This window comes from Anopheles coustani, chromosome 2 (genome assembly GCF_943734705.1).
Source record: "Anopheles coustani chromosome 2, idAnoCousDA_361_x.2, whole genome shotgun sequence".
In the NCBI taxonomy this organism is placed as follows: domain Eukaryota; kingdom Metazoa; phylum Arthropoda; class Insecta; order Diptera; family Culicidae; genus Anopheles; species Anopheles coustani.
The window spans coordinates 3,227,114-3,296,462 of record NC_071289.1 but is presented as its reverse complement, the minus strand read 5'-3'; the positions used below and the strand labels follow the sequence as shown (position 1 = coordinate 3,296,462).

Genomic DNA, 69,349 nt, shown 5'->3' with positions numbered 1-69,349 from the left:
CGAAAATCATGAGCTGAGAAGAGCCCCGACAGACGGAGACGGCGGAAAGCGATCTTCTCAGCCCGTATAATAAATATGTATGATGATCGTTCGGACACGCCAGCTCTCGAAAGCCCTTTAAATTTATTACGCTCGGTGAGTTGATGGGGCTATTCAGTTGCTGCGTGGTCGGGCAAACAGTTGCAGCATTGTGTGGTGGCTTTCCGTAGATCATGCGATCCGTGCGCAGCCACCGCCAAGTGGCGACGATTATGTCGCCGGAGTAAGAAGGTAGCGTGTTTCTTGAGGGTATGTGGAGGGCATTAATAGCAATACTGCGATTACTGCTCGGGGTGTGTGTGTCCTAATCTGTGACGACAAAACCCTCGTCGACAGCTAACACGTCGAGTCAAAGCAAATTACCAAACGGTTACTACCGTGTAGGGAAAGGGATGAATTTATTATGATGTTGCTGCGTGTTGATAGTGGATGATTATCGTGTTTGGAGCCTGACACCGAGCGGTTTATCTTGCCGGGCTCCAAGATGAGCCTTAGTTAGCTCCCACCTAGCATTGTAAAATTCGACTCCGGGAAATGGTGCTTACCGGGGCATGCAAAAGGCGTACCGGAGGCCTACATTCCCAGGCCGCATTCTCGGAGCCATTCTCGGCATAGTTCACCGGGTGGCCCACTTTCGACGATAATTAGCTCGCGTGTTCACGCTGCCCGCGACTCCGGCGCTTTACGACGTTGCAACTGCTACCAAATCCTGCCACTCAGCATCGGTGTGTGTTTGTGTGTGGGGGGAAAATTACACCTCGAAAACTGATCATCGCTCGCTGATGCAATGCGGCAAGACCTCCTTCGACAGTTTTATACACGTTCGAGTGCAGCTTACAGCTGGCATGCAGTGTTGTCTTGTGTGTTTGTGGTTTTGCCACTTCGAAAGCTAGACGAGTCGACTTTGCCATTTGCAAATCATCACGCCCCGTGCGGAAGTTACCCCATGAAAGCACGGGAAAGGTCAAATTATCTTCATACGAATTTTACACTCCCCAACGACGACCAGTCATGCCGCTTTATTACGGCGAATGGGGCTGAGGTGCATCATGTTGGGTGGGTGTTAGCATATGAAAGTCACCATGGTCGAGCTCTTTCCGTCATATCCATGAGGTGGGTGATAGCGAAGATAACGACGACGGGCGGGGGAACGGGAACACGAACGCAAATATGCACGGGAAAACTGATCCATATTGCTGATGCCGTTGGATGGATGTGCCGCCTTTCAAAGCAAACTAATAAAATGTGCTCCGCCCGATGGCATGCACATTGCATTCCCGCGCATCAAAGGGATGCAAGTGCATTGCGAAAACATCCCTCAGCCCCCAGATGTGCATCGAAGTGCATGAGTTAAATCAAAACTGTCAGCAGAAAACCTCTTTCAACGCTTCTTGGAAAGTTATTTTATGTTTAACTCTGAACTAAAGAACTTTTAGCATTTACTACTTAAAACATTGTGATAATTTGCACAAACAAATAAAAAAAAAGAAAAATGGAACACCACCTGTCAACAATGATTAACATCCGTCGGATAATAAATCATACCAATGGAAAACGATAAACAGAAGACAACAAAAGACAGTAAACGGCATCGTAAAGGTGGAAACAATCTCTCGAAACGCCAGTTGAGTGCAGGGTAAAGATAAAGCTATTGCAAACTTGTTGTCGTTCGGAAGAAATTTAACCCACATATTTTGTTGCGGGCGGAAGCGGAACAACAAAACCCGGGGGTTGTTAAAAAATTAGCACAGTAGAAAAACGGTTATAGTCGGTGAAGCAAGTTGTCAAAGGCTCAATTTCTGTGAACTCTGCTGTGTCTCTTCCTAACATCAACCTTGTGACCGAGTGTGTAGACACTTTTGTCCTATTTTGTGTGCCAGTTATGGGTTATGAATTTTGTCGTACATCTGGCGGTTTTTTTGTTTCGGAGATCTTTGCTTTCTCGGTCTTCTCGGCTGGCATAACACTTTCTCCCCGCCGGGAAATTAAGGTATGCAACAAAACGAGCCTGACAGTAATTTACTGTCACCATGAGTCACTCACTGGTGGTACGGTGTGTGTGTCATCGGTCGCGAAAGTTTATTTGCGAAAGTAATTGCGATTCGTTTGGGGGCGGTGGAGCAATCATGTCTTGAAATGATGAAGTTGTCTATTTCGTTCCGCGTGCCTTATGCTTCGAGAGGTGTGTGTGTTTTGTGTGGGGTTTTTTGTTCGTTTTTACCCTTTCAAAGGAGAAGCTTGAATATTCGCCTTCGAGCACGTTCCAATCAGACCGACGAAGATGATTATGATTAGCACACTTCATCGTCCGAGCCCGGCTATCTAGTGTTGCGCTTGCACTGGAACCTCGATTGTGCTAACCGGATGAGAGATGTGACGATGCTTCCTATCATGACGCTATACAGCCGCAACCTCGTAATCTTGATGTTTCGATAGCGATCGATTGTTCTTTCTTATTGCTTCCTTCCTTCCTTACTTTGCTAATATTTATTTCTCGCGTGTGTTTTTTTTATCTCTCGTTTCAGGTAAGCCCTCAGCCCCCCGAGGAGCCCATACCTTGTGAAGGTCTCCACCGAATCAATCATCTCATAATTTTTAATTGAAACGTGAACGAACACCGAGCGATCGTTTGGAGCGGAGGTTCTCACCAACCTGAGCTGCGCTGCGAGGGTCGAACGAAGTCGAATTCCAACGGCGAACTCTCGCGCGGCCCCCCGGAAGGTATCATCTTCACGTTTGTAGCACCATTCGGGCCAACAAGATTCGAGACCTCTCATGTGGTTCTCGGGCCTTTTTTTCCCCCTATGCTTGCTTCTTGCGACTGTGTTCAGCTCAAGTGGCGTTTGTTCAAATGCTTATGGAGGGTATTTTTCTCCCCGGGTTCATGGGAAGGAGGTCGGTTGGCCCCGCACGTTGACCTTGAGCATTATTACATGGTGCCTTCTTCTGCTGGGGGGTGAAGAGCATGCACCCAATCCTATTTCGAACTCGTGCTTTGAAGTGTTCGTTTCTGCTCACATTAAAGTTTGATGGACGGATGACGAAATATATATATATTTTTTTTATTTGATGCGAAAAATTTGAATATTCGAACCAACTGAGGCAGCACACTCAACAGCTTGGAAACTGTGCATGACTGAGGGAGGGAAAAAAAACTCCTTCTCGTTGTGAGTCAGATTTTATGGTTTTTCGAGCAGAAAAAATTGGATTCGTTGATTGAATGTTTTCAAGAGCTGCTTCGGACTATTTCGATTTTCCTTTTTTCCTCTCCGTCTCTCTGCACACTTACACCACCGCACCAATAGCTCGATCATGAACAAATAGCTCCATGGGTAAGGAACAGGAAAAAATGGCTAAGGACATTCCTTGTCTCCTGGCAACCCGAGCTGTATCCGTTATTTCCTGATTGAGCCAATTACCGGAGTTCGTGGAAATGAATCTTGCCCGCTCGGGCGAGGAAGTGAATCGCCCGAAGTGCTGAATTAAGAGCTAAACGGAATTCAACTGATGTATTTATCTTGATGCTAACGTTTTTTTACAAAGTTTTCTCATTTTTTGTATTTTATTTTAAGCTGTCAAATAATCTTTGTGATTATTGTTTGTCACCTTCACTTAAAAGGTCCGTGAGTATCATGTCCTCCTAGTTTTTTTTGGAAAGCAATATTCGAATGTTAATTACCGATTGTTTTAGGCTCGAAAACGATGCAAACAAACCCAAACCTAGCAGCGGACGGTACGAGAGGACAAGGGGAAAGCAAACGGGACGGAAGGCAGGCACCAAGTAACCGTGTCAAGTTCGCGGGACTTGATGTGCATCGCGATGGCGCCTATTTTTCCATGAGGTTAATATTCATGCAACAATTCCCTCTCGAAATATGGCCACTTCCAAACCGAGAGCACATGAACACAATGTGCCCCGGTGGGCATTGTGTTTGTTGCGATCCATGTTTGCTGAAATTCGCGTTGTTGTGGGATCGAACGGCGCGCGTTTGTGGTGCAAACCCCCCCGAGTTTTAGCCAAGTTTTATTTTTCCACCCTCACCCTCTCGAGGTGGATGGTATCGTTTTCGGTGGTGCAAGGGGAGGAGGCGGCGGGTGCCTCGTCAGAAATTGCCAACGCAGAAGGTTGCATTTTTAATTGCAATCAGCCCTGGTTAAGCGAAGGTAAACTGAAACTGCACCGCCGACGCCGAGTGGGGCACCCTTTGCACCCATCGGTTTTTAAAAATAGGTTGCCGGTTGGTGGAAAATGATGACGGAAAAGCTGCATGACGCAATTTCGTCAGGTGAAGCTTTTTTTCGGGTTTAAAAAATAACCTTTCATGCATTGAAAAACAGCGAACGTAAGTGTTGCTCTCATTGTCAAAAGTACTGCTGTTTTATGTCCCCAAGGGACTACAAGGGCCTTTAGTGGAATTATCGCGTAATCGATCGGTTAGTCATGTGTCTGGTTAACATCGTTGTGATGTCCTCAAAGTAGGTCTTATAGTTCTTCAATGCATCTTTTGTTGTGCTCTTCGAAAGTCCAGCATTCGAATTGCAACAATAATGGCATCATTGTGTAATTCAACCAAACTTGAACGGTATGATTTATTCCGTCCGATAGAGTCAACTGCACTTCAAACGCACCACAACTAACACTTGTGGAGCTCATCCTCACATACCTTCTAATGCTCCTCGGGGCGCGCAACATCAATCGATGAAGGGCAACACGATTGAATTTGCATTCCAAAGAGGCACTCGCGGTGTTTTATGGGCAGCAAATTTATTAGCCCGATAGCAGACAGCATACCGATGCGGTTGCGCTGTACTTTACCTTTGATCATCAAGGTATTGCTGGAGGTTAATACGATGGGCATGCACACGCTGTATAATATTTAATCTATTTTCTGTACACAATTTTCATGTTCAATGTGTTTCTCAGTATGTTGACACCTTAACACAGTGATGTCAAACTCGTTAGACTTCGCGGGACAAAACGTAAAATTGATTGCAGTTCGTCATGTTTGTTTTCTATGAGCACTATTTATTCGCTTTTATTTAAAAATCTGTGTGATGTGGATCAAAGATTTGTATCACTTTCTTAAAGAAATTGTTTAAAAGTGTTTATAAGTGAATTGCTCTTTCAATTCGCAGTTCGTGAAACCATTCGCAAATGTTCTTATGGGCATGTTTGACATCCCTGCCTTAACATATTGTCTTCCTTTACTGTTTTTCAAACCCATCTGATGGTCATTGGTATATTTTCCTTACTTAATGGATTGTAAAAGTACCTTTAAAATTGTACTCAAACCGTAAGATGCAAAAATGATGCCATTGCTGTCTAAAGCAACAGAAGTAGGAAACCCCCGTCGGGGGAGCGAAAATCATAAATTTTGAGCTATGGTAATTTAGATGCAGATTGCTGACTGAAGCTAATTAATGCCTTCTTCGCTGCTTGCGCCGCATTGTCGTCACAGGAAGTTGGCTTGCGCTTTGACCGTGTGAGCGCGAAGGCAGGAAAATAACTTCAGCTGGAAGGCGAGAAAAGTGGAACTGAAAAACGGCCTTCCCGAAACCATCCCTGCCTGGCCTGCCAGGTTTGTGTGTCCAATAGCTTTACTCACATTTGCTCGCACATTTGAAGATATGGTGGATGCTCATTTGCATAACCATTACTTGCGAAGCGCGGAGCCCTCATCCTAGAACGGCCAGACCCCGCAGGGCAGCATTGGCAAGAGTACCCTCTCCATTTGAAAGTTGATGAACGGTGTCCGAACTTACATCCTGCATCATAACGAACCGCAAATACGAGTGATGTTCGAAGGCGATAGGGATTTTTGCAGACACTTCTCTCACTCCCTTCTGGCATTCATGACTTTTGCGCTATTATGTTGGTAGTTTAGCCTGGCGTTTGGGTTCATTTGGCGAACTGGAAGACTAACTTTCGGCCTGGCGTCGCCCGCAATGCGAGATTGAGTTTTATCGGCTTCTCGCAACACGTTCGCCAGACGATCGAAAGGGGCCGGGGCCTGATGAGACTCTGGGAGTTCCTCCTTCCTTGTTTAAACTAAATGGCGCTTGACGACGGGACGCATCCCGTCTCGAACCGCACCGAAGGGGAAATTAATTGTAAATGATTCGGGCAAAATTACGGGGATTAAGTTAACGATGGCGACAGCGTCGAGCTCGCTCTCGAGATCGTCGTTGTTTTCACAGGAGCAAGCGGTCCCGAGACGTTCTTCCCGGTTGCGCGGTCGTGAAAACCAGGAAGTTTCGAATATGTATGAATGGCCACCAAGACACAACGCTGGGGTTGGGAAATTTTTCATCTTTCCCTCCCCACTGCGTCTCATAAAGTGACCTTCTAATGTGGGGTGTTTGTTGGCCATTCCCTCCTTCGAGGGAAAGCTTTTGCAGTATGTTATAAAGCTGCTTTTAATGCTCACAATGAGCTGTCTCTTTTCTCGACCCCCCACCGTCGCATCTTCCTTCCTTTCGAGACGGTCGAGTGCGATAGAGGGAGACGCCATTATGGGCAACGGAACCGGAACGAATAGCGCCCCTTTTCCGGCTGCGTTTGTTCTTGCTCGTGCGGCGCATGAATGAGAAATGCGGTGTCGGTTGGTTGAATTATTTAACATTTATGCAGGACAACGGAGGACCGACCCCGATCGAGACTCACACCTTATGCTGGCCACAACACTGCACTGGCCCCGTTGGTGCGTGCCGGGAGTTACGGGCTTTACACCATTTCAAGGGTCACTTGCAATCATCGTTAGAGGCGAAAGAAGAAAAATGAAGCTTTTAAGCAGAGTAGAACGGGAGAGAGAGAGGTAGGGAGGGAGGGTGGTTTGCATACGATCGCCGCAAAACTTTCTCCGCCTAATGGTTGTCCGTCTCGGTGCATCCCCGGGCAGCGCTCGTCTCGAGGTTGTTGTTGTTTGCCTATGATGAGATACGCCGAACGGATGAGGCTCGGAAATCTCGGTAACACGAACTCTCCTCGCCTCGGTTTGGAAAACGGTGGCGAGGAATTTCCACCATTTCGGAAGATCGCAATCTGCCGCGTCGCTTAACACAACCATTAGTTACGGTTAGGCTGTAACCGGGCAGAGGGTCGGTTGTAGTGCAGAAACTCAAACAAATCTCCTACCCGAACCAACTGCTCTTAGTGATGAGTTCCCGGAACCGCACCCACCGCCCGGAACCGCTTCCGAGCATCTTTAAACCGGCTCCGATTACGGCTTAGTAAAACTCACGATTCCGGATCCGGACGGCTCCGAACGGTTCCGGACGGCTCCGGCTGCTGATTAGCGGCTCCGGACGGCTCCGGACGGCTCCGAACGGCTCCGGACGGCTACAGACGTCTCCGGACGGTTCCGGACGGTTCCGGCTGCTGATTAGCGGCTCCGGACGGCTCCGGACGGCTCCGGACAGCTCCGGACGACTCCGGACGGCTCCGACAGCTCCAACGGCTCCGACAGCTCCGGACAGTTCTGAGCTCGGAGTATTGCACCTACCTTACGGAGCCGCTTCCGATGTTGGTGGAGTCATTCGGAAGCGGTTCCGATTTTTTGTCGAATTTACCCATCACTATTCGCTTGTAGTGCAGAAACTCAAACAAATCTCCTACACGAACCAACTACTCTCCCTCTGTTCGACTGAATCCGCTTAAAACCGTGTCGTAACTGTTTCGATCTCCTGTTACACCATCAAAGATTGCAAAGCTCGACCTCTCGTGAGCGTCGGAAAAACGACATCGCGCACATCCCGCAAAGCTGTATTTTCCCGGAAGTGTTGCGCGGGATGGCCTTGATTTTTTCGGAGCACATTCCGGAGCACATATTTTCGTCATCAGCCCTGCTTCCTAATGAGCAGGTTTCCGAGAAGAACAAAGTCGGAACTGTGCTTGGTTTCGTTTGAAATCAATTGTATCGCGAGACAAACGCCACCGGGAGAAGGCTCCTGGTTTGATTTATTATTTACTCGCCATTCGAGTGGTTTTTGATGGGAAGCAGGAAAGGGTCGGAAAGCGACCACGATTTTAGTTTCTCGCTCGGTGCTAAATTTTTCATCAATCCGTCCTTGACCCTCCCGCGTTCTGTTTCTTCCAGTGCACACAACATATTTGTGAAACTCGTTCAGCCGACAAAGACGTCATTTTTGTCTGTAAAAAATGGAATACGTACGTACTTCCGCAGCTTCATTGGTTCGGTGGTTCATTTGAATTTAAAATATTGATCGCCCCCACCGTCTTTACTTCGACTTGAAAAAGTATTTTTGAAAAGCCCGAAAATATACCAGAGGGTGAGCTGATCAAATTTTGAAAAATATCAGAATCCTTCTCCAGAAGAGAAAGAGTGTTCGTTAACACAAGATAGTCAATAACGGGTTGGTGGCCCAAAAAAGCAAATTTCAACAATCCCCCCCCACTTGAAGGGGCGGATGAAACTGATTCATCGGCGTTGGTGAGTTTTTTTTCCTTTTGCTTTTTACCCAATGTCAGCGAAGGCCGGAGCAAAGATTGAATTGGTGGTTAAAGTTTAACCAACGAAAAGGTTCGCAAGGGTCTTATCACGTAGCGGACACTCAAAAACAAAAAAAAAACAAAAAAAGGGTGCCCAGTGCTGGGAAATATAATGACGCAGCAAGAACTTGTTAGTTCTTGGGAGATTCTGGTTCTTCTTTTTGCGGAAAAGCACAAACACACACACACACACATTTAGAGAAAAGGAAAGATGGAAACATGGAGATACTATCGACATGATTGGGAGCCCCCGGACAAGGGTTTGTGTAAAAGTAAATAACATTTGTGGCTGAGATTGTGTGTACTCCTGAGGAAGTTTGACACGTAACCACCGACCGCTGCTGTCCTGTTAGGAGTTTATGGACATTTCCGCTAGCGAGCAACAGTTCTACAAACAAAAATAAAATAAGAAAAGACCAAATATTACACAACATTTGTGTTTGTCGTGAAAAAGGCCACCACCAGAAGCGGTTTAATATTTCCAGCAGGTAAAGTGCAATTTGATAACGTTGTGCGTGATTGTTCGGTCAGATGTACGAACATCATGAGCTCGGGGATTAATGTCCACTTAAATACCTCGTTAAGATGGCTCTCGCACCACCTCTTTTCCGGAACGTTCTTACTGCCTTTTTCATCATTGCATGTCGTGACAAATTCGCTGGACCATGCAAAAATGTCAAGGACCTCCGGAGCCAGGGTAATTTGGGTAATGTTTTTTTGTTTTGAACATCTTTGAGCGCGTACTCGTTGGGATGACACACACAAAAAAAAGAAGCGGCCATCTAATGAGACATCGGAACCGCTTTGGGGCTTTGTTTGGGTAACTGTAAAATCGTGATGAATTCCTTTCAACGCATGATAGACGTCCTACAGATGAAGCACGCCGGTCGAGTAGCAATCGGGCAATGTCAAATTCGCGGATGGACAAGCTGAGAAAAAAAAATGGGGAGGGAAATTGGGTTCATGTGAGTAACCACCTCGACCCTCGAATCTCTGACGGTCTTCTCGATGTTGTTGTTTTTCGAACAGCTCTTTGGCAAGTCAGCCCTAGAACGCTTTTTTTAATGCGGTTTTCCTTTTGGTGAGAAAAATGAGACTGTTAAAAACGCTCGGGAGTAGATATCAGATCTCCAAATTGTAGCGCCGATGAGTTCCTCAACCTAGGGAAAAGGGCTTCGGTGGAAAATTAAAATACTCTCAACCTAAATTAATACGCCTGCTAAAATTGGTTCTCTGCCTTTCTCCAAACCAAAACGCTCGTTCTATCTTCCCGCGTGCGGTTAAGAGCGGCGACGAAGAAAGGATTGTCGGAGATGGCCGATTTCGCCGGCGGAAGGGCAGACGAGTCCGATTGGGGCCCCCAAATTAACCATTGTGTTCAGTTTGATTTTCTTGTGCTGATAATCGGCAAAACCGCCAGGCGGCAGTAATGATGATGATGACGTGCCGTTCGCCAATGGGGTTCGCCCCGTTAGATTGGCGTTGGCATGGCGTGAGTGAGAACATCGCCGGCCGAATGGGCTTCCGAAAAATCGAATTCTTCTTTCTCCTTCGGCGGTGACCTGTCGTCGGTGACCGAGTTTTGGTGGGTTTTCGAACAACAGAAGGGTTTTAGAAAATTACTCCACCCGAAAAAAAAACGCGATGTTTGCTCTCTTACATTAGTTGGGCAGAAGGGACCGGCTGTTCGTTGGGGGGAAGGAGGACGATGGCACCACTCGGGAGATTTGGGTGGTTGGTTGCGTGACGAACCGTCATTACTGAAACGCGATCACAAAACGGCACAACCGTTGCCGGAGAAGAAAGGTTCCAAGAAAGTCAACAACGAATACCAGCTGTAATGTAACCGTAAGAGCCTGAAAAAAAAACCTGTTCCAATAATGTCTAACTCATTGCGAAAAAAGGAAAACACAACAGAACACGTCAACGGTCAAAAGAAAGTTTGCTATTTGTTAAACCTCAACCCCAGGCCGGTGGAAGTAACACGGTGCCTCGTATCGATTGGTTGGTTGGTTTGAAATGTTATTTAAATATTTTCCTATCGCGCTTTCCACCGGTCCGTCCTTTGGTGACCTTCACATCGATGGCCTTTTTCTTTACACCGGCTTCGGGAACCACTTACCGAGGGTTCGGTATTCATGTTTTATGCTGAGTGCGCACCGGCATGCACTTTTAATGGGTTGACCCGTGACCTCTAAAGCCAAGATCACGCCAGAGGGGTGGACATCTGGGAAAGCCTTTACTTCGTGATAGTCCCAGCTTGGGAGTTCGTCATTTACGTCACGGCGTGTTATTGGAACTAATGTCAATTGATTGATGACATTTTCCACAATTGAACGCTTCGGAAGGGTTGGGAAAAATGAATCCACCTTTGTGAGATGTCACCGTGTATCTACAACGAGGAAAGCGTCTATTTTCGGAGACACTCCATGGGAAACCCTTTGGTATACGCCTAGCCTCAACTATCGATCCACTGTAGGGAGTGAAAACCTCCGCATCAAACACCTGCGAGGAAGATCACAAGAAGGGAGGAAGGACCAATAGGTAACTCTGTGCATGCACGATAATAATTTGGCCACTATATCCACGCACGGACGATTAGAATAATTGGAAACGGGTGCCATTAGCGTTAACAACAAATGGTGCATTGCGTGCCTCTATAGAGTTCCCGTCCGCATGGAAATTTCCCTTTTGGCCAGATGACATTACATCCATTTGAATAGTGCATGGGTAAGTTCATTACTTTTGTTCACGTTCCAATTTTATGTAACAGAAGAATTGTGATAGCAATTACCTGCAAATGGGTTTAAATTAGCTTTAAGAAAGTAAGTGCTCATAGAAATAGTATGAAAATGATTGGTCAAAGATCGAAATTACAATTAACAATATAACTTTCAAATAGTTTGGTAAATTTCGTACAATTTGGCCTTCTCCAACTAAGGAACAAAGAATTACCGGTTTACCTTGGCCTTTTGTCAATGTCAATCATGCGTGTTGTTCGCTCTAATGTGTGGGTTAGAACACCCAAGCGCAGTGACAACATCCTGCGATCCAAGACGGCCGGGCGAGTCTCTATAATGTTCTGTTTGATTTGGTGATTTTCATTTTCGACAGTCTCCAACATCCAGCGACGACCTTAACCTTCAAATGCTAACCAGTCCATCGCACGCACGCGACCGGAGTGTGTTTTTTGTTTTGGTCTGCGAGTGTGTGAAGGTTAATATATCCGCTAAACGCTCGTTAGCATTAATCTTCAAGATCGATGCCGAGCGAACGGACTCCAATGTCCTTCTCGCGTGCACTTTCGTCGTCGAAGGCGAACTCCGGAGGATTAGGTTTTCCGATCGTTTACGGGCGAATTTACGACTCTAGTTGCGGGGAAATGGGGTACCTTCGTTCGATTTTCCACCTCGTGGCGGGAGAAAGAAAGGGTATAAAAATGCATCCAAGTAATTAATATCGACTACCCTTGCCTGGCTTCGGAGGGCTGCGAGAGGTCGTTTGGTGTTCGGTGGCCGGTAATAAATTCTTCGACCGAAGACCACAGAATACACCCATAAACGCGGGCCCCAGTGGAGCAGGCCAGGGCGAAGGTGGTCATTCCCCGACTGATATCCAATATCCGGCGATATCGACCTCGGGGATGGCCGCGAGGAGTTGTCGATGGCTGGCAAATAGAATATCGAAACGCCTTCCTGTCCAACGACATATTTTCATTCTCCTTTTCCGTGCTGCCAAAGTCATCGTCCTTACGAAGCGGAGGAGCGATGGAGTAAGTGCATCCCCCTGGAATGGAAGGCGTAGACCCCCCCTACCCGCCGTGCGGTATGTAACTGTCATCCGATACGAAGATATTCCCCTGAGGAGATCCTAGGAGATTCCGATGGCAAGGCGCCATCCAAGGGAAATTCTGTTTTGCTACACATTCCCCGCACCCCATCCCCTCCGGCCAGCGTCTTTCCGGTTTCACCTGCCATCGTCGTCGTTGGCGTACGGCGGAGCCTTGATTACAAATCGTTCCCAACTCGTCGTTTGTTGTGGTTTGTGGTTGCGGGAAGCGGGAATGTTTTTAATTCTTTGTGCTATTAATAGCCGCACATCTTGGTGCCCGTAATTCCGCCTCTGTTAGTTCCTGGAATTCTCATCCTGGACAACGAATGTGTATGTGAGAGAGAGAGAGAGAGTGAAAGCATTCATGTTGTAGTAAAAGAATGTGGTGGAATTAATTATCAACGGACAGTTTTATGGTACGGTCGTCCTGCGATCGTCTTGCGTAAACTTTGTACATCCCTCCCCCCCGCGGGGCCCGCTTCCTGGGGGTATCTTTTCAATCCGTTTTTTCTCTTTACCTTATGGCATCGGTTTTCCGACGATTGGTTTGCGAAATGCTCGCGGTAAGGAGGATAAGGAAAGGGTTTGGTTGGTTGCACCCAGGGAGTGAAGAACGACATCATCCACATGGTGGTGGTGGATCCATGATAAATTGTAGCCCCTACACTCCGCTGACGTTGTGTCCGTCTTGCCAATCCCAAACGTGCGTTGTTTGCGCGGGAAAAAGATGCGCGCATAAACCAATCCGAAGGAATCCGAGACGAATGATAAACGAACGCACGAACCGCAACGAAAACGTGCAATGGAAATCGATCTTCGTTTGATCTGGACTTGCTTGCGGTGGGGAAGGAGTCTTGCTTGCTTGGCTCGTTTATTCTTTATCGTCATCGTCTGGTGGCGATCGGATCTTATCAGATCCTTCTTCTGCTGCTTCTCATCTCTGAACGTTGCAGGGTGCTTGAGAAACCATTTATAACACGGTTTAATTAGTGTCAGGTTCGCATTCGCCGCTGGCTTCACAAGGGGTAATGTGGATGGCCAATGCGACCGGCAAACATTTTGTTCGGTCGAAATCCATTAAGCTTCACAAGATATCTGCTATTGCGTCCCGAATACGCTTAAGCTGCACGTGCCAGAATGCCTCCGAAAGGCTCCGGCGAGTGAGGTGATGAAATCTTGCCTGTTGTGTTTTCTATCCCCCCAAGTGGAAACTCATACGAAAGGCACCCGTTCCCGATGAATGAACCCTACGAAATGGAGAAAGAGGTAGAACAAGAAAAACTTAAAGAGCCTCCACGGTGCAGCTAATTACTACCAGGCGTAAATTGATACTGCCCGACATTAATCAGCCGTTATTAGCCGCCCGTAAGTATGGTGAAGAAATGTGCTATTTACCCGTAAAAGGAAGAATGAAGAAATCTATTTTAAAAGAAGTCTTTTGTCTTTCAACTATTCATTAGTATTCTTGTGTCGCCTGTTGAGCAACAGCAGCTGTGTGTGGCGTTGCATGCATGATGAAGAGTAGTTATGCTTTGGTTCACGCTCATAAACGAGATACTTTGGCGGGACGAAGCGAAAGTAATTGTTACGACGTGCAATATCAATATAAAGGCTTGGGTAACCGTATCACAAGACAGAAACACAAGCGATTGATTTCAATAAAGTACGTTGTAAGACCATGATGATTCAGGGTGGGTTATTTAAACACAAACCTACTTAAACTGTCTCCATCAACAACTTCGAAGCTGTGATATTTGGTGTGTTTCCGCAAGGTTTCCAAATTTCACATACCCTTGCGAATATTCCTTTCAACGGTTCGGTCAGTTCTTACACCCATTCGTGTAAAGGCCAGACATGTTTGCTTTTCTTTTTCTCGTCTCAAAGGCGTACGTCCAGCAACCGATAATTAAGATGCAAAGTTATCGATGTGCTCCTCTAGTGATGGGTAAATTCGACAAAAAATCGGAACCGTTTCCGAATGACTCCACCAATATCGGAAGCGGCTCCGTAAGGTAGGTGCAATACTCCGAGCTCGGAGCCGTCCGGAGCCGTCCGGAGCCGTCTGGAGCCGTCCGGAACCGTCCAGAGCCGGAGCCGTCCGGAGCCGTCCGGAGCCGTCCGGAACCGTCCGGAGCCGCTAGTCGGCAGCCGGAACCGATCGGAGCCGGAGCCGTCCGGAGTCGTCCGGAGTCGTCCGGAGTCGTCCGGAGTCGTCCGGAGTCGTCCGGAGTCGTCCGGAGCCGTCCGGAGCCATTCGGAGCCGTCCGGAGCCGTTCGAAACCGCTCGGAGCCGGAGCCGTTCGGAGCCGTCCGGAGCCGTCCGGAGCCGTCCGAAACCGTTCGGAGCCGTTCGGAGCCGTTCGGAGCCGTCCGGAGCTGGCGCCGGCTGCTGACTAGCGGTTCCGGACGGAATCGTGAGTTTTATTAAGCCGGAATCGGAGCCGGATTAAAGATGCTCGGAAGCGATTCCGGGCGGTGGGTGCGATTCCAAGAACCCATCACTATGCTCCTCATGCTCCTTTTGCGTTTTACTTGTGTGTTGCTTATGTGAACAGGAATTTATTCCGCGTTTTGTTTGATTTTTGTTTGTGAGCAGAATCTGCGTACGACAACCAATTGGACGTGTTGACCTTCGTCGAACCGCCGATGGTCCTTTCCGGCCGCTCGCAACCCCAGGGGAGGTTAAGGTCGGTTGGAGAGAAGTTTGTGAGACTTCGTAAAACTGTTTGCACGTTCGGTTGTTTCACCCTTCAATTATGGCGTCTCGATCGGTCGCTCGGCGTTCGGAACCAATCTATAAACATGCCAAACCGGGTTGAGGACACCCTACACGACAGGCAAGTTACGATGTGAACTTTGGCGTGGTGCAGATTTGGAGATCTGAAAAATCAAACACGGTCCGTGGTCGCGGTGTTTCTACCTGAGGTGAGGATGGAGCTTCAGAAAACGAAACCACCATCATTAACCGTTTCCCGTACGCATGGGAAAATGGTGAGGGGAGGAGGGGGGCCCCATTCGAGGCTGTTCAATTGCGAGCACGATGTTTCCTGCCCGTTTATATTATACGTCGCCGTTCTTTGTCGTTTGCTCATCGCTCGCGGTGTTGTTTAATTTACCGGAAAAATGCATATATTTTATTTTCCATTATTGTCTTTCTACCTTTCAATGTGGTGGAACTGTTGTTTTGTCTTCTTCTGAAAATAAGGTGCCTTCAAAGACAGCGTTATAATATAAACGAGTAATTAATCTTCATTCCATCCGGAGGATGTATTCATCTTTGCCAACCCATCCGCACTGGATTAACCGTGATGATGAATTTCAATACACCACCATTTCAAAGCCCTGGTGACGTTGACCAACGTTATTTAAGTTTGACTTTTAAGGGATAAGGTTGCGAAAGGCGAAATGAAAAAAAAAAACACAACCGGAAAATCAATTCTCCGAAGGGTTTTGCTGAAAGCGACACCTCATTGACGAGGGGCTTTGGATAAGAAATTACCTGCCAGTAAGGTAAAACGTCCATCCGCCCGTCCGTCCATTAGTCTGGGCCGCGCGGCTCATAAATACCAACCCATTTCCACTTCCCGTCCCCAGACGCATCCGTCCGAACGAACTCTCCGTTGCGAACACTGATGGATTTGAGCAACAAACGGCCGCAAACTCGCACTCGGAAGTGGGACGATGATTGATGGAACGTGAACAAGTCACCGCCAACAGCACGCGGGACTTGGCGCGACTTGCTGAAGCCCGGCGCGTCCAGGGACTGCTCCGGTCCGAAATTAATGGCGTATGGGGAAAAAGGATTATTGAATCGAGATTTTCCCCGACGCTGGTCTCTCGGTACTCCGCGGCATTTACCAACAACGACTGATCAAAGCGAGAGATAGCGCCTGGAAGGGGTAGATGATACTAATGGTTGCGAGATGGTTTTGTGATAAAGGCTTCACAGGCCTATTTCGATTAGCTAACACCATCGCCATTATCAATAGTTTATGGGCGTTATTTTCAAATTAATGCATTGCTCTGGTTCACCACAAGGATCGTTTCGGAGGTCCTGCTTGAACGGTGTGGATATAAAGCAAAAATCCGTTAATTTATTTTAGAGTCTGAAATACGCTGGGGGCTGGAAAGGATTATATACACCTTTTCCCTGCGAGCGGTGGACGAATAAACATTTGTTTCCAACTGGCACACTGAATAATTTAAAACCACTCCAAAAGCAAAACCATTGATCGCCAACCGTTATCCTTACGGACACCCTTCTAATCTTTGCACAGACGGTAACCCACACTTCTACTCTCCGATCTCAACTCGGCAGAGGAAGTTTGAATTATTGTTCTCTTCCTGCAAACACATTGCCCTCTCGGGGCACACCACGGACAGGGAAAATGCACCGTAGACGGTCGGCAAAAGGAAGGGGGTTTTAAAGTGTGTGTGTGGCTGGGATTTTCACATCCAACACCACGCCATCGCTAATCCCCTTTTGTCAACGAACCATGAACCCGTCTGTGAGGATCAAACTGCTGGTGCTTTCCCTCCGATTTCCACTCGACCATGTGACCATTTTCACATCATACAACAGCCGTAATTAAGGTTCACAATAGGACGGTGGTGGGTGGAAGTACGCAGTCAACCACCATGCGTCTCCATTCATCCGGAGACTGACCCTTGTTTTTGCTCCCTATCAGAAGATCGGTTGTGCTGCTGGCAGTTTTTCGGTCCAGACATCTACAGCATCAGACCCTTCCCCGTGTTTCCCGAGGGATGGGGGGACTCGTGCCAATTGCCGCCGGATTGTTTGTCACTCCACCGCCGCCTATACGTTCCTAGACCGTCCCTTTTATGTGTAATTTACGAAGCAATTGCACACTTCCGTCCGGCGTGTTCGAAGGGGTTCCTGTTCTTGTTCGTCGTTCCGATGCGCACGGCTGGCCACATGGCAAACAAGCGGCCCCGTTCGGACCGGCAAAACGACGAGAGTAAACAGCAAAATTATCCTCCGACCGATCCTTCCGAATCACGTCCAGCACACACGACGCACCACGACGGACGACCACGAAGGGGATGCGATACATATTTGCTTTCCCCCTTTTTTCACAGGAGGAGAAGGGTGAGGAGGAAGGCAGGTAGCCACACACACACACACTGCAGTGTGTGCAAAATTACCCAGCCAGACTGGGAGGATGCTGGGTGGGTGCTTTTGGTATTCCGAGCCACGTGCCACGAAGCAGGAAACGGACAGGGGGGAAAACCTGCGACCCCTAAATGGATTTTCCATCCATTGCATATCGGAAGCCGCGATTGGGGGAGATTTTAATTTAAATATTTGCAACCCCCCGTTCCAGGTGACGCTGCTGCAGAACGGTTGCCGTCGCAATTTGCACGGTTCCTTTTTGGCATCCCATCAACTAAAAAGGGCCCTCGTTGGAAAGTCCTCCCAACAACCGGCCCGGTATGCCCGGACGATTCGGAATTAAAGGGATTCTGCTCTGCGTATGTTGTTTTTTTCCCCTTTCGATATTAAAGCGCCACTCGTTTGACAATTTGTCCCGTGTGAGAAGGGCGCTCCCGGGAAAAGGGCGATCGATGGGCGTTGCATGTTTTATGTTTCCATCGAGGGAAGGGGAGGGGGCGGTTTTGACCATGAATTCCCCCCGGGATGGGTTAATTGCGAATGGCAATAATTCATCCGGGCGTCGGCACGTTCGTCGTGTTCAGAAAAGTGCAGGTTTATTAAAGTAAATATAAATGCACTCAGTTTATGGTAAATCAAACGTAGGAGCACAGGTTCATTTATTATACCACATGGATTTTGACTGTGTTTTACATCAATACGAGTGATATTTTAGTTATCTTAATTGAAAATTTGACGTCATTCGGTCGATTTGAAATAATTGAAACGACCATCGTGCCGTCAGATAAAATGATTGATTACCTCGATCGTTTCCAATCGCGCCAGCCTCTTATCTAAAATTTAATTCAACATTCCTCGATACCAGAGATAAATGAAAACGATTCAAATGAATCGATAGCCTTTTTCGTCGTGGGGCGAATAATGAGTGAACGAATCATTCAACGGAATCACTTGGTTCCGCTTCACGGCAATATAATCGCGACCATAATTTTTCAAGGGCTCTGCTGCGTGAGTGCGTTTTAATCCACCACACGGTAGCATTACTCGTGCCCACCCTTCGAGAGATGCATCCTGCAATGCACATTTACGCAATCACGTCGACGACATCAACCCCGGGTTGCGTTCGCGAAGAACCTGTTTCCCGTGTCGAATCGAATCGAAGAAAAGGTATCCAATCGATCGGAAATTACCATACAAATGAACATAAGTTGCCAATCGAGCTGTTGTTAGGCTTCCATTTTTTCCTTCCCCCTACCCCACCCCAGTCTTGACGAGACATCCAACGACAAGGGTGCGTATGTCTCGAAGGTCGAAGTCTCTGGGCGCAACCCCGATTCCCAATGAGAGCGCGCGTGTGTGTGTGTCTCAGGTGGGGAGATTAAAAACCATCTCGGGAAATAAAAGCCTAACAAATTGCACCCAGTTTTCCACCGCACGCTGCACCCCCCTCGTGGTCTCCCCATGGGGGGAGGGAGTGAAGAGTTCCGCCTAATTCCATGTTCTTCGCGTGGTTCTGCAACAGGGCTCTTCCTCAGCACGCGATCGCATTTCATTGCAGTCGGGTGGATTTGCCGCAATTTCCATAATTCTGTCCCTAATGACCCGTTCGTACGGGCGTGTGCGGCTCGCGGAGTTGTTACGTGGACGGTAACTCGTTCGGGAACCGACCATAGTCCCGCTTCTCGCGGGTAGGACTTTAGTTTACGCGAAGATCACGATCGTATGTTAGCGGAGACCGCTCATGCTCATGTCGCTTGCCAAGATCTGCGATATGTGCACGAAAACAACACGCTTGTGACCTTCCGCAGCACCGACCAAGGCCATCGGATGATGGTCAGTGTCCACGCGAGAAATATAATTTCCTTTTTGCGACCCGCGCGTTCACTGAACTCGCGATGAAAAATGTTCCCTTTCGAAATTGGACGTTACACCTTTTTTAAAACCATCCTCCGTTTATGCTTTCGAGACTGGATCATCGTCACTGTCGGGTGCTCCGGAAAGGACACTGCACACCCAAATCCCCCGTTGGGGAAAGCGTGTGGAAAAACGGAGGAAAAAAGAAGAGAGGGGTTCCACAAAAGGTCAACCGTGAGTGTTACACCAGCGTCAACGGTTAGTGATAATCGAATTAGCGTTATGGAATTTTCTGACACCGACATGACGTCGGTACAATGGCTTGGCTCGGTTGGCTTTTCCTCGAACCCTCGACCAGGACAAACATTGTTTGCAACGCAAAACTTTCTCCAGGGTGAAGTCGTCGTGTCCGCACCAGGTAACACCTACACCCTCCCCCTTGGGTGTCAAGGGAGTTGGGAACGAAAAGGAACGGAACCTCTAGTCCCTTCCTTCCTGGTCGTGTTTGAATGCGTTACACCTTTCCAAGGAGAGGAGGGAGGGTTGGAGTTTGTGGAGCAAACAGGTGAGGTAAAAATTCCTGTGTTAAACATGTATGCATACACACACGGTTGGTTGGCAGGTTGAAGCGCTTTACATAATTAATTATCGATTAAATATTAAATTAAGCCCGGAAGCGTGACATGTGGAAGGACACAAGAAGAGAGCTAACGCAATTAAAAACTAATATCTGAGTCTACTTTTCATACGGGGAGCCTTCTTTTCTATCTCATACTTTTATCTGAGCTTCAGTGAAATGTTGCAATGTTGCAATGAAACACCAGAACGCATTTGCAATGAGCATCCTTCCAGTGCAACGCGTGAAGTGCGTGCACGCACTTTCACGCGAACTTCTTCGTCACGAATAATGGCATGGCGTGCGAATGCAAAATTGTGGACTACAATTACGCCGCATGCACAGTTGTCAGATTGTCATGTTTGTTGGTCCAACGTCCATGGTCTTTAGCTACTTACATTGTATCCACCCGCGAGATCCTGTAGGGAAGGCGAGAAGCGTGCGGATAAGGTTTTGTTTTAAGTTAATTTAGTTTTCCGGTTGCGAGCAGTAGAGGAGTCGTGTTCGGTTTAGGTTTCGAGTTTCGATAGTATCGTGCCGTTTTGTTTTCTTTCTGATTTTCTGATAACAAGGACAGCTTTTCCCCCACTTCCTTCCCACAATTCATTGCGGTGGAGGATATATGAGTCATGTCGTCGTGCACTTTTGCTCTCGTCGTGTGCATGCGGTGATTCCAGGCCCACAAGGCCCACAACACAACCGGTCCAACATGCGGTCGTCCGGCAATCTTCTTGGCATGCGAAGCATGCATCCACCGTTAAGGAGCAGCGGCATATTAATGAGCCGCGAACTTATTTATAGCCATACTACGCGCCGCAAGGTGATTGAAGCTCCTACGGATCCCACCTCCGGAGCGGGATTTGCTTGCGTAAAACAGGTTAGCCCCACCGGACCCCCGTGCGTTGTTGTATCGAGCGTGATCGAGTGTAACGATTCCACACCGATCGGTACTTATCTTTTTAATTAACTTTCCACGCTTTCCCTCGCCCTCGGGGGGTGGACGAATTGGTGGCTTGGTGAAGTTGTTTGATTATTTGTTCACACAGGAAAGAAGTTCTTGCCCCCGCGATGATAGGTTTTCACACCCTTCTTTGGCAATAAGGAATACTCTGTTATGATGTAAGCTGGTCTTGGGAAGGAAGCTATGTTGGAAAATAATTTATTTTTACCATAGGCATACGAATCCTTTTTCATAATCATTTGAATGGCATTAACATCACCACCGTTCCATTGCTTTGCTCATGCTAATTGGTTACGTGTTGTACCCGTCGCATTCGCACAACATTTGTTTTTTTACAGCAGAGCCCTACTCCAGGGAAAGACATGCTTCCACCTCGAACCGGCTCCCTTTTAGATTGCATCCATTTGCGATGCATGTAATCATCCTAGAATCGATTAATCTTCCAATGCCCGAGTCACCAAAGAGAAATGAATTGATGGTGGTGTGAAGCGGGAGACCCATAGGGGAAGGGCAAGGGTTCGGAACGGACCTAAGGGCACGCGCGCGCATCCAGCAAGTCATTAAGATTAATGCATTTCGTGATAATGATTTCCCAAGCTGCTACGCCAAAGACGGCGCAAAGTCGGTGAAACAACGGTGAAATCCATCCCGAGATGCATCATTATGACACCTTCCCCGGATAGTGCCTTTTTCTTGTCAATTTAAAACCGATTTTTCTAGACCCGTTTTCGACGGAAATAAATTAAAACGAACGTACCTCCCGCTCAACCGTTCGTGTGAGGTACATTATAGTAGTGGCTTCCGCCGTTACGTTTATCATTTAATTGACTTAATTTATCTCCGGAATTGCGTCGCTACACTCGCATTTGCCTATTCTTTCCACCTCGCAGGAAAATGGGAACCTCCTGTAGTCGTGAAATCAAATTATCGATGAAATTGTGTCAGCCCCACATAGAAAGGTTTGTGTCTATGTGTGTGTTTGAGGGTGGAGAGTGTGCGGGAAGTGGGAGGTTGTTTGTTAATTAAACGATCAATTATGCATAAATCTCATGTTCGCCATTTTTTCCCACCAATCACTGGGTTCAATTACGCAAATGTACGCTCCAGGATGCCATTATCGAATTTGAAACCATTTAGCGAGTTGTTGTTATGGACTTATTTTTCCAACAGTTTATAGACATATAAAACCATTTTTTGTTGTTGTACTAAAAGCTTTGATAGGAAAGGAATATTTATTTTTGGATTAATTGGCAACCCCCGGGAAAGTGGAACTGCAAAGAATCGTTAAACACGAGGCAATAAAACGTTTCCACTCACAATCCATTTCCGTATTATCATCGATCCATTTATCGATTTTCCACACCGCCAGGACTTACCACCTAATGTCATTCTCTTTTGCTTGTCTCCTCTTTTTTTTTTTGCAGCAGAGTTAGTTCCCACTGCAAGTCGTCCTCCCGGAAGTGAGTTCGATTGAAATCAAACAGTATCCGGCAGTCGGTCGTTGGAGACAAATGGATTGTAATTGCTGTCAGCGCCATTGTTGCCGGTCGTCCCGTTGTCATCCAGCTTATCAGCAGCACGCACACCACGACCATCACCACCACCATCGTTGTCAGCACCTGCTGAGCGTGGGCCGGAACTAGGAAGAACGTCGCGCGTTCCCTTTCTCGTCGACGCCGTCCTTGAGCCGAGAGCGTACCCTCGTACTTCCGCCGCCGCCGTGTCGAACTGATGTGCCCTCGAAGGGCCTCGGCTGGTACCGAATGCATCATCAGCAGCGGGTGCATTAGAAGGAAGAAGAAAAGGTTCGTAGAGGTTCGTGACGCCACTATCGAAAGAATTGATGCTTTGCTTTGTTCGATTTGCAGATTTGCTCAAGGTAGCTTCACATTGATGATCTCACGCGATGTTCTCACGGATTGTGAATAATCACAAACTGTAGCCACACACACTCAACTTCACATTGATCGGTTCAATCCATTGAACTGGGCTTCGGGCTGAGGATAATAATATCCGGCGGTTTTTATTGGAACTTCAGCCGGCGCGAGACAAACATTCAATCAGCCTAAGTGCAGCACAAACAGGAAGCGACAAATGCAACGGCGACGACGCTCCGTTGATAATACCGTGCCGTCGTGCCGATGATTGGTGTCCCCGCCGAAGGGATCAACAGAACAAAACGACCAAACAGGATGGACACACCACGCGGACCTTCTCGCTCATTGCCACTTGACATTGATCTGTCCCGTTCTTCGTTCGTGTTCTGGCGGGCAGACTGAGCGTCAAACATTTGCACAACTGACCATGTACACCATGTGCTCCGGTCCGGTCCCTGGCCATATTATGCAGTCACTTTCCGGTCGCTAAATATTGGCAGAGGTGAATGGAAAAAAGGTTACCTTAATAGCGGGGGTCAATTTGGAAAAGAATGACGATCTGTTGACAGAATCGTTGTCGAGCCGGCTGTGACGTACGGTGACCACCACAGCTAGCCTTTCAATATTTTATGATACACCCGTGGACCCGTTTAGATACGTGATATCGCATCGCAAACAATTACCTTCATGCTCGCGAAGCAGAAACGACGCTATACGACTGAATGGTGGTATGAAGTTGATTGGTTACATTGTCGGAATTGTACTTTTTAATCCACTAGTGGACATGAGTCACTCAACCGCAAGGGTCAGAGAACCGTATACAACTGTTTTTAGAAGTTGGTTTTACCTTTTAAACTAAAGTTTTTGGTGTAAAGCATACAATTCCGCTTATCATACGGTACTAAAAGGCACCGGGATAAACCAGCATGTTTTTCTCCTCGGGACGGAGCTGGAAAAGTTCCACAAGAAAGTCCGCCTCACTTTTGCCGTCCGTAGCCGAAAGTCAAAGGCAGGTCCCCGACTTTTCCCACCGCCAACATCATCGTCCACGCCACTGATGCTGACACATGTCAAACCAGATGAAAAGAGAGCAAAAAGAAAAAGGTAGCGGCATGGCGCTGGTTAAAATTTACGCCTACACGACCGACCCACATCATCGATCGGGTCCTCGGCTGGTTCCGTTATTCCGGCAGGTTGGGGGGTTCAATCCTAAGATTAATTGGAAACATTGTGCAAACATGTTTCGCTCGTCATCGTTTTTCGGGGCTAATCAATGGAAATGGTGAGTGATAAATCGAAATGACGCCACAAGAACACACCGGCACCAAGGGAGGAGTGCGGGATTAATACTTTTAAAAAGGGGACACACTTCATTCACTTTGGAAAAGGTTGTTTCTTTTTATCCTGACAACAAAGAAAATGATAACACAGCATCATGAGGCACGCTGCTTGAGAATCATTTATCTAACGTAGGCCCTTGCCTCTTTTTTTTTTCTTCGTAAACGAATGAACCACCTGTTGGGTTGGTTACGTGTCCTTTTTGAGCACCGCATATCCACTAACTCGAATGACCGACTCACCAGATGGAACAGATTTGTCGAAAGACCGGGAGGAGGGGGGTTTGGCCTTTTGCGAGACGACTTGTGGCTTTAGCGAGACGGCCGTTAAATCTCAAACGTGCCCATCGTACCAACTAAACGGCTCCGAGCGGGTCGGTCGGGTCGAACGTGTCCTAATGCCCCCAAGCAGTCGAGACCTAGAGGCTTAACGCTAAGACATGTGTGTCGTTTCTTGTGGTGATTCAAGTTCAGGGCACTTCGTTGACCCTACCCCGTCACAAGGTAGGGGAGGCTTTCGGTGTGAGATTTGTAGAGTTCGCGCCACGAATCGGTGCACATGTGAGGTAGACCTCAAAGTGCAATTGCAGTTACACCGGAGTGTACCGTTGCCGATCGACAGCAATTTATCATTCTCGTCTGGAGTTCGTCTTGCGCCTTGGCGTGGCGCGGTTCTCACATTGCGTGTAAAAATGTCTCGCGGAAAATGACGCGGTGGGAGTAGGTTGTTCTCAGGCCAGCCTGGCGCCATGAAATCGCGTTCATCGGCTAGACGGGCAGCAGCATAGACAAGAAGCTTTTACGTTTCGCCTCTTCGCTTGCTGTTGCCACCCACAGCGTCATGTTGGGAGTTTAGGAATACTTTTCCTTAATCAGATTGCAGCAGTATCTTGTCTCATAATTACACAACCCGTATGCAAGAAGGTGCATTGAAAGGTGCAGGCTTCTTGTTGGCTGGGAGTTTGAATACTTTCATTGTTTTCTCGGCCTTTTAACGCTCATTCTTTCACCCATTCTTTCGTTCGTTTTTTTTTTTTTTTTTTAAGGAAAAGCTTCCGTACTTCCCTTGTTGCTCCGTGTTGGAAATCTTTTAACTGCCGTTGTCCATTCCGTTCCTCGTTCTCCTTTCTCTGTCTCTCTCGTGGCCGTGGAAAATGGTCACCGAAGCGTGGAAGTGAAGTGGCCGTCCTGGGCGCCGAGCATTCCCTTAAATTGGCATTTATGAGACGCGCATTTTCGCACATTAGCTGTGTTATGGACGGTTTTATCGGTTGTTTGTGTTGTTGCGCATCGAAGCGCGCTGGGAAAATTGGTGGACTTTTCCTCCGTCCCGTTTGCCAAGGATAGTCGCTTTTTTGTAAGTTCATCTCGACGCGCTAATTAGTTGGGTTTGCCTTTTAGATGTTTTTCCATTCCTTTTTGGGATGTTAAAAAAACTGTCATTATGCTTTGACGGAAAGCAGAAACTCATCCTGTTGACCTTTACTCATATCTCTAACATAAAACTTTGAAGATAATTAGCAGCCATTTTATGTGACTGATGGCACCACCAATTGTGGTTTTGTAGTTGTTTTTTTTTAAGGCTCGTCGGGATGTGTTAACGTGCAACCACTTGCCCCCTTCAACCTTAACCTCAACCGAGAAGTGTTTAGTTGTCGTCGTTTCGACGATGACATCACCGTTAGCGATGATTATGTTGCGTGTATCATCCTATTCCCGAGGAAGAACGAAGGCTTCTCAAGGCTACTGAAGCCACCGAGGAATGTAAAACGCGATGGCTCATCCGGTGTATATTAAAAAAAAAAAAAACATGGTAAAAGGGTTAACGAATGGACGGTTAGTCAAACGTCGAAATTGTAGATCGTCTGATCGCAAAGTTATTATGATGCTGTGTTGTGTTAGCTCTTCCGCGCGCAGGCATTCGCTAACTTCGTGCTCGCTGACATCACTTGCCGTGAATTTAGTTTCGTAGCCATTGGCCGGTATTTAATTCCCTTCGTTGGCGCAGGAAATCGCCATTGCTTCCCCCAGTGCCTCAACACACGATTGTACCATTGAGTCAGAATCTCGGCAACCCAGTCTCCCCTGCCTCGATGGTTCAATAGAGATGATGAATCAATTGCTTGCGGAACTGACATTTGAAAGAGTGGAGATCGAAAAAGGGAAGAGAAAAAAAACATGGTTCTACACAGTCAAACTGCTACGACAATGATAATCCATTCCCCCAGCCTCTCGTTTCGCACGTGGAAGTACGTGTCTTACTGATTTCGCGTTTCTGGTGTTCTCTCTATCGTCCCTTTGCAGATTCATCGGTGGGAATTGGAATTCCGTGCCACGTACCGCGACAGAAATTGGAACACGATATTAAAAACGATGACATAGATTTGTGCATGCAAGTTTCGTGCGAGACCGTGAAGCCCCGGACCGCCATAGACGGAGACTGAGCCGTGGAGGTGTCGAATGTTACGGAATCGGATCTGCCACCGAACGGACTAGAAGTTCTGTCTTTGGCGCACATCGCCGTTTGCCAGTCTGTGGTGCACGCAGCAAGTCAACGAGGCCCTTCGCTCTCCCTTCCCTCTTCAACGCTGCCAGATTGTTGGACCAAACGGAAAAACTATCCTTCGGAATCTCAATCAACTGCTAAACTCCACGCTACATTTCGCCGATCGGTAGCTTCTACTAGAGAGACGCCTGCAGCAGTGTCTGAAAGCTATTTTTTTCCGGTGCACCCCAAGTAAACACTAAACGGCCCCAAACTGAAGCTCCCAAACGTCATCAGAATGCGTCGCAACTGGCTCCTGCGCTGCAGCATCCTGATCAATGTGGCGGTGGTGCTGTACATCGGCAGCCACCTGCTGATCGGGAGCGGCAATTTTGCCATCGGACCGGCCTACATCATCTCCGATGAGGTGCTCAAGCAGCCCGCATCCTCCGCGGCCCAGTACAAGCCATACAATCCGACGGCGCAGCAACATCAGCAGCAGCGAATATTGGAGGAACAGCAGCAGATATTCGTGCAACAGCAGCTTCTTCAGCAGCAGCAACAGCAGCAACAGCAGCAGCATCAGCAATCACCCGAACAGGCGCAGAGTAGTTTAATATTAAAAATTCAGGAAAATGGGGTAAGTTTTGGCCCACGCCCTAACGCCGCAAGGTTAACGTTTTCGCCAAAGAGCGGCCAAAGAGGGGACGTGTCACGTGAGGATGAAAAACGATCCCCCACATCCACGGGCACGTGAGGCGCAACGGCCATAGGTCGGTCGCTTAATGAAGGTTAATGTTTCTCGTCCACGTGGTGGCAAAACCTCGCCACGGAGATTTTCCCCCGCGTGGTGTAGTGTACGGCCATATAATGCCTTCCATGGTCATTGTGGGGCTCCCCGTCTGTGGCCCCTTTTTCCACAGCACATCACTCTGTTGGATCTGTTTTTGGACCGTTTTATGTGGTAACGACAGTTGCATTTGAATCACTCCAAATCCGTCGCGTCGTCGCGAAGGTCCGCAATCTGCGCCACTCAACAGCGGCGCGGCTCGTGGTCGTAAATGGTATAAATGACTAATGGTGCCGTCGGACCGTCTGTCCGACGTGAGATGATTGCGTTGAGGTTCGGTTTCCAGAATTGCATCGTGTTTTGCCTCTTGCATTCGTTTGGGGAAGGTGGCATTAGAACGAGGCCTTTTTCTACTCTACTCCAAGCTAAAGAACTCACAGTCGGTTGTTGGTTTGGAGGAACGAGAGTTAGAAATGGGAAATGCTAATGAATATTCAAACAGTGAATCCGCTCGTTTATTGAGCGGTAGAGTTCATGATTCCGGAATTCTATGCTTCCATTTAAAATGAGAAAATTTAATCAAGCGATAGTTCTTGTTTGTACCACTCCCATGAAATCCCTCGATTTTTTCAACACATTCAAAAACTGGTTATTTTTGCATGTTTTTTAGATGGCCCGATTCATTTTATCACTCGTATTTCCAATGCTCGACCTCGAACGGATATAATAAAAACTTCTGCGTTGATTCTTCGGAATCCATCATCCATCTTTGATGCGGATTTTGATCGAGCTGACGAATATGCATAGACTGGGACGATAAAACTCGCCAGGTTTCGCGAAACGACATATTTTATGAATCCACGAGCAGCGAAAGAACGTCTTCATCAAAAGTAAAAAAAAATCCTAAAAGTAGAGGTTTCTCCTACGTTCTTATCCCAATTAGTGCCACGAGAGAAAAACACGATGCAATCGGAAACACCACAACGTAACAAATTTTCCTTCCTTCCTTTTTTTAGCCAGTGCTGGAATTCGGAATCAACTTGATCGTCAAAGTGGCATTTTTTAGGACACATTTTTCGGGCGGTCTGATCGGAAATGGCAAACCGCACATTTTTTGGCCAACAGATTTCTCTTCTTTTCCTCGTTGGCTGTCGTTGTACACCTGATTCGTGGCGGTGTCGGCTAACTGTGCTTTTCGCCGCGTTCCTTTTGTGCGAACACTATCGCACGACACACGGAATTCACTCGACCGGGTCGTTTGACATATTAACCGTAATCCTCCCGCGTGCGGCAGTTTTCGGTCCGGAATCCGACATCACGAACACCGGACGCTGCTCTGCATTGCGTCCGCCCCCCGGTGGTAAGCATGTACGTCTTATGGCCGGGCCAACATCAGGCAATAGCAGATGATAAATATTTGCCCGAAAGCTCTCTCGGGCCGTTGCAGATTCGCGACATCGAAATCGCGAGCGCTATCAATTATGCAAAAAGGGTGGATGTGGAGATGGTGGTGGACAAAGAGATTTTGTGCACTCGGAATTAAGTTGCCAATGCGACATCGGAGTATGCACCGGGGGAATGCCAGCTTGTTCCCCGGGGAATATAAATGACCGTGACATGACCGATGGAAAGCTTTTCTTAAGCGTTTGCGGTGCGAAGTTCATATTTATGTGTCTTTTTGGAGAGTGTAGTGGCAACCTTCACCGGGGAAGACCGTTTAACGGCGAAGAATCCTCCTCCCTCCCTGGCTTAGTGTGTCACCGTGCAAGGCATCATTTAGTGTGCCTTCGATGACAAATGAGGATAAGGTACGCGCTCCGGCTGCGGAAGGAAATTAGGTAGAGATATAGCGGGGGAGGGAGGGGCATTAGCATCGGTTGGCATTCGGCCATTGCTTGTGGACGTGACTTCATCAGTCAAGCGGCACGAACGGAACGGAAATTGGGTCACCAACGACGACACTCGTTGCGTGTGAGCGTCGCACAAAAGCGAGAGACGATATGATTGATGCAATCCGTTGTTCCCCCCCCTGATATGATTGCAGATCGGTGTTCAGGAAGTGGCCGCACCGTCCCAGCAGCAGCAGCAGCAGCATCAGTTCGTGGCAGGAGGAACGCCGCAGCAAAAGCAGCAGCAGGAGCAAGCGATGCCAGAAACTCGAGATGTAGATAACAGTAACGTAGACGATAGTCGTTTCGATGTGCCAACGGAGAGGAACACCGTCCGGAAGCTGGATATGCTCTACCAGGATCAGGCCCAGCAGATGGCGGCCGGTGGTGGCGGCGGCGGAGTGCCAGGAGCGGCGGCCACGGGTGTGCTGAACGGTAGTGACATCTTCTCCACCACCGCTTCCATGGATTTGGATGCCAAGTTGCGGTAAGTAGAAATCCGATAGATACCTCGCGCAAACGGAAAAGAACCCCGTTGTTGACCCCAACCCATTGTGCTCTCTATCCCACCCCCTCTTGTGCATCCTGAAGGTCCCAGCTAAACTGTCATGACCGCGACTATGAGCCGTACATCGGCCAGCGGGGCGATTTCTGGGTGCTGCAGAACTACATCCGAGCCGAACACGGTGACCTGCGGTGCTACGAAACAATCACCTACACAACACACGCCGACTACACGTTTCTGGACAATTTAGTTCCACTGCTGGAAAGGTAGAACCGAATGCCAATGGTCGAATGCCCAGGAACGAATGGAACTAACCTGAACCGTTTCCCTTTTCTCTCTCTCTCTTCCGCACAGGTGGAATGCCCCAGTTAGCCTTGCGCTTCATGCGCCCGGTACGGATTTTGTGCCCACGATCAATTCGATAAAATATTTAAGAGACTGCATACCAGAGAGTCATTTAGTGCGACAGTTTGTCACATTTCATATTTATTTTAGTAGTAAACATATTCCAAAATTTGTAAGTATTTTGAACGCCCTTCTTCGGAACTAACTGGAGGATAAGTGAGAGAACTAATACAATTGTTAAATATTTTCCAGGTTCCTAAACACAATCAAGTATTAGACACACCGTACAACTGTTCGCTCGCGGTACCGTACTTCAACGTGTCCGCGGCGCAGCTGTACAAGACGCAGAAGAAGCTGCTCTATCCCGTCAACGTCGGTCGCAACATTGCACGCGATGCAGCGATGACGCACTTTCTCCTAGCTAGCGATATCGAATTGTATCCCAATCCGGGCTTAGTGCACAAATTTCTCGAAATGATCGCGCGGAACGAGCCCGTTCTGCAGCGCAAGAATCCACGGTATGTAGTAGGTGTATGTATAACAATCTGGAAACGATTTTATAACACCCTTCTGCTCTTTCAGAGTCTTTCCACTGCCGATATTTGAGGTAGATAATAGTTCACCGGTGCCACGGGATAAGGCGGAGCTGCAGGAGCTGTTGCGCAGCGGTAAAGCGATTCCCTTCCACAAGCGTGTCTGCTCCAGCTGTCACGGAGTGCCGAAGTCCAAGGAATGGATAGCAGCCAACGAAACCGATGGTAATGGGCTCACGTTACATACACCGGAGCATCGTTCGGGGTTTAATTAATCTCCCTTCGTTTGTGGTTGCAGATTTGGGCGTGTTTCATATTGGCAAACGTATCGGTTACTTCGTGCACTGGGAACCAATCTACATTGGAACGCACGCTGACCCGCACTACGACGAACGATTAAGTTGGGAAGGGAAGAGTGATAAAATGACACAAGTAAGAAGGAAACTAACATGATATGAGAGGTTTTACTAATTGCCGATGTTTCGCTTCAGGGTTATGCGCTTTGTGTCCTCGACTACGACTTCCACATACTCGACAATGGCTTCCTGGTGCACAAGCCGGGCATCAAGGTCCTGAAGAAGGACCCCAAGCGCGCCATGCTGGCGGCGAAAACCAACCAGCTGATCAAGAAGATCATCTACCCGGAGCTGCAGGTCATGTACGGAACGCGCAAGGGCTGTGCTGTATAGTTGAAGGGGAAACAACATTAGTATAAGGCCAACGACCGTGCTGGTAGCGATAGTACTAATGGTGGTGATGGTGGTAATGGTGCTAGTAATCATGCAGGTGGTGGTGGTGGTAGTGTTCTAAGTGGTAGACGCTCGCGGACCATGATCTCATCATCCTCGGGAGGATGGTCTTCGCTGTCGGTGATCTCGCCGCTATCGGGCGACGGTGCACTACCGTACCGGCCGCACGTCAGTAGCCGGCGCAAGAAGGGCAAACCGAAAGGCTACATCCGTCGCCGACGCCGATGATGAGCGCATGGTCCATGGCCTTGCAGCGAACAGGGGAGTCTACAGGGTATAAGAATCTTGCGTATTTTTATGTAAGTATGTACACGTAAGAGGGGAACAAGTAGAGTGAGGGACAAACTCATCTCGACGCCATCTGGGACGACTGTCCCGAGTGGTGGCCAGAGTGTCCCCGCAGCAATTGGAAGATCTGTCGGGGGACTGGAACGGGGCCCCGTACAAGTGATATTATATGAGAACACTTTTATTAGTTATGATTTAATTTTAAACTGCGTCAACAACAAATCTCTAGTGTGTAAAAACCACGATATTGTGAAGATCTGAATGTGAGGTAAATTTAGAAGCAAAAATCACACTTTTCCCCAGTCATAGTCATTTTCGATTCGACTCACTCGTCGCAGCAAAGGATCGGAAGAGACCCCCCCCCCCGTATTGTTGTTGCACCCCGTGAAGCACCCAACAAGCATAGTCATTTCAATGTTTCGTGTTATTCAATGTGGATAAAATGAGGATGAAACAGAATGATGCTGGATGTGATAGAAAATGCGTACGGAATACAAACACAACACATGAATCCATCAAATACGGTTGCATTTGGTATTCCTACTCCCCCAAACATGCTTCTCAAAACAAGCCTATTCCCTTTTACATGCTACTCTCATCATACATCATACCTTCTTGAAGATGGCATTACACATCTTCACAAACGATCCAGTTATTTCAGTTACCAACCGGAGTTAGTGTAACTCAAATTAAATAGAAAAGGAAATTTAATAACGAACGACCAACCAATGACGAAGGACGAGGTGAAGATGCAAAAGAAACGTTAAGGAAAAACATTAGACATTTTACAATCCTTAAAAGCTCGCATAAAGGTGTATTAGGATAGGAAAACCCATACACCTTATTGATAACATTTTTAGTTTGTTTTTTGAGGGATCGAGGAAAGAGAGAATATAGATAAAAAGTAACATAGAAAACAATATGACACGTTTTAAAGGAATGCAATCAAAAAAACACAAGGAAAACTTCTTAAAGCAACAAGAATCTTACCCTAAACTATTGCTCATGAATGATTGATATAGTTTCGTGTGTAGTGCTTTTGTAAAGATACATGCCTTTCCGCTTTGCACTGTTTTCAAAGACATATGAGTTTTTTTACGATGCACAGCTTTTATTTATCCATTGTGGAAACAGTTTAATGGAAAAATCACATTTCGGGTTGTTTTCAGATGTACTACACAACGTTCGATGGTCGTCCATTAACGCTTCGTATAACAAGCCCCAAAAGCTGACGCAATTAGAAATGTAGAACTTTGTTATCTTATCGCACGAAGCAGACGTTCGAGCAAATATGCAAACGAAAAATACTAGTAACATATCCAAACAATAAGCATTGTAGCGTGATAAAATAGCTATTTATCTCTAACACATTCTTTACCCGATATAAAAAAAACAAGCACATGTCTACTCTCCTTTGCATGACTAGCACTGCATCACTTTAATGAATTTTAAATTTACAACCATCTCTAACTCTCTCTCTCTCTATCTCTTCATTTTGTTGATAAGAAACAAACAATCCCCTATCACGAATGCGCAATACTAACGGTAATAGAATTTAGAAACAAAACCAAACGGACAACAACACTACACGATGGTACACACATCTCTCAAGTAGGTGTTTTATTTGACTTCTCCATAGAAAGTGCCTTATTCGTATTGAAGAATATTTGTGAAACACATGCAAACGAAAAAACAAACTCGTTCATGAACGATGGATGAAACCAAACGAGCAGAATCGAAGAGTCGGAAGGAAATTTACCCTTAGGTGGAAAAAAAAATGCAGGAACAATGTCGAGCCGAGCTAACCAAGCGAGAATCTTTAGGATGAGGAAGGGCAAAGAAAAACGCTAATCTCAACGAACCGTTGACTTTCTTGGAAGGTCCACCGCTAGCAAACCCCTGACCAGTCACAGGAGGACAAATGCCCCGGTACCATTAAGCAAAACAATATGCGGAATATTTTGAACGGTTTTAGTTCGAAATGGTACGGTTTATTTTCTTCTTGCACTAGTTACGTTAGCTTTTGTACATAGTAGGAGTTATACTGATTAATTGATACGCAAATCTTTGCAATTTCGTAGTTAGTTAGTTGCAGGAGAAGAAAATGTGCAGGAAATAAGATAAAGTGCATTAGTTTCATCTTTTTTCTCTTTATTGACCACTTTCAAACCGCGGGTCAAGCAAACTCGAACTTCCTAGAAGGGGGCATTCTAAGTCGAAGAATTGAGTTAAACTGAACCCCATTTAAGTTGAAGCTTTGAAGTTGAACAAATAACAATATTCTGTACATAAACTGACATAGTTTTTCAGTAACCTTTAGTTAGTTGATAGGCGCATTAGTTTCGTCGCTCTACGTCATGTTCTACGTTGGTTTTTACTAAAACGCGTTTGCAAGATCCGATCGTGGACCGAAGGGATGTAAAATGTGTACAGAGAAGAAAGGGTGAAAGGGTGACGAGGCCATCAAATAGATTCTGCCACAATGGAGATGGAATTAAGACACACTGGTACGGTAGCCGAAGGATAGGCGAGAAAAGAAATCGCGGGAACATATTGGATAGCCACAACAACATGCAACAAACAACCCTGCGAGTAATAAATGTATTTCCATAGAAGTGTTCCTTTTTTTTAAAGAAAACAAATTTCTACCATTTTCATTCATCGTATGTGGACTGCGTGGTCTCACAAGTTGCTGACGCATGATGACATGCTTTCTATTGTGGCCCAATGTAATATCTGCACGAGACAAGCGAACCTATAGGGGTCGTAAATTACCTATCGCTGTATGAGTCCTTTTCGTGGGCTTATCTTATCGGAAACAAATTCGATAACTGCAGACGTATTTGACGATATGAACGAAGAACGAAGTTGGCGTTGAACTTTTGCCATCTGATACATCGTGTACAGTCATTCGTGAACAACCTCCCGTGCCGGACTGTGTAGCTGGAGAAAATCCCAACCACTCGATGGTGGGAAGGTCTGTTTGATCAAACACGCTTTCAATGGTGCTAACAGATCGCGTTATTCGTAAAGTGCTTGTTCAACTGGCGTGATCAACGTGTTAGGACGGACGTCTCCGTCTCGCGGGGTTCGCGATATTTTCTCTCTCAACGAACACCAACAATTGCCAACTCAATCGAGATCACTCTCGTGCGGTGGACGGCACGGCGTGTTGTGCTATTGATAACAGATTTGCCGCCGGTGGTGGGCGCCAGCGAGTAGAAGGTGCGTAAGGTGGCGCCGTGAAACCGTTTAAGTCAAGCGTCAGTGTTAGTCTCACAGCGAATCCGGTCGGTTGGTGACGTGACCGTCCTGCCTCCACGCGAGGGGTAGTTTGACCTCCCACAGTGCAGACCATCCGATGACGGGAGTCGGTAGCACGGCCAACTATAAGCCGCTGCGTACGAAAGACGATGTTGCCATGGTTGCCCGCCGTTCGACCGTGCTCCGGACGGTGCTGCTGCTGGTGGTAGTGTTTTTCGTGCTGTTCTGCCTAATGGGCTACTTCTACCAGCCGGGATCGTCATCGGATCGCTCGAAGAACCACCAATATCCGACGGATGAGGCATCCTACGAAGCACTTTTGCGTCGACTAAAGTAAGTTCCAAACAGGGGTTTTCAAGATTGTTGGGAAAATTCGGAAAGGTTATGAGTAACACGCTCTTATCACAAGCTGGCGCGACGAATGGCCGTAAAACTATCCATTTTATCGCATCCGTTGCAACCCTTTCGCTACCCTTATCCGCGTGACTTTGTGATAAGAATTCATTGCCGCCGATCATTCGCCTTTACGTTGCTTGCATTCGAGCCAATCAAGGAGGCATGGACACTGATTGGAACAGCTTTAAGTGCGCCTGCATTATCTTTAATATTTGCACAAATATCAGTAGAATTTTCAGGGCAGGTATTTCGTCAATTCGGGTCTTAACCGGATGATTGAAATACCCACAATCTTGTGGAAGAAATGGTAGAAACATTAAAAACATACAGTAACAAGTAAAAATTAATTCATTGCAATCCAAGCAATCCGAATGTTGACGGTTGCATTCTATACCCTCTATGAATTAATAATTTGCGAGTTGCTGATGCAAAATACTTACAACCATAGTTTAATTTGGTTCGGACAGTGCCGTACTGAAAAAAATTGTAAATTTTTAGTATTAGACCAAGCATTTACAGCAGTGCATTCTTCCCCACATAATCGGATAAACCCAATTCTCTCCAGAATTGTTTAAGTACTTGATGAATATCGGTTTCTATATTTTTTTAACACTTTGCAACGCCATTGCGAGGAAATTTTATAAACGAAGGTGCACTGGTAGGAATTTCCACCACTGTAGGTCGGTCGAATCAATTAACATCTTGATCGTTTCTTTACGCCTTTCAGAACCATACTGAACTGCAATACTCAGAAGAATGATTTCCAGCTGGAAACGCACGGGAACTACTATGCGTTGCGTAACATTGTGGCCGCACAGCAACCGATCGAGTGCTATGAAACCATCACCTACACCACGCACGGTGACTACACGTTCCTGGACAACGTGGTACCGCTGTTGGAACGCTGGCGCGCTCCACTCAGCGTTGCCCTGTACGCGCCCGGCACCGACCTAGATCGGACGGTAGAACTAATACGCTACCTTCTGGAGTGTCACGAACGCCGGCTGCTGGTGCGTCAATATGTCAGCTTTCACCTTTACTTCGGTGTCGAACATCTACCGGAACGTCCCATCAGCCACTATCGGGAACTGTTGACGATTCCACTCGACTGCTCCAACACTACAACCCTGTGGAACGTACTCTATGACGCGGAGGTTGGAGTGGATTCGTTTCGTGTGGTAAATAATCTCACCTACCCGGTCAACGTGGGCCGCAATTTGGCACGCAGTTCGGCACTGACCCACTTCGTCCTTGCGAGTGACATCGAGCTCTACCCGAACCCGGATTTTATACCGATGTTCCTGCGTATGATCGCCCACCCGTTCTATCAGTACACTCTACACAGTCCCAGTGTTTACGTGCTGCCGGTGTTTGAGGTGGCCGAAGGGATGCCCGTCCCAGAGGATAAGGGTGAACTGCTAGATGCCTTGCAGCGCGGTGAGGCGATCAAGTTTCACGAAAAGATCTGCTCCAACTGCCACACGGTGCCGGGCTATGCGGAATGGTTGGGTGTGCTCAAGTACGACTACACGATGGACATACAGACGACCTCCAAGCGGTTGGGCGCTTATTCCCAGTGGGAACCGATCTACGTTGGCACGAAGCACGAACCGCAGTACGATGAGCGGCTCAGCTGGGAAGGCAAGGCGGATAAAATGACGCAGGTAAGTTAATGACTCTCTTTAAACCATTGTTTCCCTTTCTAATTTCCACCCATCGTCCTCAGGGATACATCATGTGCATCCTCGGATACGACTTTCACGTTCTGGATAATGGCTTTCTGGTGCATCGGCCGGGCATAAAATCAATCAAACAAGCAAACCGGCCGCCACAGCAAGCCAAACAACGGACCTTCATCCGGCGAACGATTGCCAAAGAGATCCATGCGCTATACGGCGATTTAGAAGGTTGTGCTATATAAGGACACTGATCCTGACAATCGTCTCATCGATGGGCAAACTTTGTTCTAGTCAAACAAATAACAAATCCTGAGCATGTGACCAACTATTTTTTTATTCACACGCGTTACACATTACTAAAAATAGAAGGGATAGCACGTATAGAATCGAGTATTAGTGAACTTTTAGATTAAACACATCCGCCGGAGAAGTTTGCCCTAAGCACACCCGGTCACGTTGGCAACTCCATCGCACGCGTTAATGAGTTCGTTGAACGCCTGATCCGGGCCGCAGAAGTTCAGCCTCGGCCTATCGTCCACGCACAGGAAGAACTTCCGGCAATCGTCCGGCGCACGGAAGAAGCGCACCGGCTGGACAAGTCCTTGCGCCTGCGGGGGGCATCGGAATCCGAGGAACGCCTCGGCATCGCAGTCCTCCACCAGGTCGGCCCAGTCGCACTGATAGGTGGCCGAGTTGAAGGCCAACCCGATCGGGCAATCGAGCACATACGCCGTCCCACCGGCACAGTTCTTAAACTGTCCGCAGTTGGCCCGATCGCCGACCTTGTAGTAGCCGAACTGGTGCGGGCAGTCCTCCGTCGGAATGGCCGGTTGGGTGCGCGTGCGGCTACCGCAGTCTACGTCGATCGGGTACTGGCACGGGTAGGCGAAGACCGATGCCTTGTCGTTGAACAGCAGACCGTCCGGGCAGAGTTGTCGATTCGGTTCTCCATCCTAGCAAAAAACGGCGGAAATTCGTGGCATTATTTTGTGTTGTGTTTTCCAAAGACAGCGATAAAAAGACGTACCACACACTCGATGTATGCGTCACACTGATCCGAGACGGGAAAGCGGCCATTCTTCTCCGGGCAAGATTGGCTTTGTGCTGTGAAGTAAATACAAGTGAACGGTTTTAAATAAATATTTCATTGTTAACTGAATTAAACATGATTCACTATAGGACCTATGCTTTGTGATAACGGTAAACCTGTTAATCAGAAATATTCTTGTTTAATTTTGTCGCTTTATGCGTGATTGATGACGATTGCGGTTTCCGGTTATGCTAATTATAATCATCATCATCAGTAGAGTTGATCTGATTTCAATGTCAATCGTGTGTTACTAATGTTTTCTAAACTTCGAACGGAATTTTTAATTCACCTTCCGCTAATGGAAGACACATGCATTGATCATGCAGGAATGAAGGCACCGAAATTCAACCTTGGCGGGTATTTATATGCCACCCGTGGTGACTTCTCACGTCTGCCTGTAAGAAAGAAAAAAATACCGTCGGGACGGAGGCATCTTCCTGCTCCAAGGTAAACCGGTACGATCAAACAATCCTCCCCTGCTCCAGCACGCGCCTATGCCCCTTTACTCAGGGGTGGTGTGGCATCGTGAGGCAGCGCACCTAAAGATCACATCTTTGCACATCAGACGGCTTATGCAATGCAGCATGTCGGCATCTAGTAACCTTTTTTTAAGAAAAATCTCTTTGAGCGCTGAATAATTTGCACAAACTGCACGTGCACCAACGATTCTTTTAAACCTGCAAAGTTGCACAATTGCACTCAAGAACATCTTCCACAAGCCCCTCCATTCTCCTCAACACCCGCCGAGTGATAATTCGTTGCGGTAAAAATCACTTTCGCTTTTCATTCATTTTCAACTCTCACGCACGTCCTTGACACGTTTCCGCTGGAGTCACGCTCGTATCGGACGTTTTTCTGGAGCTCAGATAGAGACTAGGGTTTACCATGCGGAGCAGGGGGCACTTCTAATAAATGGTGGAAATAATTACCATGATAGATCAGCACCGTTGTACAGAGCACGATCGCCGTCGCGATCTTCCCACTCGAGAACATGTTGATCTTCTTCGACGTCGGAGGGTTCTATTGCACGTTGGGTGTTCGTTTCTATTCGATTCTCTGTCGATCACGAGGCTTTAACAATCGGTTGCCCGCTCGTAGCTGTTCTGTTGCGTTACCGTTGGGAGATGAATTCAAACTGAATCGAACAGCATCCGCCTTTTAGTGGATGATCTTCGCTCCATCGGGCGTGCGTTTGCATGGAAATCTTTTCTTGTGGGAACCATCGGACCATGGGACGGGGGACGTTAGGAAGGGGGAGTGCCTCGTCGCGCCGTGGGTTCATCAGATATTCAGCGACATTTATTTGTCATCGTCTTATAACGTGCCGATCCTCACAGACAGGTGGGGTTGGGATTTCGGTTCCCTGCAGTGGTGGGGGGAAAACAGGTAGGTGGGTGATCAATTGCTTTTAAAACGGTGGCAGCGGGCACGTGTGTTTGTACAAACCCGACAAAGAGCGTTGTGTAGGGTCATATGCATTTTTGCGATGAAGTACACATAATCCGCCAACCAATAGAATGCAGGACCTTGACATTTTATGGAGGCAACTTTTTGATATTTTTGGGTTTTACCAACCGGTTGGGAAGTTTCTTTCGCCGAAGATGCAAATGGATGCTCGAAATGCTCGAGAAGTGATTTATGAGGAGTTGGGTTTTTTTTTATCTCCATTTGAATTATTTGCTCCCCGTTGAGTCAATAAACCGTGAGTTCTTTCAATCCCCGTATTATTAAGTTCTTGTGTAGCTGTGTTTTCTAACCAAATTTTTCCCGATAATTAATAAATATTCCGATTAACTCATTTTCTCGAAAAACGATACATTTAAAACCAATGTTATTGAGCTGCGATGTTTCAGGGTTTTCTACTGACAGTTCTGGGCGATGATTTCGTAGCGAGCCGTCAAAAACAGTGATTTGTCAACCTGCAACTTATTTCGTAAATTGTCTCCACCAAAAAATTGGTTTAATTTCGACAAAATTGCTTGTATTTAAATCATATGAGGGGTCACACGTTGAAATCGGTTCGGCAATCGAAAAGTCATTAACAAATTTACTATTTTGGGAGGTTCCTACCAAGGTTAAGTCGTATAGAGCGATTTGACAGGTAAACACAACTACGCTCCAGTAACCTTGGTCATTGCATAGCGTTAGTTTTTTGTTTACAATCTTTTTAAAGCCAAATAAACATATTGAAAATGCGTGTGGTGTGAAAATGGTAGCTCGGCGGATGATGCTACAGGAAGTTTTACAAATGCGGTACTAAACAGTTTGCAAAACAGGGTAAGGAATGACCAGTGAATGCCAGAAGGACAGTCAAAGCAGGCAGCTTTGCCGGCTTTGTCTGGGGCACGAGCAAGAATTGTTGGATATCTTCGATGTGCAGCACGCCCACACAGATTCCTTGACCGATCGAATAAACGAATTTCTCCAACTGAAGGTAAGCTAGAATAACCTAACCTTATGCTTCATGCCTTTTCTCATCGACTCTTTGCTGCGTTTTTCAGATTCTTCAGTGCGACAACCTTCCGAAATGGATATGTAAGCAATGCCTGGACAAAATAGACGATTTTACCAGCTTTAGGGAACAGTGCAAGTTGAACGAGCGCAAACTTCTGCTCGATCTGAGAGCAGGTGTTGCGGAATGCTTGCCGGAAGGCAACCATCCGGAGGATGTCGAATCGTCGGACGACGAAGAAACGGAAATGATCGTAATCGACCCGTTTCAAGATTACGAAAGTTCCAATCAAAGTCTTCCACAGCACGATGAAACGGCGTACGGCGGGGAAAATGGAACCTCCCTTCTGTCCACCGGTGCGGCACTCAACGAACAGGAACGGTTGGCAAGTGATGCGGAAGGTGATGAAGAAGATCTCAACGGTTCGCTCGCCGAAGAGGAGGAAGAGGATGATGATGAGGAGGACAACAAATGTGATACATTCCCGAAGGACGCAACAAATGGCTTACCGCACGGAGGCGGCAGTACGAATTCGACCCCGCAGAAGACCGTCGTTTATACGTGCAAATACTGTGACGTGGCGTTTGCGGATTCTTCCGCCTGTCAGCTGCACGAGATGCAGGACCACGATCTGCTGGCACCGTTTGCCTGTCAGTACTGTGCCTACAAGACCGCCATACGTCTGTCGCTGATTTCACACATCCGCGAAATGCACCAGAACCCACGGCCGTACATCTGCGTCATATGCAATAAGGGATTCCCGCGGCGGTCCGATCTGAAAAAGCACACATTCGTGCACACCGGCGTCCGTCCGTTCGCTTGCGATCAGTGTGGGAAGAGCTTTTCGCGCAATACGAATCTCACCAAGCATATGCGCATCCATTCGGGGTTGAAACCGCACGGGTGTGAACTTTGTCCCCGATCGTTTGCAAACCGAGCGGACCTGGTGCGCCACCAGAAGACCCATTCCGGGCACGGTAGCCAGTTTTCGTGCGCCCGGTGCGGAAATATCTACGCCCGGAAGGACAAGCTCTACAGCCACCAGCAGCTATGCTTTAGCCAAATGTTAGCTGGCCACGATGCGCCGACGGTCGATGGTCTTCTGTCAGCTGGAGGCAGTATGTTGCAATCGAACAACTCGGACTTCCCGATGGCTCCGTTCTCACTTCATTTCGGCTCACAAATCCCCTTCGAGCAGATGCTGATGGAAAATCCCGTCCCATCGGAGCTCCTTAGTGATCCAGTGATGGCGAATTTCCCGAGTATCTCTCAACCGCCCACTCTACCACCAGCACCTCCACCACCACCACCGCTGATCACCTCTCCTTCGCCACCGTCCAGCAAAATTTTCAACTGCACCGAATGCCCGAAACGGTTCCTCAGCGAAACGAGTCTCCGCGTGCATCAGACGACCCATTCGGCGGAGGACACAGGGCGGGCGTACGAGTGCCCCCATTGCCAGAGTCAGTTCCTCAACAAACGCGAATTCGAGCGCCATCTCATGACCCACGCGGACGTCAAACCATTCGGCTGTACATCGTGCAATAAGAAGTTTTCACGCAAGGACAAACTGCACCGCCACGAGCGGGTTCACCAGCGCGAGCGGCAATCCTTCGAGTGTCCCACCTGTGCGGCCAAATTCCAACGCAAAGGCGCCCTGGCCTCGCATCTGAAGATTCACTGTACGGGTGCTTTCGTGCCCGGTGGTTTTTTCACACCGTCGACCCCGGTGGCCACGACCACGGCGGCGGCACCATTTCCATTCAATGTGGTCCGTGAGCAGCAGCAGCAGTTCGGCCAGCTGCCGCCGGAACATTCCATGCTGTATATGTTCGGTAATGATGTGGCGGCCCCCGATTCCAGTCGAATGTGACCACCGTTGGAGGAGCGTTAAGATGCAAACTGGAAATATCTTCTTTTAGTGTCATAGTTTTCGTCATAGGAGGAATTAAGTTATTCGTATCTTTTAGATTTAAAACAGAATAGCATTAGTTCGAAATTCGAAAAGTTCTTGGAAATATCAGAATTCTCTCTAGTTCTTCGTCGTACCGTGGCTGTAAGGGGTATGTAAGTGGGACGATTTTAAAACTGATCAATGCTTGTCATGAACTATCGAATAAGAAGCAGTCTTCGTAATGATCTAATATTATTAGGCTAATTGATTATTGTAAAAACGTCTATTTACACCAAAAGTGTTTCAAATACAGTCTTAACACAACCACAAGAAAGATTGCAAATATTGCGACCCGGCATCGGTCTATTTGGACACACCTTCGAAACACTGACTGAATTGTTCGATAATGATAGAAAAGAGAGAAAGAGTCCGCCCAATAACCTTATCAGGACCAGCGATGGTGGTGGTCCAATGTCGGTGTGCGTCCGTGGTTATCAACCCCAGCGATCGAGTACGATTTCGGGTGTCAAAAGTTCCGCGCAGGGGAAGGGACTAACTCTAACTAACTCAACGAGCAGGGAGCAATAATAGAATCTAGACGGGGGATTTCAGTCGGTACGGGTACTCCAACGGGACAACGTTTCATATCACAGTGTCGAAAATGGTCGAGTGTTTCATGTGCAGCGTAGGTGAGGCTTACGGCGGACGCGTGGAATAGTATTTCTCTTGATTAATTGGAACCACTTTTCCCGTTTCAGCATGGGTCATTAAATGGTACCTCTACGCGTGTGCGGCCTGTTTCGGTATCTTCGTGTTGCTGACCATCTTCTCCAAGCTTGGCCAGCGGGGAAACAAATTCAAGTACTACAGCAAGTATGGCATGATCTACTTTGCCACCCAATCCTTCACGACACTCTTCGCGCCGTTTTCCCTACTGCGGCCACGTAACATCGACAATAGCCGGTAGGTAAACGCGCCAATCGAAGCAGGCTCCATTTTCTAATGGTCAGGTGAACTATTTGCAGAATCATCACCATGGTGATTGCACGCTGTTCGAAGATTCTCGGCATCACGTGGGAGCTGCGCAATGCACAGGTTCTTCGCCAGGCGAAAGGCGCCATCGTTCTCGCGAACCATCAATCGTCGATGGATATATTAGGTGGGTTTGAGGAATTGCATCGGCATTGAACGGAGTCCAGGTTACATCGGGCTGGCCTTTATCGTGGTATTTCCTTCCGATAGGGAAGTTTATCAGCATCATTCGCTCCGAATGGACTGACCACTTTTTCGATAACGCGACTGACGAGCGGCTGATTGAACTTTGGATAGTGGTTGCCCTATGCCTGTAATCTCCATTTCGGATTTTTTGTTTCTTTTTTATTGATCGAAATAAGCGTTACCTCGGGCTTGATTATTGCTCATCCATTTTTCCTTGCAGGTATGATGATCCTCTGGGACCTTCTCCGAAATGTGGTACCCATTGCCAAGCTGGAGCTGCTCTTCCTCTTCCCCTTCGGACCATCCGCTTGGCTTGCCGGCGTTCAGTTCATCAATCGCAAGAACCGTCCCTCAGCCATGAAGACGTTTGATCGCTGCAAGCGTATGATGACGGAGGATGGAGCCAAGATGTACATCTACCCCGAGGGCACCCGGTATCCCGAGCGGGGCATGCTCCCATTCAAGAAGGGTGCCTTCCATACGGCCATCGAGGCGCAGGTACCGATCATCCCGGTCGTTTTCACGCACATGTACTTTATCCAGTCGAAGAAGCACATCTTCGACGACGGGCACGTGATTGTCGATGCGCTCGAGCCGATACCGACCAAGGGGCTGACGAAGAACGACCTGGACCAGTTGATCGAACGGACAAGGAATGCTATGCTGGCGCGCTACGAAGAGCTCAACCGGGAGGTCGACGCAGGGCTGAAGGATCCCCGGTGGGTTGCGGTCGATCGACCGAGGGTTAAGGTGTACGAAGGTAAGAAGACGAACTGAACATTATGTAAGTCGTGCGGCTCTCCTCACTGCTGCTCAATATTCATAAGGGAAATTAAAGCATATCCGAACCACTAACACAAATTGGAATCGAATGTTTTTTTATGGATTATGTCTTTGTGGGTCTTTTCTTGGGGGTCAAAAGGTAGATACATATCACTCATTCTAATTTTTAGATTCGTTAAATTACATAGAGAACTACTAACTCTGACCGGTCATTGCCTATTTTTTTGTCGCGTGCGTCTTAAATTGTTTCGTGCTCGACGACAGACAATTGAACAAAATCATAAGCATCCGCGACGCGGCGAGTAATGCGCTTGGGGCGCGTCTCCACATGATCGTTTCACTTCACGCGCTTATTTTGCAAAGTGGCCCTCGCTGCTCTTGGCGCAATATTTGCATATCATGGGGCAAACGGCGGTTTGCGTGGTGTGGTATGTTTGCTTTTCGTTCCGTCTATGTGCATGTTTAGCGGTCGGTCGTTCGTGCGTTTTGTATTTTGTTTATAAATGAAATTAATTCTCAACATCGATTTTAGAAGTTTTTTTTCCTTTGGTCCAACGAATCCACGAAACCCATTTAACGGCGCGTTCGGTGCGGCCACTTCAAGAGTCGCTTGACGCAATAGACGATGATGGGGCAGTAAGTGAAAGGGGATAATGACCATCTCATGATCGTGTGGGGTTTCATTGGATCACTTTTTCCATCGAAGGTTCCTTCGGTTCGACCTCGAGGTCCGAGATATATCTCGGTATATTGGTATATACCAATGCTTGGACATAATCGTTACAATCGTCGAAACTGTAATGAACTGCTACGTAATGTTGGCCAGGCAATGCAGTTAATCGTTCGTTGGTAAGATATATTTACCTACATTCAAACCTACAATAGTTACGGTTAATCTAAGGAATATTCTTCAGGTCAGCGTTCGGCAGAGTGCGGCTCTTCATCTGCTAAAATGTTTCCTGTAATATAAACCATTTGCCCGAGTGCATTTTAGAATAACATCAGTCAATTTGAATACACAAAATGTATTTAAAGATAACACGTTTTCCGGTGGAAGAACTCTTCGTCTACAAACTGCTCAAATTTCGCAATTGTCTATTCGAGCGGTGAGTATTGAGTCGGTAAACCCCTGGTCATAGCTTTGCGCAACCGCATGCGGTTGCGTTTTTTTTTCCCATGGGAGAGATAGGAGCTGTCATGGGCTGTCACCGCAGACGCAAGAACTTGCGGTTTCTGACTCTTGCGTTTTTATATGTCAACAGTAAATATTGTGCCTAGTAGACTTTAATGACAGTTCCAGTTCGGTAGTGCATCAGAGCGGATGTTAGCAGTGCATAAGTTTCCTGAAGTAGTTAGCGAAAAAGTAAGGTTACGGCACGACCGCGTGGTGACGCCGAGCTGGAGCTCAGGTCAGAAAAATCCTAGCTGCCGCACATCTCGTGCTGTTTGAGTCAATCAAGCGGACCACGAGTTCTTGTGTCCTGACAACGGAAGGAATTATCCCTCCCGTGACCGGCGGGTGGACATATGGGTATTATAGCCGGTCCTAAAGGACGAGCCCCTTCATAGGAGTTCGGACAGAGTCGGTACGCCTCTGATTACGAGTAAGGGAACAAACGTTCGACTTAGCGTAGGAGGATATACCCCGACTCGCATAGCGAAAGAAGAAGAAAGAAGAAGAAGACTTTAATGAGATTGTATGCTCATATAAGTGGTATATTCAAACATTAAAGTATTATTTTTGGCAAAAAGCTGTGCTCGTTTGACAGATCAAAAACGCAACCGCATGCGGTTGCGGAAAGCTGTGACCACAGGTTAATATAAACACAAGTACTTGCGCAGAACGATAGAAGCCGAAGTTCCGACGAACACAATTGTTCAGTTGTGTTCGGTACGCCGTCGAAGAAGGAGTTGCCTAGGGGAGGTTGATCCCGCTTCACGTTCTCGTCGCGGTTTGCGCGTGCTGCTGCTTTTGTTTCGCCGGGTTTCACGACTCCCTTTCCCAAGTGGCGTCGTTGTCCCCGCAAATAAAATCGTTTCCGCGTGAAGCCCTCTACCGTTGCTGGTGCTGGTGTCGCCTACGTACGTGTGTCTCGCTGCGAATTCTGTCCGTTTCTCGCGCTTTACCCTTCAGCGTTCAATATTCTCGCGCGTCGCGTTCTGTGCCACCGTTTCCTATTTTATCGCTAACAAAATTTATTCCAAGCGTTGCCAGCCGCAAGTACGGCACACACATACACGGGCCGCGCCCCCCTTCATCTTCTCGGGAGTGCGTTGCGTACGAAAAATGTGGTTTGTGGCGTGAAAAAAGTGTGGATTGGTTTTTTTGTTAACCCTTGTGCGTATTGTTCGGTGATTTATGCGATGCTGAATACCTTCCGCATCGCGGGACTTTAATTTCTTATATCCATACGAAGACAGCCTGGGGTTGGTAGTTCTTTCTGATTAGGAAAGTTTGTGCAAAACCGTGAAACCCCGGGGAAATCTTTTTGGTTGTGAAAAATCGATCGAAATACAACCGAGCACAATTTGACAGCAATTCATTGAATGAAACAAGCAGGCGCCGGTGTTGCCATGAAAAAGTAATTGCCAAATGTCTGACGGAAGGGAAGAAGGGAGGAAACAATAACAAAACACAAAACCAAAACAAAGGGCGCGAAACGCGTGAAGGCAACACATCAGACGCACGTTGCGGTAGTTGGAATTGGTTTTGGAGTAATTATATCGAACAGGTCCAGCAGTGTATAGTGCCACCGTAAGTAATTGATACTCCCTTTGCCGGAAGTGAAGTAAAAATCACCGTTTGACGAGCGGAACTACCAATCAGCGGCACTTGAAGACCAGTGCATATCGCAAGGTGCAGTTGCAGCGTGTTTGCAGTAACGAAGCGAACCACATTCAGGTCACCCAAAAGATACCTGAAGCAGAACAAAGCTCTTTTCTCTCGTCGTGAGATATTGGTGCATTTTGATGAGAGGGAGTTTGTGAACGGCTAGAAAAGTAACGGAGACTCGGTGCTACGGATGCATAAATTTTCGCGATAACGAGACTTATTGGACGCGCCAGTGCAGACAACCGGGACCTTGGAGCGCTCCTCATTATAACAATCACAAAACTCTCAAGTCCGTGCCGGCCGCGCAACCGACGAAGCAACGATGGCGACGCTTGTGGACGGAATAATTATATCATTGATGGTAAACGATTTGAATTAACAATTCATGATATGAATGTAAAAGGATGGGTAGCAACCGATTTGGGTGGGGAAATCTTTTGGGAAGATGAGAAGACCTTTTTCGAAGTTCTAGGTTAAAGTAGGAATAGAAACATCTGGCCATATCTTAAATTTTTCATATGGCCATATCTTAAACACCATATGTTAAATTTTTATATTCTGTCACCCAAAATTGGAAATATCAAAGCATGAAATTTTGTTAATTGTATCAATTTCATCTGCATTAAATTTATTCCATCTAAACAAAGAAAAAATATCTTTCGTAACCAGCAATCACTGAACCCAAGTCGACCGACAAACGTTTATTATTTAGCATAGTGTTAGCTTCAAATTGGTCTTATTTGGTCATTAGAAACGATTCAACCATTGATTTCTGGTGTAACCATCAAAGCGTGAAATGTTAAGTTGTGGAAAAAACCTGATGGATTAATGGATCACTTTAGTTTTAATTTTAGTTTCCGCTTCGTTCATAGTTGGGCAACTGCTACGCACTGAAAAACATGCTCACTTGGATGGGCTGAGAAAAAAACTTTGTCACTACCAAATGGCATAGGGTCTGGTGGGAAATGAGATGGTCGTCTAAAAACAACCTCCTTGTACAGAAGACTGCACAAGATATAATTAGAACGGGCAACGGCCGGCATTTTGTAAATAGCGAGCGAAACGACACAACCAACCGACCGACCTGTGCGATGTCAACAGCCGACCTGTCGAATCGATGTCATCCCTCGTAAGAAAGAAAGTCAGCAACGGAGATTGAGGGGCAGCAAGGACGGGGGGAGGGATGACTGTTGGTTGTCTCAGGCGTCCGAGTGGAACGATACGCTTTCCTTGCACATGCCATCCACTATCACTTGAACTACGGCGTCGGAATGTGCCGGAAATGTTGTTCCCATTCCTGTCCCGATCCTATTTACTACCTTCAAGGAGGGAACCTTGACTAATGTGGTCCATATTTTCCGGAAGCGTTGCACCGAATGGAACATCATCCGGGTACAAAAATAGCTACGATGGGAAAACTGTCGCCCGCACAAAACCCTCACGGATTAATCGGAAAACGAGACACTTTTACGGCCCTCCCCGATTTATTGATTTTTAGCAGCAGGCAATAGAGCGAAGTTGGCCATGCGATTATCCTTCGTATCCTTCAGCTCGTCACATACTGACACCCCCCGGGGTAGGCAAATAAGAGCGTATGAGAACATCCATTAGGTACCTTTTTACATGCCTCTAGGCAATAAAGTGTTTCTTTGTTTCAAGCAGGAAATAAAACGCGGCCATTATGCCGCTCGTATGAATATTCCAATGCGATTGGTGATACATATTATATGCGTTGTCTCCGTACGATTTATGCCATAGTAAAACCAAGGAACTCCAGGAAAATGACATCAAGTAAATCAATAGTGAGAGCGAAACAGTATGTGAACGGTACTCGCAAATCTTGCCTATGGTTTAGAAGATATCCTTTAGCACGATAAAACAGGAGTAAGAAACGTTGACCATCTGAAAATTCAAAATGAAACATGAGTAGCATAAAATCTTTCAAGCACCTTCCTCTTACCTTTTGAAAGCGTTCCATGTCTATGAAGCAAAACTTTCCCGCCATTAAACCGACCGGCTTTTGGGCACACTGCAGGATCAACTGCAGTCGCCTACGAAGATCGGCGTCCATCTCTTCCCAGCCGCAAGCATAGACTGCTTTGATCAGCTCATTTCCCTGCGTTGATAGGCGCGTTCCAATGTGGCACATCGCGTATGTTTCCACCGTGATGACGGAAAAGAGTATGCCAAGATTGACGAATTTCAAATTTAGTTCGTCCTGAGGAAAAGTGGGTTGAATTGGGTCATCCAAAAAGGGCAGTTTGTTTATAGGATGTCACTTACGGCAACGACGAAATAGAGCATCATCGAACACCAGATGAGAATGCAGAAGGATAGCTGTATCAGTATCATCGGTTGGAAGGTAACAACCAGCAGATGGATGCACCGCAGAGCGCTTCGATGGATATATACGATTTCACGCAGCTCGTCCTTCAGCGCCTCCTTCGGTAAGCTTGGCAGATGATCCAGCTTCATCGAAACCAGATGCAACATGGCTTCGCAGTAGCTTGCAGAGGCGAACGTCATCAGTACCTTCGTGTGCTGCGTGATGGCGGTAACAATCATCACCGGCAGCACAAGGCTCGTGAAGATGGTATAGTGAAAAATATTGGTACGTGGATCTAACCCATAAAACCCTTGCTCCATGTGGAGACTAAACTCAGCGCTCATCAATGACTCCGAGCTGGCGTTGTTTGTTTCATCAAGCGGAAAGGATTTTCTAACGTAAACCCACGCAGAGTTGAGAACTGGTGCGACCATGAAGAACACGACCGGAGACATAACGGTTAAGCAGTAGATGTTTGCGTACCGATGGACTTGATGGTTGAAACTGATCAGATACTGCTTGACAGAATGCAACGTTTGATCTTGGAACACTGCGTCGATAAAAAAAAGTTGGTTCGAATAACATTCCAGTGTGGTTACTTCGCACAAAGGACTTACCATGTTTCGTCAAGGATCGCAATTCTTGAATCAACTGTTTGAACGATCCATGCTGCAACCAGAACAGCATCGCACCGCAGTTGACGTTGCTGATGAAGATGAGTTCTGCGATGCCACAGACGCACGTCGGGATGTCAGGGTAGCTGAACAGAAGTTTTGGAATGACCACCGTAAAGCAGTAGGATACGAAAAGAATCAGAAAACGCTTCCGTTTCGGTCCGTCCCAGAGACCGATCTGTTCCTGGATGGAAAGGATCAGTGGCAGCACGGCCCGATCATCCTGGAGTCGTCCGAAAAGCAGCATTTCGCTTGAGCGAATGTTCTTTCTGTGTTTCTGGTCTCGATTCAAACTAATAATCTCATTCATGAAATTGATTTAGTTTTTATACCCCCCGGATAGTCCAATTACCTTTTAATTCCAATAATCTCGAAGATCGCCATTGGAGACTCCCTAATTTAAAGTGGTAGGTCTTATACTTTTTTGCGTACCCTGATGTACCGTGAGAAATGGTCCAAAGGGGCATGACCTTCAATCAATAATTTCAATTATCGTTGACCATTAAATTAATGGTACATTTTATGTGACGGCAATGGGTGGTATAACTACAATTTTCGCAACCGATGGGATCTTACATCTGTTGGAAGTGGTTTTAAAGTATACATATACATATATTTTATTCATTTCGCCATATATCTTCCAGCAAAATGAAGAACGAATAGGACATGTTTAACATCAATAGGCTAATCTTGGACGAATATGCTTACCGTACTAAACTGTTATATGTCGACGTACCAACGCTCGTTGATGAAAGTCCCAAATTTATGTCAATACCGCAATCCGTTTCTCGCTTTTCGGCTGATTGTTCAGGTGTTTCATCTTCAAGACCACCACTGTCTGTAGTGTCGGCTGGCAGTAGTTGATCGCTTTGAAAACGGCCAGCATCCTAATGGTGCCGGTGTAAGCACATACGTACATGAGTGGTAGCATAAAGATGGTGAATTTGATGTAAATCGATAGAATAGCGTATAATGCAACTGAACAGAGTATACTTGTGGGATCGGGCGTTCGCTGAAATTAGCTTTCCCTTCATCCATTATGGTTGGTAGTCTCCTTGAACTGCATGAAATTTGAATTTACCTAAAACACGTTCTCTAATTCATTACCTTCAGGATATGAATACCTATCGAGTAGAACATTTGTGGTACGTTGGCAAGAAGTCGGAAACGATCGGCCAGTAGGTGGAGCATCATCGGCATGCCGACAAACACATTTGTTTCGAGGGCCAGCTCGCAGTAACCACGAATTATGGCATCTGGCGAACGATACTAAAAACACATTTTCGGCACCACAATCCCGACGCAGCACGTTGTACGCCATCACAAGCACATACTTGTAGCGATATCTTCGCCTCTCCCCAAACGCCAATGACTCGCAGCAAACGTAGAACCAGAGGCTCCAACTACAGCCCCGATTGTCTCCATCGTAATGGAGTTGTTGTGTCACGCATCTTGTTCCGAAAAAAGTGCCCAGAAGTATCAAGATGAGAATATGTCTATATCGCTGTAGGTTCAACTTTACTCATTTCATAAGTCTGCATGACTGACTGCGTTAAGTACCATTTCTTTGATCGTTTGACCCTTTGTGGTCGTTTTGGAGTTGTCGTCAACCATGCAAATATATTGATGAGTGTGTTTATAGTATTAATTGGACTTTTATAGACTCCCGCTGTAGACAGCAAACAAGTGCTAGAATCTGTGCCTTTTAGCTTTACAATGAATTAAATGTATTTATGATCGATATGCAAGAAATTTTCTTGCAAATCTTGTTATCCAAAAGACGATTAAAATTAGCTTACAAAGTATCGAAGGTGGAATTCGGGTCACCTGCTTGCCTAGCGATCGATAATAAATGGACATTATCATCATTCCGCTAATCCCGTTTCATGATATTCGGGGGTGCATTAAGTTGGATTACTGTAGAGACCTTCCATCAGATTCGGAGGCGAAGGAGTGGAAGAAGAGTTAAGACAATAATTTACGCTACTCATTAACACCGCGGGGTCGGCCTTGATGGTCGTTATCATTGGTGCCGGTTCAAGCGGCCTGTGACGTGGTAGTAGAGTACAGAGATTTCATACCGAACTCATTTCCTCTGGAGAGTGCGGGGTTCTTATCGTCTCGAAGAAGGAGGAGGGTCAAGCGTTTTTATCAGTAACCCGGGTTGTGGCTTCTCGGTTGAGTAGAAATGAAAGATACTTGCAAATGCTACACCCGGTCGCATCGCGCGTCAGCAGGTCAATTGGGAGGGCTTGAAGCATAAGATTACTAGAAATTCCCCCTTGCTGCAAGGTTGAAGTCCATCAAACGTACGTTGGTTGGTCACCTTCCTTGATTCATCCACTATCTCTCAGTCACAGTTTCAGTTCTTCACGGACATTTGTTACTTTTGAATCGCGTCTGAATGCTCATTACATTTGATGGTCTTTTTGCACTTTCGTTTCAGAATGTCTTCCTCAACAGCATCACACTGCAGGTGGCGGTGGCCCTCGTCGTCGGGAGTCTACTGTCCAGCAGATTCAAGTACCACGCCAAAATGTTTGTCATCGTCCTGATGTCGTTTTTAGTGCTGGTCGTCCCAATCCCGCTGTTCCTCTTCAAACCGCGCTGGCCTTTAAACGCACTGTAAGATGGCATACCGTGTCCTGCCGTATTTACTCATGGTCTTTCTTCTCCCCCCGCACTTTTCTCTTTCCGATTTCTCCGTTCCCGCAAAGATCTATGACCGTTTATCTTGTGATGTGTGTTGTGTGCGCTTCTTTCCAGCGTTCCGGGGATTGTCGCGTGTACGATTATCAAACTGTTCGGCGTCGAGTATGAGATTCGCGGGCAGGAGCACATAAACGTACGAAACGGCGGCGTGGTGCTGCTCAATCACCAAAGTGCAATCGATATAGTGAGTAAGTATACGCGCGCTTCTTTAACTAGGGAGGATAATTTAAGTATTGCCTCCAAAATTAGATGCAAAGCTAACCGTTTCCCCCCCCCTTTTCTTGCTTTTGTAGTGCTGTCACGGTTGCTGCGAGAGTTCCGTAACATAGTGCCCGTGGTGAAGAAGGAACTGTTCTACGTGCTCCCGTTCGGAATTGCCTCCTATCTCGTGGGGGTTGTCTTTATCGATCGGAAAAACACCGCCTCGGCGAAGGATGTGATGAAGCGGGAAGCGGTGGCGATTACGAAAGACCACGTAAGAAAGAAAAACCGCTGCAATCAAATCAATGATAAATGAACCAGCGGAACCAGATTAACTCGCAACTTTTTTTTCTCTATGTTTTTGCCAACGTTACCTATTGCAGCTGAAACTGGCCATTTTCCCGGAGGGCACGCGGCACGACAACGACACGCTGCTCCCGTTCAAGAAGGGCTCCTTCCACGTGGCCGTCGACTCGCAGTCCATCATTCAGCCGGTGGTGGTATCGAAGTACCACTTTTTGGACCACAAACGGAAACGGTTCGGCCGGGGTCGGGTCATAATCAACATCCTACCGGAGATCCCGACCAAGGGCATGACGAAGGCGGACGTGAACGAGCTGACCGACCGGTGCCAGAAGCTGATGCAGGCGGAATTCGATAAGCTCAGTGCGGAAGCGAAACAGTACTGCCATAATTGAGCAACGGAACCAAAAACAAACAAAACATACACAAACCATTAGAGAGACAAGCAATAGTGTAGCAATGTTGCGGGGACCAGAGGCAAACGCAGTAGAGGTTGGCAGAGCGCATAAACCACACCACACCGGCACGTTCAAAACGCCAGACGAAACGCCGCAAACGAGAGAAGGGGGGAAGGGAGAGAGGACGAATAGACAATCTGTGATCAATTGGTGACCATACAAACTATGCGGATCGCAGACACACCACACACGGTGGAAGGTGGTAGCAAATTGTCCGGGGATGCGTGCGTGGTCACTTTCCTTTCGTCAATGTCAATCTGCACACGGGAAGAAAAGATAGTCGATAGAACGAATAACATTTAAAAGACGCCTCTTTAAGAGTAAGGATATGCCGGTAATGGCATAGATACACTTTTACTACCGAACAAGCTTGTACCCAGTACCTGAGTACTTTCCTGGTACGATCAATCCGTTTTCAATCGATTAACATTTCAAAAAGTAATAACGAACATTATTGCGCGGGGCAAACACAGGGAACCAGTGAATGGGAAATTAATATTCTTTCGATGGACATCGGCATATCGTCCAGCCCCAGCTCTGTTCGAGAGTGTTGAACAAACCAAATGACAAGCATTACAAACCCTTGGGGTGGTTAGAAAGTAGTAGTCAGTAGGTACTAGCGAGACACACTCATTCTGTTGTTTGTGTGAAAAAGTTAAACAATCAAAACAAAACAAAACGAGAAAAAAAATCGTAGGTCAAGGACATGGTAACATTAAAAACATTTTCCCTAGGAAAGAAAACAGAAAGTGAAAACTGAAAGTAGTAAATGTACGCGTGCGCGTGAGCACTATGGTTAGTTATACAATTGGTTTCGACTATGTTTTTGAAAAGATATGGTACTAGGAAATCATATTAAGTAAAACTTTACCCCCTAGTGTAAACGTAGCAGGAACTGTACACACGCAAACACACCGGTTTAGTCGGTCATCGGAAAACCGGAAGGGATGTGCTATATATACATATAGAGCTACATGCATTGACTGGTCAAAATAAACTGATGGCTAATTTTAGGACTCATTCTTTTGTTTTCTTGGCGGACGGGGGGAGGGCTTAAATGTGAAATCAAACCCTTTAATCGGTCTGTTGCGTGTTTGATACCGACACTAGCCTGATGGAAAATATGCAAATGACAAACGACACACCTGGCTGGTAAGGGGTGGGTTTTGACCTCATTACCATACCGCGGGAACGGTTTAGCTTTAGCTAACGTGACCTTTATACCAGGTTTCATCCAACATCCGTTCGAAGGAGGGAAAGGAAGTGCACCGGAAACCTTTTTTCCCAGGATATCCGGAGAGAAGAATGTAACCGTATTTCATTGGTAACGATTGTGGCATCATACAACAGTTGGATTATGTGTGAAATACGACCTGTTTTAGGGTTTTGTTGACTTTTTGTAGAATGATACTAAAGTTTTAGTAAATTAGAATGCCTGACAAAAGCTCTCACCGCTAGAGCCATAAAGCTTAGCAAAAGCCCTAATCGCGTCGCTTTAGAGCTTTATCCGTCGTTCGAGCTTATGACGAAGCTCCACTTTTATTTTTCGCATTCGAAAATGGAGCTAATTATTCGGTACTATTTTTGTTGAAACAACATATTTTCTAATTTATTTGTATCTATAGAATTGTAAATTTTATATTTTTTTCTAACTGTTTATTTAGTCCCTTCATCTACAACACCTCGTAGCGGTGCGAGATTGTGATAAAATTCTGCGCGCGCATCCATCCTCCCCTTCCTCCATAAACCCCTCATTTACCCACACGTGTGTGTTGGTGAGCGGGGAGCACACGTGCAACGAAAAAGCTTGAACAAGCGCTGTTTATTTCCGTTCTACATCTCGGACCGGACGGTCGGGCGTAGTTCTGTAAAGGCGCGCTCCTTGTGTTCGGGGGGACCCCGCCGTTTGTCCGGACGAATAGTTTCTATTTCCGTTCCGGTGGCGTCGCTTGTACAAAACCAAAGCCACCACTGCCGCACGCCTTCAGTCGATCGTCGGATGTCGTGTGGAGCAGGTGGCAGGTGCTGTGCCGTTCGAGAGTCTATCGAGTGTGTTTTCTTTTGTTCGTCCAAGTGGCCATTGGCCGCTTCCAGAGTGGACGGGTTTGTAAGAGTTGCATCAGAAACAGCCGGTCGGTGAGAAAGGAGTTTTAAATCAATCCGCGTGTGTGAACGGAATATTCCCATCATTTCGTCTACATCTAGTGCTCATTGGTGACTTCCTTGTCCTTGCGGTAGTGCGATTGTTCGTGTTGCGTGTCGCAGTGAAATCCGTCATTCCGGACGCCAAATCGAACGGTCTCGCCAGACACGGCGCTTTTGGGGCGGCCGGTGGAAAAAGAAAGGAAAATCGGCAGGCAGATTTTTGACAGCCGTTTTCGCCTGTCCATTGTTTGTGTATCCACATTGCCCCAAAGCGCACACATACACCAGTACAAAAAGAGGCCCTCGTGGTTGCAAAGTGATGCAAAGGACGACATTTCTTCCGACAGTTTCCGTCGTCGGCGATTACTTTGCTAAAGAAGTGAACTAAATCCTGCTGTTCAGGCATACAGCTTGAAATTTCCAGTGGTCACCATCTTCCAGCGGAGAGTTTAAACACGGTGCAGTTGTGCAATCGAGAGTCAAACAACATCACAAGTAATCATTTCGTCGACCGCAGAATCGTTCACTTTTTAGCTGATTGGAGAAATTTCACCGCAAATCATCGGACGTTGGGCAAGGATTGGATTGTTGATTGATTTGGCGCATGTTTGCTTTTGTATGTTCGTGGAAATAATCCACTAATCATCTCATCTGGAGTTTGAACGAGAAGCGAAAACATCGCCGTCAAGGTAAGGAATGTTTTCTCCATCGGTAGATGGACTTTCACCTCGGGAAACTATTTCCAAGCGATGGAATTTACTTCTGTGCTTAGGGAACACGCAGGTTAGAGTTTTTACGTTCGATATGTTTTAGTTTTTGGTATGTTTTTATCCTTAGTTCTCCAACCTATCACCTAGAGAGTTGATAATTAAATCACGAAGCATCGTACGTAATTAACACCTCCGATTTGATCGAGGAAGGGGACGGATATTAAAGAGTGTCACGAACCATCGACGATGCAGATTCATTCCGATGCCATGCGCCCGAGATCGGATGCCGCTAAATGCACAAACCACGGTGATAATTGTAGGTATGCCCTCGCCAATACAATGGATGTTGTACGCCGGCACACGCATACACCGCCACCGCACAGCTGGACGTCGGTTGCGATGGTCAATTGAAGCGATCACGTGTCAAGTCGGAGGGCGACGAATAAAACACGATCCGGGCTATCGTTTCCCCGCCGGAGCCGTCCTCCTCCTAGAATAACCGACCGAACGAGCGGAGATAAGAAAGGAAAGGTGATCGGCGTGTGCCATGCCGTGATTCACACACTCATACGCCGAATGCTAGGCACGGTTCGCGAGATGATGCAGCTCTGTGCAGTCCCGAAACGTACGATCGATGACGTGAGGGAACGATCATTCGATGCGCGAGATCATCGGGCGGTGGGGGATTTGGTTTTTGGGAGTCAAAACATGCCCCCTTCGAGGGTGGAGGTCACGAGAATGGTGGGAACGAAACTTGCCTTCCATCCAGCTGCTAATAACTCGCCCGAAAAGTAACCATACACCAACCCCGTGTCCTCTATCGGGTCAAATCAATAAATATTGATAAAACACGATTACCCCGTCCGGGGCGCAGGGAGACGGCCCGCTCCGACTTAAGGGTACCGCATTGTTCGGCTGCAACATACATACATAACATGCCAACGGTTTAACATAACACAGACACGGCTTGCGACCGACCACCGGGTTGTTGTTGTGGGTGGTAGGGCAAAAGTTCCTCCACCGTTTGAATGTTTACAAACAATAACCGGAAACGATTCCGGTGCCCCCCCACCCCAGCGGGAAAGAAGTTTTGTGGTCATCGAAACCACACTCCATGTTCAATTATTTACCGGTCACCAACAGCGCGGTTGATGAACCTGTTTGCCCGCGAACGCTTGGCGCGCATGGTTTTGTAAATTATAACAACGAGAATCCCAACTTTCACTTGTTCACTTTCCCGGGGACGTCGCGTTTGTGTGTTGGTTTGCAGTGTACGGCTTGAGTGAAGGAAGGAGGAAAACTTCTAGCATCTCTCCCTTATCAGTTCCCTAGACTCGCGGCCACGCGAGCACTCATGATTGCATTCAACTACAGCAGGTCTCGGGTTAGTCTCTGCTTAGCAATCTCTCACGTTGGGTCAGTTGCATCGTGCAGTTTGGCATCAGTGGAACGGCGGTTACCTTTCCGGCAGTTTCCGGAGAGATTTCTCAGTTCAATAAACATCCGTCAACATGGAACCAGTAATTGACCAGACGATCGAAAAGGTTAATTAGAACAGTACTAAAGTTCTTATTTCTTGTAAGGGTTTTTAAAATATCCTAGTGAATGTTGATAGGCAATAGGTTCCCACCAGTGAGATTACTTCTTTTCAAAACAATTTGATTGAATGGCGAGAAATAATCAGTTCTCAATCACTGGAAGTAGACCATAATTCGCCAGAGTAATTGGCATCGTGCGTCCATGATAAAGTGAAAATAATGTCAGTATCAGACATCTTCATCATCGCGTTTTTAATGGCTTGATTAGGTTTCGGTGCCTGCCTGCCGTGTTGTGGTTGCATGTTCTTCCACCGTGATCAATCATCCGGAGGCCACACCGAGTGCGTGTCCACCGTTGTGCATGAGGTGTTGTAGCCCTTGATGGCCGTTGTTGATCACTACATCGTCGCCGGAGAGGATGAACTTTGATCCCTTTTCGAAACGTTCGTGGTCGAATGTTATCGCTCGATGTGCTTCGATCGTCTTAGAACAGGTGTGTGCGCCACAAATAAGGCCTAATCCTTTCGTCTGCGAGGTATTAGGAATTCATTTTCTTCTTTCTCCGGCCCTTAGGCGGGATCTTTATGGGAAACGTTAATGAGCCTCTGGTAAAATCAGACGCCGTGTTCCGAGCCGGCGATTAGTGGGGGGGAATAAAAGTCTTAGCCGCATATTGTCTCCCACGTTCCCAAGCTTTCGCGATACGATATCTCTGCTTATCCCGTTTGCCAAAAAACCCGGCCTCCAAACCAGCCCACACACCACGGGGTAGCCTGTTGCGTTCGGCTGACCTTGCCTGGCTTAGATGTTATCAGCGGAAACGATGCACCCTCGGTCGGTATCACTGGTTTACACTGCAGTAGAAGGGCAAGCAGACGGTCAGAGGAACGGAACCAGGAAATGTCGCCCTTTTCCACGCGACTTTGGAGAAATTATCCTCCCGGGCGGTTCTTTTTATCGTCTTGTCAAATTTCCCACTTGCGCAACAACGGCGTCAGAGTAGGCCGTGTGGAGTTTTGCAAATCAATGGCGCTTTTATCAGTTAATCAGATCTGGTATTAGTAGCTGCTGGCCCATTCCCATATAACCCCCCCGCTCCGGCCTGCGCAAAGGCATGCGGCGACGGTTGCGATCAGTTCTATTTCCAGCAGTCCAGTGTCCAGTCTGAACCGGCCCCGTGCCAAGTGGAGTCAATTTCGAACGTCGTCTTTTGATTGCGTGCGAATTCCCCCGGGCCGGCCTAAACGTGAGTTTGGATTTGTGGAGAATTTCGAGCACATTGTTGCGCGATTGTTGCTGAATGGATTGTTGCTTTATTGGTCGCTTGAGGTGCGTGTGTGATAATTTATCGTTTGATCGTCAACTGGTTGAATGGATTAAGGTATAGGCAAAAGGCACAGTGGAACCTTCATAACGCAGATACCAAGGGACAAGAATTTAACTCGATTTTAGTTCTATATATTAAAGGATTGTGGCTTCAAGAAAATCTATAGAAACTGTGTGCAAAAGTGTGAACAAATCTTAATAAGATAAGAATGTAAACCTTATGTTTGAGAGGGGCAACTGTGTTGATTCATCAACCGAACTCTCATAAAATTTTATGATGTTCTCAAAAGAGTGATTTTACCACTTTGTCCTGCAGGGCCATGAATCCCAGAGTTCAGTTGTAAACAACGTTTATCAGGTGCGCTGCTGTAACATATCGACTTGCGATCGCCGGTCAGGTTCCCTATCGTGTTCACACCTGCACAACTACCTCATAAGCAAATATACTGACCAGGCGATAAGGAGACGCTCTGTCTAATCACCTGCAATGGCCAAAATATCGCTCTTTATCTCGCCCCAACCGCGATGTTGGCTGTCCGCGTGGTCGGTCGGTCGATTGAGCCCAGAAGTACCCGGACGTCTTCTCCGGTCCAGTTTGCTCCGGTCCGATGGTGCAGGTGGTCTACACTACACGTGCCTTATTTTTCGTTGATTAGCAGACGGGAAGTACACCTGTCGAACACTAAGGTGGAAGAGCAGCATGACTGCAATTGTTTGTAAGTGCAATTAGCGACAAGCGAACAACGGCCTTACGGGGGGAGAAGGTGTGGGAATCATCCCTCGGTCGTTTGACGAAATTGATTTACCGAATGGCGAAATGTTTGTGTGCGTCCTAATCATCGTAACAACTTCCGCGCTTCTAAACGACGTCAAGCTGCACATAAACTTGGTACTAGCGTTACTAATTAGACGGCGTTTTTTTTCTTCTCTCCTCTTCCAGATGACCACATCCAATGGTGAGCTGCTCGGTTTGGCCTTCATGGCGTTCTTCATTATCACGCTGTCGTCAACGGCGCGCTATTACTTCAAATTCTTCTGCTTCGTCGCCTTTTCGGTAGTATGCGCCGTCGGTCCAGTGCCGCTAATGCTTCTCCGGCCCCGGGACTACCGGAACGCGCTGTAAGTAATGGAAGGGACGGGTGGACAAACGCGAACGAAAACAACAACACGTTTCTCATAAAAACCCATTTCTCCCATTAGAGTTTTAGTCCGTGGAGGCACAAAGCGCGTGTGAGGGAGGCTTCAAGTAGTGGGGGGAGGATGACATAAAGTGTCGAGACCAGGTTGACCCTTTCGAGTTGTGGCTCGATTTTCATGGCCTCTACTCTTCAACGTTAACCCCGCGTTGTGCTTACATTTTACATGCGTTTGTGCCGGTCATCCGGGTGTTTGCGCTGGAGTTGAAGTTGTGAACCCAACTGGCCCTAATGTTGTAGAGAGGGCCCCCTTTTTCAATGTCGTTTATGTTAATTATGCATTAGCTCTGGGGTGTCGTGGGACGCGTGATAACCTTTACTATCCACAAGTTGCCGGGACCCGGTGGGTTGGTCACGAAAGAGTAATGTAACATTTTCTTTATTGATTAACGTAATGAGTTTGATGTGAAAAATTACTTAGACACAATGATTGATAGGTGGAAGTGGAATGAACTACCTGATGCCGATTTGGGAACCGGTGAAAACTTGCTCTCCAACGCGGATTACTAACGAATGCTTTCGTTTTCCTTTCGCTTTTCAGAATTCCAGCGTACTTGTGCGTCCGGTTCGGGAAGATGCTCGGTGCGTCATTTTCGGTCCGTGGCAAGGAAAACATCAATCGCAACCACGGAGGAATCGTGATGATGAATCACCAGAGCGCACTGGACTTAATTGGTAATAAAACGGAGGCTAATATAGTTGTGTCCGGGATGTTTTATGCTTTCCGTTTTTCGCCTGCCCGTTTTTAGTTCTGGCGGAACTTTGGCCTATCATGGGACGGTCGACTGTGGTTGCGAAAAAGGAGGTCCTGTATATGTTCCCGTTCGGAACCGCCTGTTGGCTTTGGGGCACGCTGTTTATCGATCGACAGAATCGTGATTCAGCAAAGACCGTCATCAACAAGGAGGCGAAGGCCATCAACGAGAAGCAGGTACTGTGTGGCAGTGGGGCGGGATTTTCGGGATCCAAGAACGGATATTTGATAGAGAGAACCAACCCCCGTTACCGTGCATAATGTATAGGGAATTGGCCTTATCGCCGGCGCTTGGGTACGACTTGGTTTCATTTTTCTTTCTTCCCTTTTTTTTAGGCGAAACTACTTTTCTTCCCGGAAGGAACACGGGGCAACGGGGACAAACTACTGCCATTTAAGAAGGGTTCGTTCCACGTGGCCGTCGAATCGCAGGCCTTCATTCAACCGGTGGTCATTTCGAAGTACCACTTTCTCAAGTCTAACGCAAAGATTTTTAACCGAGGTAGGGATACCGGTAGGGGTTTTGGGGAACTGTACATCTGGGGTAGCTCCCAAATTGCTCTAATGACTCTCTGCTATTAGATCGTGCTACGGTCGCCACATTTATGTGCTCTGATTTATTCATACTCTGTTCCTTTTGTCGTCTTCTATTCGTTTTAGGACAAAATATTATCAAGATTCTTCCGGAAATTTCCTGTGCCGGGCTGACGAAGGACGACATTCCAGCGCTGACGGAGCGCGTACAGAAGATGATGCAGCGGGAATACGAGCTCCTCTCGGAGGAATCGCTGGCGATCAACAATATAAGCGAAGTGCATTAGCTGAAGCAATGTCGATCAGATATCCCTTGGCCCGAGGGAAAGGATGACACCAGGCAGTGGAAGCCGGTGTATTATTTTTCGAACTTTACTCCCCTTCTTCTCCCGTTTGGATAAACTATTTATATCGACGGACAGCAGCTGCGGCATTATAATCATCATCCATCGAAACAGAGAGAGAGAGAGAGAGAATAAGTCATCGCTTACGAGAAACAACATAGTCAGGAATTACCGTATAGAAACCTCCTCATACAGAGAGCTTAGTAGTGGCGATTTGCTAAAAAACTTTTAAAATTTAACATTTACGAAATACCACTGGCATAGTTTCTCATTAATAGTTTCTTCCAGCACTCGGGGCTCCGAGGCAAACGCAAGCAAACGCAAACGCACAATCCTACCTAAAAAAGTGATCGTGCGAAAGCCGTTTCCGACAAATTGTGTGTGCGTGGCTTGTACCAGTCCATTTTCTATCTTCGCCCGTTAGTGAAACGACTATTGTTCCTGTAGCAATAAGTAATGTAGGGGGTAGCGAAGGCTTGCCCCCACTGGAAAATCGATACAAATTTAGTAACACACAGTTAGAACACGCTGGGTGGAATCCTAACTACTACTACTAATAGTAGCCATCAATCAAAAAGAAGCAAACGAGTGCAAACTGCTTGTAAATAGCGTACAAAGTACATATTTTAGCACGATAAGAATTTTATCCAAGAGCATAGGTTTAGGGAAGAGGGCTCGAACCGCGTCCTACAAATGCGAGCATGGGAAACGCACAAGCGACGTGAAAGGAGCGCAAATACAAAACAAAAATATTAAAGCCTAGCGAGTCACCAGCAGCAAGCACACACAGACAAAAAACAAAACGGGTGCTCACAGTAAATGGCGCAAGGAAAACAAACGTGACACGACGACGACGGTGTACGTTAAATGTGATAATACATTAAAACAAAGCGGAGGTAAGCAGAGAAACGGGCTCATGTTTGCTTTCTATGAGAAACATCCTTACTGAAAATCCTTATCCTCATCCTCAAAGCACACGAACACGACGATCCCTCCTTGTTGCCTGAACACGGTAGGTTCACGACCTCCGTAACAAACTCGTGCAAAGGGAAAAAACACGTTATTGTTCCCGAAGGAAAACCCGCTCGAAGCCGTACCCCAGTGTCGGGATGGTCTCCTTGTTCAAAAGGATGTTGGCACTATCGTACGAAAGCGGCCTGGATTCATAAGTGTAAGTGGTTGGTAAAGGCATTGTTATGTAGGTCTGGAAAATCAATCTCTTTAAATAATTTAACTGTGGTGTCCAACTCTCACGCTTTTTGTTTCCATTGTGTTAGGATATTGGTTTTGTCCGACGTAAATTCTGTTGAAGGGTATTTTTTAATTTCTTTTTTGTTTTTTAGTGCTACTTATTAATTCTGAAGACAGTTCCCATTGCGAGTTTCCCACTGCATAATGAAGGTACGGTAATCAAATAGGAAAATTCATTTTTCGATTGAATCTACAATATTTCCCTTTTTTCTCACATCCTAAATGGATTGAGTAAGCTCCTTCAGGGATTTCTGTTGTCGAGGATAATCGTTCGAACGAATATATAAGAACAGCTACATGATTAGGGGCACGTCCCACGAGACCGACCTTCTTCAGTTACAGGTGAGTGACATACCTTGGAGTTGGAAAAAAAAGTCCTTGAACATCACATGCCAGTCACTTAGTAGTTGAATGGTGCGCTGCAAAATACCACAATCTCACGGGTAGAAGCCGTAAAATGGTGATGGTTGAAACTCCTCAGAGATGCTACTCGAGTCGAATTTCGTGTCATCATAATTTTCATCATAATGATATGGGGTTCAGCTTCTTTGCCCTGAGAGAACGTTGGGTTGAGTGAAACTTGTCCAGGCATGACTCATTCGGTGCATCTCCTGGGAAAGTTGTTTTTCCTTTTATTTATGTACCGCACGTGATTGGATTTCATGGTTCGATTGGGGAAGCAGTGATGGTACTGGTACTTCCAAGGCAGCGGCGTGTAATTGTATTGTCAATTGTGATTTCCCTTCGTTGATAAATGAAGTTGTAATCTTTGGGCGACAGTCAATGAAGCCCTGACTAATGTTTGCCTTCACCGTTTTGGGAGGGTAATTTTGTAAATGGACAAACAGGTCTCACCCTGAATAGACAACCATATATTTATGCAGGTTTAATTGTACAGAACATTCTGCAATGGGTGACGAGGCTTCCATTAAGTTGTTTCCTGCTTATCATATTGAAAAGGAGAAGAAGGTGTAAAATAGATTAATCTTGGTTCTCGCTTTGGTCAAAGATGATTGGAATATGTATTGGTCTATTACGTTACCTGTTCCGAGACAGAATATTCTAATTGGTTGATAATTGTTTTCTTTCATCTATTCACACTTTTACCTTCCGTGAACATTTCGTTTTCGATTGTAGTGTTTAGCTGCGGAAATTGTTTGTGAAATGTGGAGTAATTTTTAATTCACTTTCACCGTGGAACCCACGTACCCTTGTTCTTGCCGGGATCTTTAATATCATCTCGCCTAATTTACCTCCCCGTTGCTTCCATCCTCAAATTCCCGTGACACGTGCCGAGGTGGGTTTCGTTTGGCCGCTTTTGTGGTGAAGTTGAACGAAGTTTCCCTCGGTGGGGAATGGTGGAGGAGGAGAACCTGCAATCGACAGGTTCCCGAATGAGTGCATATTTGTGTGACACTGACATGCTGGTATTCGATTTTAGGACACTTTGGCAAAACCACGACCATGGCGGGGAGGGGCGGGCCACATTATAAACACCGCACTACCGCCCCGCCGGTGTGACATCTACCCTGTGCGCTCCCTGCGAGGTTATATTACTCCCTTCGGAATTCATTCCATTTCACCTTCCCTAACCACCTGCAAGAAGAAAGGGAAGTCGGGGAAAACCCACGCTGCCGAAATACTTTTCCTGCCTCCGGAATGAAATAGGGGCTTTCCATTGCGGTTTCAATGATCCCCCGGTGTTGCGTCGTGTAGTGTAAGGCGAGAAGAGAAATGCGACAGGGAGCGGTGGGATGACTTTTGGTGAACAACAGGGAAGTTTTCTATCTTCACACAATTCGTCGTATGTGTATGTGTGTACGTATCTTTGTTGCGACTTTCTCCAGGGGAAGACTATTCCAATGGGAAAATGCTCCCCACACAAGCGAGAAGGTGTTTACGTTGTTGTTTAAGCTCTTCGTGTTGGTTTCTATGTGTAGCTTTGAGTTTTCATTAGGGAAAACTGGTGTAGACAGTTTCCTTTCTAAGGAAAAAGGATTATAAAGGTGTCGGAAAACCTTGCTTGATCCATCGATCGGATTTGTAACGGTTAGGGTATAGGTTATTCGTTTCTCAGTACGTTCAGATTGCGTAAGGTTCCGGACCTTTAGTTGGAGATTGATGCAAGGGAAAACTTTTAAGCCTTTGTGCCTGAATTTAGATCAAACTTGGCATCGGCATCCAAATCCATTTGGAGAAAGGCACGATCGATGACGTTATGAAATCATAAGCCGCTTGCTCCTAAATGTTATCAATCTTCATTACAGATCCGTATCGGTTGCTGGATCGAGGCGAGAAGTAGATTAGATGATAATGCTCTCTATTAGAGAAGAAGAAAAGAGAGAAACAGATGAAAAAAAAAGAAATGTTATGCTAACGTCCTATCGGTTTTTTATATTGTTGCATTATGTTACAGAGCAATTGGATTATGCTAAATTATGATCGCTGAGTTGGAGCTTTACTGCGTGTCTACATTTACATCAGATCAATGCCCGATGGATCAGATCATTTATTTGATCCTGTGTGAATGAACACAACTTTATCATTTGCCATTGATCTGAATCGATGCACCAAAGATCCAATTTAGATGTGGACAAAATATCAAGAGGTGTGTTTTGTGAATCATTGCAATCTTCATTGAAAATTTTGTACTCTTAAAAAGAAAATATTTTTGTAGATATTTTGGTGGTTAGACACATTGTCATTCAAGAGGACCCCTCTTATGCAAATTCCATGCACATGCCGGGAATGTGCCCCTTCCGGCACAAATTTAATGCTTTTTTATTGGCCATCCCTTTGTGTGATTAGCACACATCCGGTTAAACAATCACGCCCAACACATGCCGCACAAAACGCTGCGCCTAACAATCAGAGCGCCGGAACTGAAACAAAAAAAAAGGACCCGGTTCCTTGGCCAACATCGAGGGGTGCGCCTCGGAGCAGCAACTCTTGTGCAACCCGCCATCCGACCGTGTGTTTACTTTTCCCAACGTGCAACAACACCCGCATTTTCCGCATTTTTCGTGTTGCTTTATTCCGCTTCAGCAACGTGGTGTCGAATTTCCCCTTTCGACAACCGAGGAGTGCCGGAACTCGTACGCGTGAGTCCTTGAGTCCTTGCGCCGGCCGGCATGGCAACGGAATGGCGCCGCGTGGTACCGCTCACTCTCTGTTTACAGTGAAACTCGCTCACTCAATTTTCCGCATTTTCCGGAGAGCGTGGGAGAGAGCCGCGTTCTCTTCATCCGGATGTCCGCTTTTCCTTGGCGTGTGTAAACATTCCGATTCTGTTGGGAACGTCGAGCCAGTAGTGAATCGGTTGTCGAGCGGTGAAGGCGTGCGTCGTTTGATTCCCGGACACCCGGATGAAAGTTCGCATCCAACCTCGGGACTCGAGGCGGGATATTCGTGAGGTTTGGGAAGGTTTAGTTCAGGGTTGCGTCTGTGGAAGTGCATCCTGGACCTGGATCTTCTTCTCTTGAGTTGGAGGATTTGCACGCGGCATTTTTCGTACGTGTCCTGCGTGGCCAATGAGGCCACCGTGAAGCCGGGAATCGTACTCGGTCTCCTGTATGTGTGTGTGCGTGTTTGTGTGCTATGGTACGTGACCATATGCGGGGATTAGGATGTTCCGGGATGCAGGATTACGACCACTGCAGCCGCGTGGAGCGCGTGGCATCGATCACCAAACCCTGGCGTAGTGCGTATGTGTGCTCCATTAATCATCGATCGTTTGTGTGTGTCCCCACGGCCAAGGGAAGCTTTCTGCCTCTGCGAAACCGGGTCGGATTACTTCAGCGTAGAGAAGGCTGGCATCGGAAATCAGAAGCCAAAAGCCCACGGACCAGGACCGACCGGAAAATCGCATGCCACGAGGATTAGGCCGTTGCGACGCCACTAATTTTGTTTACGCGACCACCGCGTCCGTTGCAATCTTGCCCGGGAAAGTGGCCGCTCCCTGTGTGTGGTGGATGCGTTTCGGTTGGCCAACGAAAATAAATAACAAATGACCGATCACCGGTGGTTTGGAATTTCAGCCAGCCTTGAGAGCATCTCGTTCGGCGAGGCCGAAAAGAAAAAGCCGTAAAGTGAAACTCATGGAAAACTGGCGGTGCGTGGAAAATGTTTAGTTCGCAAATGTAGTTTATAGATATGCCCGATAGGAATGCGTGTGATTTTGTTTACTTACAACAATCAAAAGTGATTGCCATACGGATTAACAAGCGAGGGGGTTTTCCCGCTCGCCACATAAACTGATGAAGTGATAATAGTGGTAAGTGTTGAACCGAATTCAACGGCGAGGGAGGAAACTGCGTTTGGGTCCCCCTCTGGGAATTGATTCAGATTTTATCTTTTTTTATGAGAATTTCACGTCATTGCTTGAAATCGGAGCCACTTCATCGAGATTTTTCCCTTTTTAATATACTCCGGGCGTGACAAACTGATCAATATGATAATCCTTGGATAGAACGCCTGAACGTAAAGATGAAAGATATGGGGACAAAATAATCTGGCCGTGTTGTTGGGGAAATGAAAACCACAAGTGGTCATAATTCAGAGTTGTTGCACGACCAACGACCCCTCGATAGGCCAGAAGGCCGGGAGGGTTTGTTGTGCCAGAAAAGGAAGTCATTCCTAACATCTTTATGTCTTATTTTCACTCGAGAGGCCTTTAAGGTTATACTTCTGTCCGAGTAGAAATTTGAAAATGTGGAAGATAATCTACACTCCCGCCCGATTTCCATTCGTCGCTCCATGTTTTTCCTTTACGAAGGACATCGGATGGGGAAGCGAGTGGTGGGAGGTAAAATGTTACACTGATAAATTGAAGCCGCGCGCGAAAAATGTTAACGCGAATGTCGCCTTCTCGCGCCACGTGGAACCTTTTTAAATGATACGTTACGCGGCGGACTCCAAAAGGGAAAATGAAATGGATGCCCACCGAGAGACCATTTATCCACGTGTATCTTGCAAAACAGAACAAAGGTGTGGGTTTTATAGTGGGTGCGTGGAGTGTAACGGAGGCGCTTTTGGGGGAGGAGAGTACGGTTCAAAATTACATCCGCCATTAAATTTTATTTTAAGTAATACGCCTTTTTTTATTTATTTTCCACGGAGGGGGCACCAAATGGTACCAGACATCGGTGTTGGTAAGTGGATTTAAACTACACGACCATTGCCACCGATTGTGCTACCGACCGAAGGATACGGTCGGTCTTTTGGTTTGTCTTCCGAGGATCAGAACAGTCCTCGAGAATTCCTCGACTCACCTTGGAAGGAAGCCGGGAAATTCGGATAAATGTACTAAAAACCACCGGGCAGACGGAGGGGGCGGCTGTCTGGGAAAACCAGTGTAAGCTTAACGTACGGTCCCGCTATTCTCGGCCACACGGAAGGAAATATTTAAATCTAAGCTTTCCCTCTTCAAAAGGCCCGGCGGATTAAGGAAAAGGTCGACCCGGGATAAAATGTCATAATTTTTAAACAAGTCTGCATAAAAATGCGCCAATGCGGAACCAAGAATGT

General features: G+C 46.9%; 7 protein-coding genes across 7 annotated transcripts in view; 6 read left to right on the top strand and 1 right to left on the bottom strand.

The window, feature by feature from the left end:
* The first annotated feature begins 26,815 nt into the window (after positions 1-26,815).
* Positions 26,816-34,159, top strand: LOC131261942 (beta-1,4-glucuronyltransferase 1). The gene is made up of 8 exons (XM_058263814.1): positions 26,816-27,283; positions 29,478-29,809; positions 29,914-30,093; positions 30,182-30,344; positions 30,425-30,690; positions 30,755-30,930; positions 31,004-31,137; positions 31,197-34,159. Exons 1-8 carry the CDS (start codon positions 26,942-26,944, stop codon positions 31,392-31,394), a joined length of 1,791 nt encoding a protein of 596 aa, XP_058119797.1. The 5' UTR covers positions 26,816-26,941; the 3' UTR covers positions 31,395-34,159.
* Positions 34,160-35,103: 944 nt separating this feature from the next.
* Positions 35,104-38,242, top strand: LOC131261943 (beta-1,4-glucuronyltransferase 1-like). The gene is made up of 3 exons (XM_058263815.1): positions 35,104-35,339; positions 36,130-37,066; positions 37,129-38,242. The coding sequence occupies exons 1-3, from the start codon at positions 35,104-35,106 to the stop codon at positions 37,321-37,323; spliced, it is 1,368 nt and encodes a 455-aa protein (XP_058119798.1). The 3' UTR covers positions 37,324-38,242.
* LOC131261944 (protein obstructor-E) lies at positions 37,410-39,171 on the bottom strand. The gene is made up of 3 exons (XM_058263816.1): positions 39,101-39,171; positions 38,109-38,185; positions 37,410-38,034 (listed from the first exon to the last, which is right to left on the bottom strand). The coding sequence occupies exons 1-3, from the start codon at positions 39,162-39,164 to the stop codon at positions 37,519-37,521; spliced, it is 657 nt and encodes a 218-aa protein (XP_058119799.1). The 5' UTR covers positions 39,165-39,171; the 3' UTR covers positions 37,410-37,518.
* A 1,223-nt stretch (positions 39,172-40,394) lies between these two features.
* On the top strand, positions 40,395-42,839 carry LOC131262603 (zinc finger protein 467-like). The gene is made up of 2 exons (XM_058264646.1): positions 40,395-40,605; positions 40,673-42,839. Exons 1-2 carry the CDS (start codon positions 40,456-40,458, stop codon positions 42,494-42,496), a joined length of 1,974 nt encoding a protein of 657 aa, XP_058120629.1. The 5' UTR covers positions 40,395-40,455; the 3' UTR covers positions 42,497-42,839.
* A 339-nt stretch (positions 42,840-43,178) lies between these two features.
* LOC131265831 (1-acyl-sn-glycerol-3-phosphate acyltransferase alpha-like) lies at positions 43,179-44,512 on the top strand. The gene is made up of 4 exons (XM_058268162.1): positions 43,179-43,206; positions 43,276-43,480; positions 43,543-43,676; positions 43,956-44,512. The coding sequence occupies exons 1-4, from the start codon at positions 43,179-43,181 to the stop codon at positions 44,510-44,512; spliced, it is 924 nt and encodes a 307-aa protein (XP_058124145.1).
* Positions 44,513-46,421: 1,909 nt separating this feature from the next.
* LOC131261981 (1-acyl-sn-glycerol-3-phosphate acyltransferase alpha-like) lies at positions 46,422-55,039 on the top strand. Its single transcript, XM_058263869.1, has 5 exons — positions 46,422-47,712; positions 52,798-52,976; positions 53,118-53,251; positions 53,357-53,538; positions 53,648-55,039. Exons 1-5 carry the CDS (start codon positions 47,674-47,676, stop codon positions 53,960-53,962), a joined length of 849 nt encoding a protein of 282 aa, XP_058119852.1. The 5' UTR covers positions 46,422-47,673; the 3' UTR covers positions 53,963-55,039.
* A 5,639-nt stretch (positions 55,040-60,678) lies between these two features.
* LOC131267766 (1-acyl-sn-glycerol-3-phosphate acyltransferase alpha-like) overlaps positions 60,679-69,349 on the top strand; it is a 13,562-nt gene continuing 4,891 nt past the window's right edge. The window contains exons 1-8 of the mRNA XM_058270721.1: positions 60,679-60,863; positions 61,482-61,615; positions 61,690-61,871; positions 62,031-62,196; positions 62,355-63,468; positions 63,546-63,743; positions 63,916-63,973; positions 64,060-64,165. Coding sequence (XP_058126704.1) covers positions 60,685-60,863; positions 61,482-61,615; positions 61,690-61,871; positions 62,031-62,196; positions 62,355-62,515 — 822 coding nt within the window. The 5' untranslated portion in view covers positions 60,679-60,684 and the 3' untranslated portion in view covers positions 62,516-63,468; positions 63,546-63,743; positions 63,916-63,973; positions 64,060-64,165. The remainder of the gene's footprint in view (positions 60,864-61,481; positions 61,616-61,689; positions 61,872-62,030; positions 62,197-62,354; positions 63,469-63,545; positions 63,744-63,915; positions 63,974-64,059; positions 64,166-69,349) is intronic.

Excerpts from the sequence above, each read along its gene's own strand:
- LOC131265831 (XM_058268162.1), top strand. The coding sequence starts at position 43,179 with ATGGTCGAGTGTTTCATGTGCAGCGTAG. Across the intron at positions 43,481-43,542 it reads CGTAACATCGACAATAGCCG|AATCATCACCATGGTGATTG; the intron begins GTAGGTAAACGC and ends AACTATTTGCAG. Across the intron at positions 43,677-43,955 it reads ATCGTCGATGGATATATTAG|GTATGATGATCCTCTGGGAC; the intron begins GTGGGTTTGAGG and ends TTTTCCTTGCAG.
- LOC131261981 (XM_058263869.1), top strand. The coding sequence starts at position 47,674 with ATGGCGACGCTTGTGGACGGAATAATTATATCATTGATG. Across the intron at positions 52,977-53,117 it reads CGCTGGCCTTTAAACGCACT|CGTTCCGGGGATTGTCGCGT; the intron begins GTAAGATGGCAT and ends GCTTCTTTCCAG. Across the intron at positions 53,539-53,647 it reads TGGCGATTACGAAAGACCAC|CTGAAACTGGCCATTTTCCC; the intron begins GTAAGAAAGAAA and ends TACCTATTGCAG.
- LOC131261942 (XM_058263814.1), top strand. The coding sequence starts at position 26,942 with ATGCGTCGCAACTGGCTCCTGCGCTGCAGCATCCTGATCAATGTGGCG. Across the intron at positions 30,691-30,754 it reads CTGCAGCGCAAGAATCCACG|AGTCTTTCCACTGCCGATAT; the intron begins GTATGTAGTAGG and ends CTGCTCTTTCAG. Across the intron at positions 31,138-31,196 it reads AGAGTGATAAAATGACACAA|GGTTATGCGCTTTGTGTCCT; the intron begins GTAAGAAGGAAA and ends GTTTCGCTTCAG.
- LOC131261944 (XM_058263816.1), bottom strand. The coding sequence starts at position 39,164 with ATGTTCTCGAGTGGGAAGATCGCGACGGCGATCGTGCTCTGTACAACG. Across the intron at positions 38,186-39,100 it reads AACGGTGCTGATCTATCATG|CACAAAGCCAATCTTGCCCG; the intron begins GTAATTATTTCC and ends TTTACTTCACAG. Across the intron at positions 38,035-38,108 it reads ACGCATACATCGAGTGTGTG|GATGGAGAACCGAATCGACA; the intron begins GTACGTCTTTTT and ends GTTTTTTGCTAG.
- LOC131262603 (XM_058264646.1), top strand. The coding sequence starts at position 40,456 with ATGACCAGTGAATGCCAGAAGGACAGTCAAAGCAGGCAGCTTTGCCGG. Across the intron at positions 40,606-40,672 it reads ACGAATTTCTCCAACTGAAG|ATTCTTCAGTGCGACAACCT; the intron begins GTAAGCTAGAAT and ends TGCGTTTTTCAG.
- LOC131261943 (XM_058263815.1), top strand. The coding sequence starts at position 35,104 with ATGACGGGAGTCGGTAGCACGGCCAACTATAAGCCGCTGCGTACGAAA. Across the intron at positions 35,340-36,129 it reads GCACTTTTGCGTCGACTAAA|AACCATACTGAACTGCAATA; the intron begins GTAAGTTCCAAA and ends TACGCCTTTCAG. Across the intron at positions 37,067-37,128 it reads AGGCGGATAAAATGACGCAG|GGATACATCATGTGCATCCT; the intron begins GTAAGTTAATGA and ends CATCGTCCTCAG.